Below are 60,948 nucleotides of genomic sequence, written 5' to 3'. Positions count from 1 at the left end.
CTATGACTTGACTTTCCAAATTATGTATATGTGAAAGGGAATTTTTTTTTTTTAACCAATTTAAGTAATGTCAATTTCATGCATGATCATCCAGTTCATTCTCCATGACAGTTACAATTTTAAAATGTTCAGAGATTCCCTAATCCCATTTTTGTTAAACAAAGTTATAGCAACTTTCTGAATGCAATAATGTATTTAAACTGGTTTTGACTCCATCTCTTGCAGTCTTTAATGTTTTATTAGCTCATCTTCGATATTTTCTTACTGAAACTTATACTTTTTTTAGCATTTGCTAATCACTTTCTCAAATGGAAAATTTATAGGAGAGATGACAGTTGTTTTTCTAAGAGCTTGCCAGAATATGCAGGGACAAAAATACTACAAGTTGCTTCTAAAGTCAAATATTCAGCAATCATTTGTTCAAGCTAACTAGTTAATTACCTTTAATTCTAATATAGTAATAGCTAAAAAAACAAGGTAGCACATAAATTCTTGAGTAAAATTTATACCTTAATTAAACTTGCTATTAACGAAAGAAACAGGAGGGTGAACATTGAAGAGGATGATCCGATTTTATCTGAGGGACTACGTAGTTCTTCTAGCTCTTGCGGTGCTTGTACAATCACAGCAGGATCACACAGGTTTTGTTACAGTGTCTGATGTTTTATAAGACAATTTATATTAGTGTATGAGTGTATGCATAAGTGGTAAGTCTAACACAATATCCTGCTTTTTATTTCCATTCTTGGTGATTTTTTCAGGATTTATTAGCAGACTGTGGAAAAGATACAGGCTACACAGATGAATCAACAACCTTATATTATGCACCAGATGAACTATATATTGATACTGGCATAAATGTCGACGTATCTCCACCCTACAGAGTACCAACCCTGCAGCAGCAGCTTCAGAATGTCAGAAGCTTTCCTCAGGGATCCAAGAACTGTTACACCCTAAGACCAGCTCAAGGAAAAGGCGCTAACTATTTGGTCAGAGCTATCTTTATGTATGGAAATTATGATTTCCTTGATAATCCTCCCACATTTGAGCTACACCTTGGGGTTGATGTTTGGGACACAATAAAATTAGACAACTCGTCTCATATTTTGATGAAGGAAATGATACACTCACCATCTACAGATTTCTTATATGTTTGTCTTGCTAACATTGGGTCCGGAACTCCTTTAATATCAGGATTAGAGCTCAGGCAGCTAAATGACTCGATCTATAAAAGGGAATCCGGATCCCTTGATCTTCTTTATCGATATTATTCTCACAAAACATCTGTGGATAGCATAAGGTGAGTTTACCACAAAGTTTTCAATGTTATAGTTTTCAATTATTGGAATGTTTTGGCTTTAATTTAGCATGTAGAAGTAACACAGTTCATTACTTATTGACTTATTTCACAATATATCATAACAAGATCAGCTTGCCTCCTGTATTAATTCAATCATCAGATTCTTCTTTGACCACGTTTCAGGTACAATGATGATATATTTGATCGAATTTGGGAACCAATGTACTTGATTAATGGGAGCCAAATCAGTACTCAATTTGATGTTATTTCTACCCTCAATGTGTTTCAATTGCCATCATCAGTAATGAAAGCAGAAATCATACCAGTAAATGTAAGTGAACCTATTCACTTCACCTACACACCCACTACTAAGGAGAGCATGGAATTTTATATCTACCTTCATCTGGCTGAGCTTTCGACACTCCGTGCTAATCAAGGCAGGGAGTTCAATATTACTGTCAACGGCCTGCATCTTTATGGACCGTGTGTCCCACTGTACTTGACAGCTGATACTATTTACAACAACAAAGCACTTACTGGCTCGCAGCTTGATGTTTATATCCAGAGCACAGAGAAATCCACCCTTCCTCCAATTCTTAATGCTGTGGAGATTTTTAGCATTAAGAAGCTTTCGCAATTTTCAACCAATCAACTTGATGGTAATTTCTTGCTCATTGCAGTCTTAAGCTTGTAACATAAATTTTTTTCTTGACTACTAGCTCATCCACTTCATCAGTGATTCATCTTGAGTTTTGTCAGAGTAATATACTTTCTTAACCGTTAGTTGATGCTATGAGAAACATCAAGTTGTCATATAACCTGACAAAGGATTGGCAAGGTGATCCGCGTGTACCAAAGGCTTACCGGTGGACTGGAATAAACTGCAGCTATGAAACTTCTAGTTCCCCTAGAATAATATCTCTGTAAGCTTCTGAATTTTTACGGAAAATAAGTATAAAGTATCTTAATAACTAATGTTTCTAAAATAGAAATCAGACCGCTATATAGTTAATTTTTTACACTTTGTGGTCAGGAATTTGAGTTCAGAAGGACTTACTGGTGACATCGCAACTTCAATTTCAAATCTTACCGCCTTACAAGTCTTGTAATATTTTTACGAACATTTAAGTTTTATCCTAGTGTTTCTGAATTGCATTGGCACAAAATCTGATCTGTTAATTCTATTGCTATTCTAAGTCCTTTATTGTTCTCACATATTAGTGTATTACTTGGTATTTACTTCAGGAATTTGTCAAATAATAAACTAAGTGAAAACATACCTGAGTTCCTCATAGAATTGCCTTCACTGAGAATCTTGTAAACCCCTTTCTGTTTCATTGCTTTACTGATTGGATAACAGTTCAATATAAGTAGAGTAACTGTCTCGGAACTGTTTCCAAGAATCTTTCAGGAAATAGCTTCAATGGTTCAGTTCCAGAACTTCTGCTAGAACGATCTAGAAAAGGTTCGCTTTCTTTAAGGTAAGTTTCTTGTAATGAAAAGAGGATATTGTTTTCTTTTCTAGTTAACTTACACTTTTAAATTCTTTCCCTGTAAAACAAGATTCGGATGATAAGAATTATTTTTTAATTTGTTGTGAGTTCAATTGTAGCAACTTAGTCAACTAACTTGTTACCTTCAATGAAAGCGTGGAGAGTACCCCAGCTCTTTGCTCTAGCACATCATGTACTTCGCAGAAGAAAAAGAAAGCCTTCATCGCACCAGTAGCAGCCTGTGCCGCTCTCTTTGTCCTACTTACAGCTGGTTTTCTTTCATTTTTGGTCTACACAAGAAGAAAGAAGCAAAGTATGAAACTAACACACTCTAATGTTGATCTTTCTATCATTATTTAGTTAGCCACAACATTGTACTTAAGAAGATGATAGCTGGAACATTTCATGCGGAATCATCAATAATAGAAGCTAAGAAACCTCTAGCTATAATCAACATACAAGAATCCAGTTATAGTCAAGGGAAGGGTGGATTAGCGCGATTTACTTATTCTGAGATAACAAACCTGACAAGAGGCTTCCGGAGAGAACTAGGAAAAGGTGGATTTGGAGTTGTTTACTATGGTTGCTTGAAAGATGGGGTGGAAGTTGCTGTCAAGATGCTCTCTCCTTCAATTAATGCTTCTGAACAATATAGTACTGAGGTTAATTGTGATCAAACTGCACTACTGAAGCTACATTTTGTCCTGAAACATATAAAATTTGACACAGGATTTTTCAATTTGAGTGACAGGTTGAACTCTTAATGTCCATTCGCCATAAGAACTTGGTCTCTCTAATCGGCTACTGTGAGGAAGGATCCCATTTAGCCCTCATATATGAGTATATGGCTAAGGGAAACTTGCAGACTGCTCTCTCAGGTATTACTACTCATCAATTGTTCTTCCTTCTGTACCTTTTTTTTTTTTTTCCTGAACAGAAGGATTCATTGCTTTTCAATGAAACAACATAATATAAATTGGTGGCACAAATGCAGCTCCAGAATGTTTGAGTTAGAAAGACAGGCTACAAATAGCAATCGATTCTGCACAAGGTTAGCGATCTAAGTAACAGCTATCCTGATTTAGGTTTACAAACCCAAGCACAAGTATAATAAATGGTAAAACTATGTTGGAGTGTATTGTAGGCCTAGACTACTTGCACAATGGTTGCAGGCCACCTATAGTCCATAGAGATGTGAAGACTCCAAACATTCTACTAAACAATAATCTCCAGGAAAAAATAGCTGACTTCGGTTTGTCCAAAATTTTTCCTGATGAAAATAGATCCTATGTATCAACAAGTCATTGGCACAACTGGCTATCTCGATCCCCAGTAAGTCCATACAGTATACATCACATTATTACCAAGAACTGAATGCATTTTACCTACTAACATGACATATATATGTTCATTTTGTGTAGGTATCACATTACACAACAGCTGAATGAGAAAAGTGATGTATACAGTTTCGGCGTAGTCCTATTGGAGTTGATCACAGGAAAAACAGCAATCATGAAAAAAGATGTTCAAGTTTGGTTAGGTGGGTTAGTCCATTACTTGAAAGAGGAGACATTTGGAGCATCGTCGACAAAAGACTGCAAAATGTGCACAACCCCAATTCCCTCTGGAGGGTCACAGACATAGCTCTGGCATGTGTTAAGCTGACTGCAGTGGAAAGACCAACAATGAGTCACATTGTTACAGAACTGAAAGAGTGCTTAGAAATGGAGCTGAATGAAGGAAACTCGATAATAGAATCTAATAATAATTCAATCGAGATGAACCCGGCTATTACTTACACAGCAATGGCTCCTGCAGCTCGTTAACATAGCCCAAACGAGGTAACACCCTAAAACTAATCGTCAAATTTATGAATTTGTTTTTACTTTATAGATGTTACACTACTCATATCTTATCAAGTAATTTGTGACTATTTTCTTACATAAAATGTACTTTCTTTGCTTTTTTTATTGCAACGTTTGGAATTTTATACTATTCATGCACAACACTCTTTTGATGTTTTTTGTGATTTGTACATTAGAAAAAATAGTCATATGGATCTTGTTAGATTAGCTCCGAGATGCACCTTCATAATATCAACTTAAAAACACTTTTATTTCATGCTTCTAATATCTCCAACCAATAATATCTTTAATTATCAAGAAGTAAAATTATAGATTAACTTGAGTTTTTAAAAGTATATTATAAATCAAGACAAGTCTAATAACAAAACTCTATATGGCTACTGTTTTACTTGCAAATATTCATAAAAAGCAGAGGTTGTATAGCATATGAATGCTCTACGTACAGTTAGAAATGTTTCATCTAAAATAATGTGCAGGTAATGTGATCTTTAGAAACATCCATCATATTTTCGTCCTTAAGAGTTCAATCATTTTAGGTCAAAATTTACAAAAAAAAAATTACCAAAAGCATCTTAATTTACGTGCAAAGAAATGTCTCGCTTTATGTACCTCAATTTGTATGCGGGAAAATTGATCATCTATGTTTTCAAGAGGTCATTTTAACTCTGAAGAAGCAAATTTGAGATTGATCTGAATTTAGCAAAATAAACTACCATAAATGCCTCATTTTGCGTGTTATAAAATATCAACACTATGTATGTCGCAATTTTTAGGCAGGTAAATTGTTCAATAAAGGATTTAAGGTTTTGAATGTCATTTTGACCTAAAGGCTCAAATTTGAGGGAAAAAAAATTACTTCGTATATCATAAATCTAAAATGACACTCAAAACCTTAATTAACCGATTTACCCCACTTGAGAATAAAGACACACAACTCGAGAAATTTTATAATATTCAAAATGATGTGTTCTTGGTAAATTTTTGCCAAATTTGATCCATAAACAATAAATTGACCCTTTAAAATTATATCTAATCAACTTTCATGCATGCAAATCAAGCACATAATCCGAGGTGTTTCTTCACACACAAACTAAGGCATTTTTAGTAAACAATTTACCAATTTTGACCTCAAATTTTGGATCCTTAAGGACACTAAAGAACTTAATACAAACCTTAGTTGAACAATTTTTTCGGCACACGACGCACTTAATCTATAATCTATCTATTACTCTATATTAAAGCAGAATTTTTTTTGGAGGGAATTTTCCCTCCTAAACTCTACTTTATTCTCTTTTTTTTTTAGATTTTTATATAATTACTCCCTGACTCCCTTAATACAAAGCCTCATTTTCTTTTTGAATAAACCAAAATACAATGCCTTTTTTTTTATTTTAAGCTATAATTTTTGAACAAAATAACCTTAGATAATTAAACCAAAATACAACGCCTCTTTTTATTTTAAGCTATAATTTTTGACCAAAATAACCTCATCCCTCATTTTTAATCCCTAAATTGCCCCTTAAAATTGTTGAGGTGTCCGTTTTATTTTTTGGAAGACTGAGCTAATACTTTAGACATTAAATGCCTCAACCGACACTATTTACTCTCTCTCCTCACATTTCCACAAATTTTGGATCCTTCATCTCACTTTCTCTCTCTAAACTCATCTTCATTCTCCCTTCATCTCTTAGTTTATTGCTTTGTGATTCAATTTTTATTTTTTGCCAAAAAATTCGTATACAATCCTCACAATAGTCCCCTAAATTAAACCCCTAAATCAATTTGATTTTTTTTCCATTTAATCTGAGTAGATCTGCGATTTTGTCATACATGCTTTATTTTCTCTCTCCTCTGGAAAACTGCAATCTGGGTTATTTTTTCCTTCGTACTCCTTCCTTTGTCACTTTGATTTTGCACTGTCATGAGAAAAATTCCATTTTTTATGGTGTTTAAGTCTCCATTTTCCCCCATAATGTCGAACAAATCGAGTTCCTCTGTTCCAAAAAAAGTCCCCTATTTGTTACCCAGATCCAGATTTCTTTTGGTTGTTTTTAGATAAATCCGTGTATTGTCAAACAATTAATTTGATCGATCCTTTTATTTTCGTTAAATGAATGTTATTAGTGTACTTAAAATGTTATGAATTGCTGACATGGCACTTAATTGTTGCATGTGCAACTTTTTTCCTCTCTCTTTTTCTAATCAGCTTTTAATGAAACTATTCACTTCACTTGCACTTCCAATTATTGATTTTAAGTAATCAGATTTTTCCTTAATTTTCGCGCAAAAATAAAAGGGACTTTGTATTAAGGGATGGAGGGAGTATTAATTTTCTTAGGAGTATTATTATCATCCATTATTATTTATTATTATGTCAAGTCCATTTTTTTACACACTTCAAATTAATTAATAAACAAATTTCATTATTTATTTATTTATTGGTTGACTTCGACTTCATTAATATAGAGACTTCTATATTTCAATTACTTTTTTGTTTAATTTAAAAACCAAGCATGACTTGGACACTATCTAATACTATACTAAATGAGAATTTTTTTTTATTTTTTTTTTTATTTTTTTTTTTTTTCCTCCTCCTCTCAAACTCCTTACAAATCCAGCCCAAAATTTCACAAATGATTTAAAGAGATTTTAACTTTTTGTTTTTATATTTACAATCATATTATTACTCCGTATTAGTTTTGCATTGGAAATATATATAGTACTATCTACAGATCTCATGATTAATTTTATGCACATATAATATCTAGGCATAATAACTCTTACACCCTTGGAGGATGTCTTGTTAGTACTCCGTACCTTTGATCTTTCATCTCTCATGTGTATATAAATTTCGCATGACAACAAAATAAAAATCTAAATTGGAATTATAGATCGAGGTACTTCCTCCGCGTTTAAATAAATAAAATATTTTGATTTTTAGCATTATTCATCTATTTCACTAAGTAATGTTTGTGATTAATACATAAGAATAAATATAGTCTTGTGAGTATTGGCTGGAATCGTTTCAATGAATAGTTAATTAATATTCAATTTTTATAAATTTTTACTTAATGATAATTAAAGATATTATCAATCAGTCAAAGTTTTGCATTGACAACGTTTCGATTATTTAAACACAGAGGTAGTAACTAACAAAGTTCACTCTGAATTTATGATGATTTAAGTGATAATATTATTGTTCTTTATTATTAAACCAAATTTCTTGAAATTAAATGCTTCTCTTAATTTGCATTCTATGCTTCACTTGTGCTCATTTTACCAACCCATTTTCAACTAGATGGCTGATGTCTTTTTTTTTTCAATTAAAGAGCATTAAATTAAATTATTTTTTTATATATATAACAATTACGGAGTATTGTTTTTACGATTAAAGTTATAAATTAAACAAAAAAAAACTTTTATGCACACTTGATTTAAAATAAGGAAAAATTTGTGTGGACCTGAGGTCCATACGCGAGCAACTAACCTTATATTGAATATTGTGATCCAAATATAAAATATAATAACCTTAATTTTAACATGATGACATTTATTAAAACTTGTGTATTATTTAATAATATTGCGAACATAGAGTACGACGTTATGTTGAATATAATGACCTTTATTATTCATATTGATCAATATTGAAAATTTTCATTAAAACAAATTAACCTCTTATGACCTTTATAAAAAACACAATAACTTTTATTTTAACATAATACAGTAACTTTTATGGAAAAATTCACTGGATTAATCCCACCTTTGGGCCATTTAAAATTAATAATCCCACCTTTCGATTATTATTTAATAAACCGACCTTTGGGTGCCTTTAATTTTTATTGGTCCCATTTGACCAGAACCGGTTGGGTAGGTAAATTTTTTTTTTTTAAGTTTAATTTACACGTGTCACAATTTGATTTGTCCAAAATTAAAAAAAAAATTAAAAAAAAAAATTTAATTCTTTTTTTTTATTTTTTCTTTAAATTAATTTAATTTTTTTAAAAAAAAATGTTCTGACCAATTACAGGCCGCCACGTGTCATGTAACCTGTTATAACAGGTTACATGACCGGTTGGGACCAATAAAAATTAAAAGCACCCAAAGGTCGGATTATTAAATAATAATCGAAATGTGGGATTATTAATTTTGAATGGCCCAAAGGTGGGATTATTCCAGTGAATTTATAGTGACCTGTTTTTTTATTAATAAAACTAACATAATGTCTTTAATATTAGTGGTCCACAATAAATTAATATAAATCAAATTTATTTAAGATTTTGTATTAAAATAATATTGATGTATATCTATTATTTTAGGATAACATTTAACCTTGTATAGGGTAGCTTTAAATATTATACTATTTTACTGTAAGTTTTATAAAGGTAATAGAGTTATTTTCACTCATTTTTCATACTCTTTTAAATATAGTAGCTTTATCAAAATAGCATAAGTAATTTTATTTAAATCAGTATAACTTTACTTCACTTTTGCGCAACTGACTTTTAAAAAGTTTGATTTAAAGACAACACTTAGAGATTGTGTGTGGAATAATTGAATAAAAGAAAGATAAGTTCCCTATTCTTGTTTAGTTTGATTGGTGTAAAGCAGAGACTAAACTGCAGCAACTTTTGTGTGCGGCTAGCCACACGTGTGATTAGCTGACACACACCAAATAACCCCTGACCGATGAGTAATTTTTGACCGACGAGTAATCCCTGACTGAGTAACCCCTGGCCGACTTAGTAATCCCTGGCCGATCGAGTAATCCCTATATTTGTGCTTAACTGAGCATTAGAAACATTTGACTCAAATGTTTAGTTTGATGCAGCAAAACAAGATGTATGCTGCATAATTGCAATTGGCAAGGTGGAGTATTTGGGTCACCATATTTCTGCAAGAGGTGCAAAAGCTGCTCCTAAGAAAATATCTGCTATTGATATCTGGCCTGTGCCCTCTACAAACAAGGAGTTAAAGAGTTTCGTAGGACTTTCTGGTTAATACAGCAAGTTTGTTCTAAATTTTGCAATAGCATATTTAATAAGAGTTCAGAAAAAAAAAAAAAAAAAAAAATCCATCATGCAGACATTTCACTACATATATTCTCATAGTATAAAATATGTACAATTGAAAATTAAGTATTCTCAGTTAACCTAGAATTTGTTATATACACCCGGGTATACTGTACTATCGGGGTTATTTGCTCATTAATTTTTGCTCATTTAATAAATGAGCAAAAATATTTACTAATTTATTAAATGAGCAAAAATTAATGAACAAATAACCTCGAGTGTATGGTACATCCGGGTGTACAGAACAGACTCTTCATTTAACCAAGCAACCTATTTTTATTGTGGAGGGCACGTATCATGTGATACTCGTATTGTTGTATGACTTGTATAGTTGTATCAAACATGTATGCTTCTTAAATCGAGCAAATAAATTTGATCCTATAAATCGTCCAAAACCGTAATCTCAAAAAATTCCTCAATATTACTCTGATTTACCATTCACTAAATGCTAATGTCAAAATCCAAAATACATGAAAAAGTACCAATATCAATTAAATAAACATGGACATGAAAATAACAAACAAACATCAAAACTAATCAACATATTAATAATTTTTTTTTTGAAGAAGATGAAAAAAGTTAAGAAAAGCATTAAGGTAAGATGACACTCAAAAGTGTGAATGTCACACAAAAGCAAAAAATCAATCAAAAAAGTAAAGCTAAGGTGGGGAATTTTGATAATTTAACAAAGAAATTTACAATTGGAAAAATTGATGGGAATAATCTCAAATTTTATCGTTTTGCTCAAAATAATCCCAATTATGAATTAACTATAAGAATAATCCCAATTTTTTACTAAATCTTCTTAAAATGATCCTAATGACCGGTAACCTGTTATACAAGTTAAATACTTTTTTTTGTTTAATCCCTTTTGTTTACCGATGTATTCTACAATCTCCATCATATTCCGTCAGTCCGTCAATTTCTTTAGAATTTAAATTAGGGTCTGTTTTGTTCACCTTATTTCAATTAAATTCAGATAAATTCAGTTTAGAAAATAAATTCTAATAAGGGTTGTCCAAGTTAATATTACAACTAAAATAAGGTCTAATAAGTTCAGATAAGTTCTAATAAGTGAAAATTATTCCCTCCGTTTCGCATTAATTGCAACAGTAGGTTTGACAACATAGTTTAAGAAAATTATAGACTAGGCTTATAGGCTTATAATATAAAGTATTGTTAGTAAGAGATAAAAATAATAAAAAATAGTAGTGTGGGTGGGGTTGGTAGAAAAGAGAATTAATAAAATATTTGTGAAAGTGGAGTTAGGGGGGGAAAGAAATTATAAAATAATGGTGGGTCCTTTTTAAATATAGTAGTGTTGCAATTAATATGAAACGGTCGAAAATGAAAAGTGTTGCAACTAATGCGAAACGGAGGGAGTAGGTGAATAGAACACACCTTTAGATAGTACTCCCTTCGTCCCTAATACAAAGCCTCATTTCCTTTTTGGGTAAACCAAAATACAATGCCTCTTTCTATTTAAAGGTTGTATTTTTTGACATTATTACCCTCTTTTTGATGAGTTGCCATTATTTTTCCTTTACTTTTTTGCACCAATTTCCAACACTTTCTCTCTTTATCTCTTTAATTATTCTCAACTACTTTTTCTTTCGCTCTAACCCCACATGCACATATATACTTTTAATCATTAGTTTTAAAAGATTTACAACTTTCTTAATTTTCGCACAAAAAAATCAAAAGAGACTTGTATTAGGGGATAGAGGGAGTAGTATGGATTTTTGGAGGGATTAAAGTATTTGGGCAGGAGTGAATAAGAGTTAAGCATTGGGGTTTCAGAGGCTTCTCGTTAAACTGACTTTTAAATTATGTAAAAGAATTCTCTCTCCTCTTCACTTATACCCATTTATGTATTTAGATTTTTTTTATTTTTCAACCAACCAACACCTCCGTCATCTTTATACGTAATTTTTATTACTTTCTATTATTCCTCATAAAACTCTGCGATGGAGAAATTGGAGCAAGTAGTTAAGTATTGGCGCATAGCACCTATTTGTTTTGAAACAAATAGGATGACTAAGTTGTAAATATTAACATTAATATAAATAACTATAGGCGCATAGCACCTATATGTTAGCAAACATATAGGATGACATTCTTGAAATTAAGTTGAAGCTTGTCACATGAAAGTGGGCCAAAGTAGAAGGAAATTTGGTGGAAAATATAATGGTAAAAAGTACCACTACGTGCATATAGTACACAAAAAGTACTATTAAGACAACTTATACTTAATGGTACATTATACATGCATAATAGTACACATGAATGTACCACTGTAGCATAATAGTACACATGAATGTACCACTATAGAAAAAAAATCAAACGAAAAAAAAAAATTGAAAACCCCAAAAAGCCCTCCTATATACATGCTAAATAAATAGTTGCTATGCGCCTATATGCACCCCATGAATATAAAGTACCATTAAATATGTAAATAGTACCATAAAATATTGTAGTGGTATAAAAATTTCTTTAATGGTTCAAATAAGTATGTAAATTGTTAATCAAATATTATACCACTATGAGATATAATAATACTACTAAGATAAGTAGATAACATATAATCTAATGGTATAATGTATATGCATAATAATACACAAAAAATATCACTATCATAAAAATACTTTTATAAATATTAAATGACTATTTTACCCTCCCTTGTATTTCCAAAACACCAAAGAGGTTTGGAGCAAGTAACATGCATACTGATGAGTAGTACATTTTTCTGCCAAATTTACTCGTACCATAAAACAAAAATTATTTTGTTCAAGTTGGTCAAGTTGCAAACTGGTGTGGCCGAGTGGCCTACAACAATCTAAACCAAACAATCACTGGGTGCATACCGGGCCACGAAAAGTTACTCATTAACTCAAGGCATGACTTTAGCTAGTTTATGAATGTTAAGCCCATTCCCAAATTCTTTAGCTATTATTGAGCTCCATAACAAGTTGATTTTACGGGTTCGTCAGCTCTTATACGATGCTGAAACTCAATATTATATGTTTGATTCTATTTCTTGGTACCACCGCGATCACTGTCGTCACCGCCACCAAACCACAACGCATCCATCACTACCGGCATCAAAGGAGGCACCTTACCGATGCACGGGACACAACTGGTAACTCATTTATTTTTCCTTCTTATGTACATCAATCTTATATACTACGGAGTACTCCCTTTGCCTCATTATTAAACGAATGGATTCTTAATGTCTCAAAATTAATTTTTTCTCTAAAAAAATATTACAGTACATAAATTGTTATCCTAATACACCTACTTTTATTTTTATATTTTCCATATAAATTATCACAATATTTCTCTAACAACAAGTTTTCTGTTTGACTGGTCACACCGTGTGATAGAGGTTACTTGTAGGAGTTACTTGAAGGGAAAGGTAGCCGACAATGTGAGGTGGTGTATTTTTTGAAAAAATTATAATAAAAAATTAGGCATTAACACGTGTTTAGGAACAACGTAAATCGGGTTTGATAATTTGGCCCAACAAAAGCAAATACCCCTTAATTATGAATTGTTAAAATATAATTAAACGTTAGGATTATTAAAATCAAATGACTTAAAGTTGAGATCATTAGAACCAAAATTTTCCTTTCTTTATTTGATAAACCTTTTTGATTAAAATGTTTGAAATACTGTTATTTATTCTAATATTTCATATATACAAAATTAATCATAACTTTTAATAAATATCCTATAACTCAGTTATATTTTCATTATAAAATTCGTTTTAAAAGTTCTTTAAAATAAGATCCATTTATATTATATTTAATTTATTTTAAAAAAATAGTAGAGAAACAATATAAATAATTTCAAGTCAATAATAACATAGATTTCTATTTACAAACAAAATTACTAAAAGTACAATATTAGTATGTCTAAATATCTTGCATTATCAAAAGGGATTACTACATAACCATATATAACATTCAAGCCAAAAAATTTAATTATAATAATTTATCAACCATATAAGCATTCCATTTTTTCGCCAAGTGTCACACCATATAGGCGACAAATAGATACTATTGTGACACATGATGCTAAGTAAGCGAATTTTAGATAGATTTTTTAAAATAAAATTGTTATAAAGAGTTTTATTATCGATATACTTCTAATATTTCATAGATACAAAATTAATCATAACTTTTAATAAATATCCTATAACTCGGTTCAAAGAAGATCCATATTGGAAAAAGTACTTTAATTTAAGTTCAATAAAAGTAATTACAATCAGTTAATAATAAATATCCTATAACTCGATTTTATTTCCATCATAAAATTCATTTTGAATAGTTCTTTAAAATAAGATCCATTTATAATATATCTAATTTTTTTCAAAAAAAAAATACAGAATTGGTAGAAATAAGTTTCAATCAGTATGTGAAAATAATTTTAGTTTGGTAAAACTACTTTGAGTTTAGGAAAAAAAATAAATTTAAGTTCAATAAAAAGAATTTTAAGTCAATATTAACATAGATATCTATTTACAAACAAAACTACAAAAATTAAACTATATCGTATGTCTAAATATCCTATATTATCCAAAAGGATTATATGACCGTACTTAACATGCATTCAAGTCAAAATATTCATCCTAAATTTTATCAACAATCTGGGTATCGCTCGGGCACAAAACTAGTATATATATATATATATGTATGTATGTATGTATGTATATGTATGTATATGTATATATGTATATATGTATATGTATATAATATGTATATGTATATGTATATATATATATATGTATATATATTTGGGGTCAAATGAGAAATTCCTTAAAATGAAAAGAATGAGAAAGATTTTATGTGCACAGTTTTTATACTGAATGTGCATATTTTTTGAACTGAATGTGCAAATTTTTTTTTTACAGATTTTCAATGTGCGTATTATTATGCATAATGTGTACAGAGTTTCATTCATTTCTGCAGATACTTAGAAAAGTAGCAAATCGAATATCATTTATATATGCGTAATGTACTGAATGTGCATAGTTATTGAGTCAAATGTGGAAATCATCGGTACTAAGCTGCATAGTATTTGAATTAAATGTGCATATTGTTGAATCTTCTCCAGATGAGCTAAGTATGTCTACTTAAAATTTAAACTTCGGGCGATTGATTGATTATTATTACAATCCATCTTTATTAAGTTATAAGAGGATCATTTCTAGGGTAAGACATCCTTATACATTGCGAATGGTATGCATATAATATTTGACGCTACAATTTTGGAAATGCAATTTGATAGAGAACGCTTCTGAGAATTGAAGTCTAGAGATTCCTAACATCGAATTCGTTGTTCGCAAGTCGTTCACGACCACAAGTACTTTGTCATATTTGAATAATAATTTAAAGTTAGAACTTTGAACAAGCTTCAATGGAGGAGAAAAAATTAGTCATGTAAAATAGGAAAAACAATGGGGAAAATAGGTGAAAATTGAATGTGCATAATTTTTTAGTTAAATATGCATAATATTGTACTAAATATGCATTTTGTATAGGTGCAATGTGAATCATTGGATTTTATTTGGACGATTAAGATTCCTTCTCATTCTTCTCATTATAAGATCCTTCTCATTGAATCTCAACCCTATATATATATATATATATATATATATATATATATATATATATATATATATATGTGTGTGTGTGTGTGTGTGTGTGTGTGTATGTATATATATATATATGTATGTATGTATGTATATATGTATGTATGTATATATATATGTATATATGTATATATATATATATGTATGTATATATAAAGATTCTTGTGCTAGAAAGAAATGGTGAAATTATTCCAAAATGGAGATAAACCTTGTTCTCTTTACCTTTTACCTGATATTTACTTAACTTAAAGATTTTTTTTTTGTTTAAAATATATTTACTAAAATTGTTTTCGCTTAACTTAGATAGATTTTTACTAAACTTAAATTATTTTTATTATCTTGTTGTTAGACTGTGTTCTCTTTACCTTAATAATATTCAATATAAATAATTTAAGTTCAGTTCGACAAAATAATTTCAGTTCAATAAAAATAATTGTTAATCAGTATGATCAATAACTTTTAAAACAAATATAATAGAAAATCAATAAAATTAAATTTTTGATCATTTCAGTTTAGTAAATTTCAAATTAGCAAAATATAAGGTGAAGGGAGCAGGGCCTTGTATTTAATTTGTTCATTCAAGTTACTTATTTTTGCCGAGCCTAACTTATTTTACTGAACTTATTTTACTAAATATCATATTATTAGGGTGAAGAGAATAGAGTTGTAGTATAATATATGCAATGTACGAGTAGTATGTACTCCTTTTATTTCTAATTCAATGCATCATTTTAAATGGAGGCAACCCCAATTTTTCATTTTGAAAAACAAAGTTGCACGTTTATCAAAGGGACGAAATTGTAATATCACATGCTAAATCACTACTACTTGAAGTAGCAGTTTAGTGGTAAAACCACTACTTCAAGTAGCGGAATTGCCAATGAAGTAGTGGTATTGCCGACGAACAATGAAAATAGTTGGCTTTATTTACCACTTTGCCATTTGAGAAACATATTTTGTTTATCAATAAGAGGAATTTTTCTTTTGAATGACACACTTGTCGATACATAACTTTTATTGTGAATATATAGTTAAAATCTACTCATATTAATATATATTATAATTAAAAAGTTGATATTACAAAACCTAAGCTAGGTTGTGGTTCACCATGCTTTTAGTTTTTAATATATTAAATTATCATTATCAATTCGATCAAATTAACCAAGTATCTAGTGTAATTGCTACATAATCTAAATTGCTAATTGTATGTAAGCCTTTATAACTAGTATTATTTTTCGATTCAAACTTATATTAACATGAATTAATCAAATAATTAATCAGATTGCAAGATTAATAGAAAAGGCTATCAGTTAGAGATATTAAAGCTTAATCAAACCACCAACAAATATTAATTAATCAAGATTCATTGTATAAACATATGGATTTCCAAACCCTAGAAAATAAACTACTCAAACATGAAATAAACAATAAAAACTAAATCTAAAATAGAAAACGTAATTAAAAGCATAAATAAGTTAAGAAAAAGGAATAAAAGATACTTCTAAGAATTGAAATAATAAACCCAAGAATCATCCATGGAGATGCTATTGAGAAACTAGAATTTTAGAGAAAACTACAACGAACGTAAAAATGATAAAATGTAAAATAATAATTCCTTGGAGTATTTATAGGCACTTAAATTCTTACACAAAAAAAGCCCTTAAATTCTAATAAAATAATAATTGAAGAAAATAAATAAGAAAATAAAAAGTGCATAAGCTAACGATGGACTAACGGTGATGACGAATCAACAATAATGAACCAACACGCAAGTCGTGCGCATCTAACGGGCTATGAGGGCAGCAAACACTGCAGGCAAGGCAAATTCGTTACTTGTCGATTGCTTGTAAATGCTTGAGGAAGCAGCTAGCATGCATGCGGGCGCAACTTCAAAACACGGATTGCTTGGCTCATCGGCGCTAAGCCTTGCTTGCAAGATTATTGCCTTCAAATACTCAATTCAAACCATGTCATCTACGTTAAGTCGTAGACTCATACAACACACTTCACGACTAACATATCAAAGCTCGCGATCCGAGAATTGATTGCAAACCATTAATTTCTTCAATCGACATGTCATTTACAATACAAATCAACCGTCAATTATCCGAGTCAACTCCAAACACTTTGAAAGCATACAAATGGCTATAAAAATCACTTGAAAGATTGAAACACTAAGAGAATCACAAAAAAAAAAAGGTATACAACACGATAATAAAATTTATGCTAGTGCGACTTTTAAACTAACTAATTGAACTAAAAAGTAATTATATAAGTAGCATAAATATGGCTAAGAATCCTATAAATATAATTTATCAACTTTTCTCGGCAGAATTGCACTTGCACATATCTATGACAATTATTTGGAATTTGTGAAGCACTATTCTTCACCGTGATTCCTCACTATTATCATATATATATATTTTTTCAACCACTCTTGCCATGGTGGTTTCCCTTCATTTTTTTTCACTCATAAAACAGAACATGACTTGTAAGGGCTTATTACTTCTTTGATGAAATAAAGAATATAAATATTTTCTTTATGTTACGTTGTTTGTCTGTTTGTGCTACTATGCAGCTTTCCTTCTTTTTGTCTTTTCTGTATGAGTTGGAAGATTACTGGTGGTGATGCATGGCTTTACCTACTAGCTTAGGGTTGTTATATAGAGCTGTCATATATAAGGTGAAAAGATCATTGTAGCAATCATTCAAAAAATTACACAAAAATGTTCAATGAAAAGAACCTGCTTGAAATCATATTTGCTGCTGTCCTGTTTTTGCTAAAATAAAGATCGTGCCTTTATGCTTGTCATCATGGTATTAGAGCTGAAGGTCATTATATTAGTAGCATTTATTTAGTAAAGTTTAAAGCTTTATTTTTATACATATATAAAAAAACTAGACCTGACAATCCTGGCCCAGACCCGATGACCCGACCCATGATCCGAAATCGACCCGAAAACAGTGATCCGAAATTGACATGACCCGACCCATACTCGACCCGAAGTGGACTTGACCTGAAACCCGAAGTAACCCGACCCGAAGTGACCCGACCCAAAATTGACCCGATATCCGAAGTGACCTGACCTTAATTAAACTTGAATTAATTGACCCAAACAGACCCGAAACTCGAAGTAACCCGAACTAAATTACCTTATACTTGAAATAACCTTATCCAATTTAAGCCATATACTTGACCCGAGCACATACCCAAATAGAAAATTATTGCAATTAGGAATGGGATCGAATCGAATTCAAGTCGGAGGTGGCTAAATCCGAATCCGATCCGTTCAACATTCGGATCGTGGACTCGGGTCTAAATCCGGATCCGGATCCGAATCCGATTGACCCGAGTCCGAGTCTGAATCCGACTCACATCTTAAGGGTCCGAATCCGATCTGATCTGTTTATTTGGGCATTCGGGTTGACCTGACCCGAACTTGACCCGATATATGGACTCGAAAATTGACCCGACCCAAATTGACCCAACCCGAATTTAACCGACCCAAAACGACTCGACCCGAACTTAACCCTACCCAAACGCCACCCAAATTGGTGACCCAAAACCCAAAACAACCCGACCTGACCCAAAACCGACCCGAATATTTGTTGATCCGAATTTGACCCGACCCAAATGACCCATTTGCCAGGTCTAATATTAAGAGCTGCTAGATTTGTAAAAGGAACATATAAAGGTGACACCGTTATTGATAAATACTACAATATTCCTGCTATTTAAGTGAACATGTCAACCGTAATAGAGACTACAAGTCCTTTATATCTGCATCCATTTGATGGAAGCAACTCTATCAGTATAGAAAAACTGGAAGGGTCAAGTAATTACATATCTTGGAAAAGATAAATGGATTCAGTCTATGATCCAAAAGGAAATAAGGATTTGTGACTGGAATCGTGAGAAGAGATCAGATCTGAGTGATCGAGTAAAACAAGAAGCATGGGATACTAGTAACAACATGATCATAGCCTAGATACTGGGAAACGTATCTAATTCCATCAAAAACTCTATTGTGTTTATTAATAACTATTCTCAGGACACAACTTCAGCAAACGTATGGAAAGGATCCAGAAAGTATCGGTTTAAATAAATGAATTTAAGAGACAAAGCAGTCTAGGAAGTGTGTGACTGATTACTACACAAAGTTGAAAATTTTGTCGTAGGAACTAGAGAGCATGACTAGTCAACCTCCTATTACTACCACCAGGGCAAGCTATCTGCATTTCTCACTGCCCTTAATCGACATCAAGATGAGTAGAAACTATTCCAGTTTCTAAATGGACTAGACGACAGTTACAATCAACAAAGGAGTCATTTTCTTATGCAAACACCTTTACCTAGTGTAGACTCGGCATGCAATGCACTGCATCAAGAAGAAAATCAGAGAGCAGTCTTGAAAGCTGTGAAAGAAGAAAGTGAACCCTTAGCAATGCTCAGCAAGGGAAGTGAACATATGGCAGGAGAAGTTTCATGTACTTACTATGAAAAATGTGGTCAAACTAGGGAAAAGTGTTTATATCTGAAGGAACTCCCTAGTGGACATCCAAAAGCTCAAAAGACTCTAGAGTGAAAAGTAACAGAGGTGGATTCAGAGGTGGTAGAGGAAATAGAGGAGGAAGAACAGGAAGAGGTGGTAGAACAGGTACAAATGTGCGAGAGCGCTAGCTAGCAGTAACTCTTCTACCTTGCCTTTCAATGCAAGTCAGCTAGAGCAACTGGTGAAGATGTGGTCTAGTGTGGGAAAGTATGCTGGAGCAAGTCAAGAAGAGGAAGATGATCAAGAGTTCACATATGCAGGCGTGGTGAGCTGTTACTATGCAAATACAGCAAGTACAACCAAGATCATTGGTTCAAAGGCATCAGATCATATAACAAGCAATTTTGAGAAATTAGAGAATGCTAAGAAATGCAAAAGTGAGGCAAAAATTAATCTTTCTACAGGCCACTCATCAAGAATCACTCACAAAGGATCTGTGAGCCTAGAAATGGGATAAAACTCAAAAGAAGTTTTGTATGTTCTAGTTTTCAAGCATAATTTGCTCTCTGTATAGAAGTTGGTGGAAAATGAATTGTGTAAAGTAGATTTTCATGCTCACTATTGTGTAATATACGACAAGAATAGTGGAGTGATCAGAGGAATAGCAAGGCTGGAAATGGTCTATACTATCTCATAAATGAATCTATGATAAGTGTAATAAAGAAGCTTGCTGTAATGAAGAAGCGTAGTGAGAAAGTGGCCTTGAATGCAACATCAACAACCGCCATTCCAAGGACTGTAAGAAATGTGAGCAAGCTGAGCACTCCAACTCACTGGCACCAGAGGTTAGATCATGCCCCCATGAATAAAATCTGAAAAATTGAAGAGCTGAAAGGAACTGATAATAAGTGTGAAGACATACATTTGTAGACACTACACCTTGAGCATCTTTAATTTAGGGCAAAATATGCCTTTGAGCTGAACTTATAGACACTGGGGAGCTTTTAAATTGGCAACTAGGTATAATCAGAATTACTTCTTGACAATTGTAGATAACTTCTCAAAAATTACTTGGGTGAAGTTGCTGAAAGAGAAATCTCAAGCATACAATGTTGTAGAAGAGTTTGTTTATATGGGAAAAACTCAATATGGAAAGGAAGTGAAGGTCATAATTAAGATCTGACAATGAATTAGAGTTTGATGATACAAGTTGTAAGAAGTTTTTCTACAAGATGGGAATTGTTCATCAGACAAGCTGTGTGGACAGACCACAACAGAATGAAAGAGTTGAAAGATAGCACAGGAGCATCTTAGAAATGGCCAGCCAAATCTTTTGTGAGTAGGGATGTGAAGTTCTATAAATCCATCTGTCTTTACAAACTGTTCTATCCTTGTAGTAAAACCCAGTTTGAAATTATAAATAACACTGGCATATGCATTAATAGTAGAGCTATAGAAGATAGTGAATAAGATACAATAGAAATTGATGAGGAAATTGATCATGAGAAGTTGATCAACCTGATGAGGTTAACACACCCTGAGTGGTGATGAAGAGCCGGTGAGAAGGAGCTTTAGAGCTCACGTGCCACCAAATTGGCACAAAGATTATGTGATGGGAAACACCTCATCAAATATTTATGTCAAGATTATCCGAGAAAAAATAAAAACCATTGTCTCTGTTCCAGCCAACAACACTTTAAATAGACTGTGAAGAGAAAGGAATGGGTAGATGCAATGAATGAGGAATTAGAAGCACTAGAGGATAATGCTACATACTTGGGATATATATGACTGCTCTTCCACAAGGTTAAAGGCAATAGGTTCTAAATGGTTGTACAAAACTAAATACAAACCTAATGGAGAGAAAAAGAGAGACAAATTAAGACTTGTTGTTCAAGGAAACAAGCAAATATATGTAGCTGACTGTGATTAGACATTTGCTCCTATACCAAAAATGACCATTGTAAGGTCTTTGCTTGCAGTTGCTGCCCTTGAAGAATGGATCGATTGTGCATCAAATGGATGTTAAAATGTTTTTTGCATGGTGAATTGCAGGAAGATTTGTACAGGAAGCTTCCACAAGGGTACACTGGAATTGGTAGCAGAATTAAAGTTTAAGGAGAGGGGGAGCAAATTAACTTAATTGACAGAGATTGCAAATTGAAGAAATATTTGAATGGGCTCAAGCAAGCTCCTAGACAATGGTTTGCAAGGTTGAGTGCTGCCTTGAAGAGCAATATGTTCACTTTGTCAAAGTCTGATTGCTCATTATTTCCGAAGAAAAAAGGTAGAAATTTTATAGGCATCTTAGTCTATGTAGATGACTTGATTGTAGCAGGAAATGATATGAAAGAAATTACTGAAGCAAACTTGTTTCTTGCATCTCAGTTTCACATGAAAGAAATGGGTGAATTGAGATACTTTATTGGGATTGAAGTAGACAGAAGTGAACAAAGGCATATTCTTATCACAAAGAAAATACATTGTTGACATAGGCCCTATTTGGCGGTAGCGTTTCAGGTAGTGGTTAGCGTTTGGACCAAGTCATCAAAACACTAAGCTAGTAGTAAAAAATAAGTGTGTTTTATAATATAGCGATTTATGTAGCGGTTAGTAATAGAGTTAGAGTTCAGGTAGCTTTTGTCAAACGTTAATAATATTAGCGTTTGAAAGGTAGCAGGCAGCTTTTGACAAATTTTGTTTACTTTTAAAATATTATGCATGAATTTTTACTGTATTTTAACGATTCAACCGCTATTTTTTTTCCAAACACTCATAATATTAACTGCTACATTGACAGCTAACCTCTACCCACTATTAATTAACAGCTAGTTGTTACTCAACTGCTAAAAGCTACCTACTAATGTGGGAATGCTTTAAATGATGATGTTGAGCCATACCAGAAGTTAGTGGGAAATCTTATTTATCTCACAGTCACAAGGCCAAACATCTCTTTTACTGCTCATGTGCTAAGTAAGTTTATGCACAAACCAACTGATATTCACTACTAGTGTGCCAAAAGAGTGCTTAGATACTTGTCAGGCTCAACTTAACTAGGAATTCTTCTTGCCTCGAATTAAAAGCCTACTGTGATAGTGATTTGGCAGGGTGTCAAAGCACCAGAAGATCAACATCAGGGTTCTGCATTCTCCTTGGGAAATGTCCAGTCTCTTGGAAATCAAAGAGACAGTCTGTGGTTGCAAGAAGCACTGCAGAAGCTGAATACAGATCGATGGCCTTGACAGTGTGTGAAGTGATGTGGTTGAAGCAATTGCTGAAAGATCTGGGAATGACAAAGCTGGGAATAACACCAGTGTTCTGTGATAATCAGGTTGCTTTAGCTATTATAGCAAACCTAGTGCATCATGAGAAGACCAAACATGTTGACATTGACTGTCATTTAATGAAGAGACAAGTCAAGTGAAGGGTTATTGCTCCTTCCTATGTTCATAGCTCTCCACAAATTGCAGATATGTTCACTAAGGTTCTAACTGTTGAACAAATGAATCAGCTCATATGCATGACCATGCAAGCTCGGAGTTCAGTCTCATTCTTCACTCTTGAGGGGGAGTGATGAAATACAGAATAGGAATATTTTCTTTATGTTGTTTGTCTATTAGTGCTGTTGTGCAGCTTTCCTTCTTTTTGTCTATTCTGTATGAGCTGGAATGCATGGCTTTACCTACTTGGGTTATTATCTGGAGTTCTCATATAAGGTGAAAAGATCATTGTAGCAGTCATTTAGAAAATTACACAAAAATGCTCCATGAAAAGATACTGCTTGAAATCATATTTATTGTCCTGTTTTAGCTAAAATAAAGATTGTGCCTTTTTGCTTGTCATCATTCTTTCTATCTCTCTAAGTAAGGAACATAATCCCATAATCATTATTAGATCATGCCTAACATCAGAACAACATATTCCTATACATTAGTTTATAACTAACCACTAACAATTTGTAGCAAATATTCCAACAAATCTGTTGTTAACTTTTGTGTTGACTGGTAACAGGATTCATAAGCATTGATTGTGGGACAAATGCAAGCTACACAGATAGTTCTACAACATTGTATTACACACCCGATGAACATTATATTGACAGCGGAATTAATATGGACATTCTTCCAGAATACAAATCAGACAACTTCAAGCAGCAGTACACAAATCTCAGAAGCTTTCCGGAGGGAACCAAGAACTGCTACACTCTAAAACCATCTCAAGGGAAAGGCAGAAACTATTTGATCAGAGCTTTTTTTATGTATGGAAACTACGATTCCTTAAATAAACCTCCAACATTTGATCTACTCCTAGGGGTTGACTTATGGGACACTGTGAAGTTAGATAGTTCATCTAAGAGAGTGAGGAAAGAAATCATACACACACCATCCACTGATTTCTTGTATGTGTGTGTCGTGAATACAGATTCAGGCACACCTTTTATATCAGGATTAGAACTAAGGCATCTAACTGACTCCATCTATAGAAGGGACTCTGGCTCGCTTGATCTTCTACATCGACATTACTTTTCGTTGAACTCGAGTAAAATAAGGTAAGTTCAGCATATGGGTTTCTTTTTACTTTTTGACTATTAATTGTAATACATAAATTGCATTAAAAATGGATGATAGTCAGTTTAAACAAGTACAAGTAGAGTTTATAACCTCAAAAAAGGAAACTATCTAGTATAACTATAAGTCTATAACCTTCATTTTATTCTATGATTTTGGGGCTAATCTTTGTTTCAGATACAAGGATGATGTCTTTGACCGCATTTGGTCACCTGGACACCCAACTTCAGGGAGCTTCATTCAGACCATGTCCGAAGTTGACTCGGATGGCTATTCATTGCCATCACCAGTTATGAAAGCAGCCTTTGTACCAGAAGATAATCAACCTATAGAATTACTCTACAGGCTAACAAGTGGTATAAGCACAGAATTTTACTTCTTCCTCCATGTTGCTGAGATTTCAAAACTTCCTAAAGGTGAAGTCAGGGAACTTGCTATCTCTTCAAATGGCGTGCAAAAACCCATCATCTTTACACTGCCTTACCTACAAACTACAACCTTTTATAACCAGAAACCAATTACTGACTCCTATCTTAATATTACCATCCAAAGAACCAATAATTCTACCCTTCCTCCAATAGTGAATTCCATTGAAGTGTTTAACGTAAAAAAAAATTCAGAACTGTCCACTGATGCAGCAGATGGTAAATTTTTAGCCACATAATCTATCATTATCGTCGAATGATTAGTGAATGTTTGTCTTTTGATATTGATGTCAATTGATTACACTTAAATTAGTTCTTGCTCTCAACCAAATCAAGTCATTCTATAAGCGGATGAACAATTGGCAAGGAGATCCATGCTTTCCAAAGAGTTACCCATGGGCTGGTGTGGTCTGCAACTATTACAGTTCCATTTTCTCCAAAATAACATCAGTGTAAGATGAGAACGAACTTATGACCATACTTCTTATTCTATTAGCTTTCAGTTATTCGTATTGTTCAATTGGTAATTAACGAATTCTGAAGTTAATCCGTTCAATTTTGTGATCAGGAATCTTAGTTCAAAAGGCCTTACAGGACATATTGCAGCGTCATTTGCTGGTCTTACATCGTTACAAATCTTGTAATGTTTTTGAAAACAGTGTTTTGATTTGAGGTCTGCATGATTTCAGTCATTTCAAGCTTCTTATTTATGAATAATATCGTTAATTTCAGGGATTTGTCAGACAACAACCTCACTGGGATGATACCTGAGCTTCTTGCAGACTTGCCAATGTTAAAAACCTTGTCCGTTTACTTTTCATTCTATCTCTCATTTTCTTCCCCTCTCAGCTCCCTCAGTCTGAAATTAGTTGTGACTATGATGGCGTAATTGACTAGCAAAGTGACAGCTAAATTCAGACGGGGGTACATTATATGTTCAAATTATGTGGAAGTATTAAGACAATCACTGTTTGCAGAAACATTTCAAAAAATAACTTCACTGGTTCAGTTCCTGAACTTCTGTTAGAAAAATCTGCAGCAGGAACACTGTCTTTAAGGTATTTATATCAAAAGATATTCAATAGCTTATAGCTTTCTCTCTTTGACAGTTCCCCTTCCCATAAGCATAAATCCTGACTTGTTTATGTTGTTTTGGCCGAGTTAAGTGTGGAAAACATTCCAGGTCTATGTTCGAGCAGATCCTGTACTTTGAAGAAGAAGAAAAGTAAAGCACACGTAGCTCATGTAGCATCAATTTCTGCTCTATTGGTTCTACTTGTTGCAGGTTGCATCATATGTTTTATATACAAGAAACGTATTGCTAGGTACAATTCCGCATATATTACCCTTTTTCAGTACATTACTCAATGGTGATGTGATTTAAATCATGATGCTCTTTGGATTCTTTAGTTCATGAGTGAACCTTTATCCACAGACTGTATGAAAGACCAAGTCCACACCACGGCAAAAGGAAGGGTGAATTCACACGGTTTACCAATTCCGAGTTAACAAGCATGACTAATGCCTTCCAAAGAGAACTAGGAAAGGGTGGGTTTGGAGTAGTTTACTATGGTTGCCTAAATGATGGCACGGAAGTGGCTGTTAAAATGATGTCTCAAACAATCCACGCTTCTGAACAATTCAAAATAGAGGTTTGATCAGAAAAAGTTGGAAATTGAATATATATGGTCATGGCTGCTTTTTTTTTTTTTTTTTTTTTTTTTCTTTTTTCCTTCCTAATTGATTCGCATTCATTTTAACAACAGGTTGAACTCTTAATGGATATTCGTCATAAAAACTTGGTTTCTCTAATTGGATACTGTGAAGAAGAAACAAACTTAGCTCTAGTTTATGAGTATATGGCTGGTGGAAACTTGCAATCTAATCTGTCAGGTATACCTTGCTAAAATTTGTAACAGTAATTGTTATAACATTTTGTGTTATGGGAAATTCATGGTGCTCTTCATTATTTGTTTCTACCAGCTTCGAAGCCACTAAGTTGGAAATTGAGGCTCCAGATAGCATTAGATTCTGCACAAGGTCAGCAAGCAGTATATGTATACTTAAATTTTTGTTCGGAAATTAGAGGTTATATCAAGCTATGTTTAATCATGACTTTGTTTGAACATAATCTTAATTGTAGGACTGGAATACTTGCACAACGGTTGCAGGCCCCCTGTAGTCCACAGAGATGTGAAAACGCAAAATATCTTATTAGATAAAAATCTCCAGGCAAAGATAGCAGATTTTGGTTTGTCCAAAATTTTCCCAGATGAAACTCGAACCCATGTATCCACAAGGGTGATTGGTACACCAGGTTATCTCGATCCTCAGTAAGCACATCCTAAAACCCAGCCCTTTATTATGCAACATTTTTGGGTTCAAACTGATGCTAAAATGCTAGGCAAGATAAAAATTTCCTAGAATTTTGACAGTAGGTTCAAACTGATGTATCACATTTTTTGGCTATTGCCATTATTTTGTGCAAAGTGCAATGCTATTGCCATTAGTAGTTACACATCTATAACCTCTACTTTACATGAAACACAACCGTTTATGGCATTAGCAGATTCATGTATAACTCATACTTGTTTATTGATTTACATATTAAGCAGCTAATACCATTATGAACATGTGTTCTGATTCTAATCTAGTGCATATGAAAAATTTAATGAATTTTGAACCAAAGCATGCTAGGAATTGTTGAGAGTGATGTATAAATAGTATATTAACAATTCTCCTTGTTTAGGTATCATGAAACAGAGCATTTGAAAGAGAAAAGTGATGTATACAGTTTTGGGGTGGTTCTATTGGAGTTAATCACAGGTAAAGAGGCAATGGTGAATATTAAAGAAAAAGTTGGAACGTTGGTTCAATGGGTGATCCCCATTCTTGAAACGGGGGATATGAGGGAAATCCTGGATGGAAGGTTGCAGGAAGTTCAGAACACGAATTCTGTTTGGAGGGTAATAGATATAGCTATGGCGTGTGTGAAGCGAACTGCAATGGATAGGCCAACAATGAGTCAGATTGTCACTGAATTGAAAGAGTGCTTAGCTATGGTGATGAACACTGAACATGATACAACAGTTCCTGATGATTCGACAGAAATGTGCCTAGTGACCGCGAACACAGAAATGGCTCCAGAAGTAAGATAACAATAAGAGTCCCATAATTTGTTATTTGCTTAATTGAATTGCAGACATATGTCTTCCTATTTCGGCCCTGTTGCATAACTTTCATTGCTTTGTGTGAAACACAATTAGTACTATTTTCGTTACCTATACTTTTTGTGATGTGGAATCAGATTACAAATATACATATGCTGGTTTCTTTTTTCTTTGGTGGTTGTGCAGGCTTAATAGCTACTTAGATCTCTGTGATAGATTACTAAACGAGTGGCTAGGTCACGAAAGTGGAAACTGGAAGCTTTCCATTTTACCAGTCAATTTGCATTGATCCATAATACAATCCTCTGCATTCCCTAATATTTTGGGTACCTTGGTGCCAAAATTTCCATGCTAGGAAAATATGCACCACATACCCTAAAGATGTCACAGTTATTAAGAGGTTTCGAATGTTACCCTCTCTTAATGAAATGTTATATTCACACATATAGTACGTCTCTTTGTCATTGAAAGCGTATACCTGAAGGTTTTAGAAGCATCTAATAGTAAACCAACCATCTCAACAAACTAGACACAGTTATGTGAACCATTCAAAATTTAAGCCTGCAAAACTTTCAAAAGAAACAGTTGTGTGTATTCTCAGGCCTCAAGGTCTGTGCTGTTGATAAGTATAGGTGACTTCGTAACTCTTCAGACTTTGTCCGCCCGACCGGGCGGAGAAGAAAAGTTGCCTGGGAGCATTCTCAAAGAAGTTGCTTCTCGCGCCCGACCGGGCGGTCATTGCCCGGTCTGACCGGGCGGAGAAGACTTATGCGCCCGACCGGGCGGAGAAGACTTCTAAGTTTGTACTCCGTTTCCCAAAGGTTGTGACTCGCGCCCGACCGGGCGGTCATTGCCCGGTCTGACCGGGCGGAGAAAACCTTACGCGGTTACGGAATCTAAGCTTATCTTTTCCTTAATATTTTATCTTGTAGCCCAAGTATCTTTTAATTAGGGATTAATATATATATAATCTCTGTTATTATTGCTGGAGTAAGGGTGAGAGAAATAAGAGAGAGCCGAATTGAGAGATTCAATTCATCTTTGTAATCTTTGCAGTTTATAGTGAAATACTTTGATCTCAGTGCCCGTGGACGTAGCTATCACATTGATAGTGAACCACGTAAATTATATTCTTGGTGTTGTTCTTATTGTTTGCATTGAGTTTCTTGATTGTTTCTTGATTGTTTATGACCTTTGCTTCCGCTGTCGCACAACAATTGGTATCAAGAGCTTAGGTTTAATCCTTGGAAAGTTTCTTGAGGGAAACAATGGCAGGAGATTCAACAATAAGAATTGAGAAATTTACCGGGAAAAATAGTTTCGGGCTATGGCAAATTAAGATGAAGGCTTTGTTAAAACAACAGCAGATATGGCGTCCGTTGGCTCAAAAGAGTACTTCTTCGGGGTCAGGAGACGGACTGACTGACTTGCAATTAGAAGTTATGGAAGAGAAGGCTCACTCTACCATATTACTTAGCCTTGATGATCACATCATCACGGAGGTTGCTGATCAGGAAACGGCGGCTGAATTATGGATGAAATTGGAGTCATTGTATATGACTAAGTCGTTGACCAACAAATTATTACTGAAACAACGGTTGTTTAGCCTCCGAATGCAGTCAGGTACTTCCTTACGTGAACATCTAGAAAAACTTAACTCTATTTTACTTGATTTGCGTGATTTAGATGTTAAAATTGATGATGAGGATGCTGCGTTGATTTTACTTGTGTCTCTACCGTCTAGCTTTGAGAATTTTGTAGAGTCCTTTGTTGTTGGTAAGGACTCACTGACCTTAGAAGAAGTGAAGGCAGCACTTCATACTAGGGAACTTCGTCAGAAAGCTATAGGTGATAATGGGGATCATGGTAGTGGGTTGTTTGTTAAGTCCGGGAAATTTAAAAAGAAAAAGGGGTTTAACAAGGGGAACAATGCTGGATCGGGTGCTGGAAACGACATGGATGGATCTGGTAAAACTGCTACTAAAACTTGTTATTACTGTAAAGAACCTGGTCACTTTAGGGCTAATTGTCCGGTAAGGAAAAATAACTCCCAAGCTGCTGTAGTCGAAGAAAAACCGAAAGAGAACTATAATTCAGAGGAAGACTTAGCATTAGTCAGTTCTGCTAGGTTTGGTGATTTATCTGATAACTGGGTTCTAGATTCGGGGTGTTCGTTCCATATGAGTCCACGTCGAGAATGGTTTGACACATATGAGCCTCGCAATGGGGGTATGGTTATAGTTGGTAATAATGCTCCTTGTAAGGTCACAGGTATTGGATCCATGAGTTTGAGGACTGTTGATGGGAGGAGGTTAACTTTGACTAGGGTGCGGCATGTTCCTGCTTTAGGAAAGAATCTGATTTCATTGGGTACTCTGGATGATTTGGGGTACAATGGTGTGTTTTCAGATGGGGAGTTGTGCATTTACAGAGGTTCTGAGTTGGTACTTAAGGGTATCAAAAGAAACACTCTCTATGTCTTTGAGGGTGTTACACTGTCTAGTTCTGCGGTTTGTGCATCAGTATCCCACCAGGAGATGACTAAGATTTGGCACATGAGGCTTGGCCATATAGGGGAGAAAGGGATGCAGCTATTGTCTAAGAGGGGTCTTCTATCCGGAGTCAAGGTTGCCAACCTTGAATTTTGTGAGCATTGTGTGTTTGGCAAGAAACACAGGTCAAAGTTCAGTAAGGGTGCTCACATTACTGATGTTGTGCTCGATTATATCCATTCAGATTGCTGGGGTCCATCTAGAGTTGAAGGTATGGGAGGTTACCACTATTTTGTGTCATTTGTTGATGACAAGTCCCGATACACATGGCTTAGGTTGCTTAAGTCCCGATACACTTTGGTGGAAAATCGACAAGGAAAGAAGATAAAGAAGCTACGAACAGACAATGGGCTAGAGTTTTGCAAAGAAGAGTTTAATTAGTTATGTGCAGATGAAGGTATAGGTCGGCATCATACCGTCAGGAAGACACCACAGCAGAAAGGTGTTGCAGAACGGGTTAATCAGACACTGCTAGAGAGAGTTCGATGCATGCTCTCCAATGCAGGTCTTGGGAGGAGGTACTGGAGTGAAGCTGTGTTGACAGCTTGTTATGTCATTAATAGGGGTCCTCACTCGGGAATTGATTTCAAGATTCCTTTTGAGATCTGGAGTGGTAAGTTGCCTAATTTTTCAAATTTGAAGATTTTTGGTTGTGTTGCTTATTATCATGTTAGTGAGGGTAAGCTGGATCCATGAGCCAAGAAGGGGTGTTTTGTTGGGTACGGGGATGGTGTGAAGGGGTTTAGGATCTATTCACCTTCGGAGGGTCGGGTTATCCTTAGTAGGGATGTTACTTTCGATGAAAGCACCATGTATTCAACTAAAAATACAGAGACTTCTGATTTGGGAAGGGAAGGGGAGAACTTATTACAGACAGATGGGGTGCTTGAGGTACATCAGTCTACCATTGCTGATTTACCTCGGGTACAATATATTGACGATGATGCTGATGTTCCAACGCCGGGTACTCCTGAACCTAAGATTACTCCAACTCATTTTAACTCTGGGAAGGAGGTGGAGCAATCAAATCAGGGGTCATCTAGTCAACCTGACACCATTCTTGAGATGTCCAAGCGAGTTATCAAGAAGCCTGTTAGATTGATTGAAGAGATGGAGGGAAGAAATTGCTGTGTTGATGAGTTGACAGGTTATGCATTGAGTGTAGCTGATGATGTAGAGTCATTTGAACCTGCCACATATAAACAAGCAATTAGTTGTAGTGAGTCGGCGCAATGGCTTGCTGCAATGGGTGAAGAGATGCAGTCTCTTTACAAGAACAGAGTGTGGGAACTGGAAAAAGTACCAGAAGGGAGGAAGCTTGTGGGGTGTAAATGGATTTACAAGAAGAAAGAAGGGTTATCAGAAACTGAGCAAGTACGTTTTAAGGCTAGGCTAGTTTCTAAGGGGTTCAGTCAGGTAGAAGGAGTCGACTTTGTGGAGATATTCTCACCTGTGGTTCGACACACCTCTATTCGTGTGTTATTGTCAATTGTAGCACATTTTGATCTTGAGCTGGAGCAGTTAGATGTGAAGACGGCCTTCCTTCATGGCGATTTGGAGGAGGAGATTCTGATGAAGCAGCCCGAGGGATTCGAAGTTCCTGGAAAGGAACACTATGCCTGCAGATTGCTAAAGTCATTGTATGGACTTAAGCAATCCCCCCGACAGTGGTACAAGAGGTTTGATTCTTTTATGGTTTCGCATGGTTTTGACAGGAACTCATATGATTGCTGTGTGTATCATAGTAAGCTGGATAATGGTTCCATGATTTATCTTCTGTTATATGTTGATGACATGTTGGTTGCCACAAAGAATAAATCTGATATTGCTAGATTAAAGGAGATGCTTAACTCGGAGTTTGACATGAAAGACTTAGGTGCAACTAGGAAGATTTTGGGTATGGAGATCTACCGGGATCGGGCTAGAGGTAAGCTTTTCTTGACCCAGAAAAGCTACATTGAAAAGATTTTGTCTCGTTTTGGGATGGAAAAATCAAAGCCTATAAGTACGCCAACTACTGTGAGCTGTAAGTTGTCTTTGTCTATGCCACCTCAATCAGAGGAGGAGTTGTCTTATATGTCTAGAGTTCCATATGCCAATGCGGTTGGTTGTTTGATGTATGCTATGGTCTGCACTAGGCCGGATATTGCGCATGCTGTTAGTGTTGTAAGCAGGTTTATGGCTCGACCTGGAAGGGAACACTGGCAGGGGGTGAAAAGAATTTTTCGCTATTTGAGAGGGACAACTGATATTGGTCTTGTGTATGGGAATGGTAAGGAGTGCTTGGTGACTGGTTATAGTGATTCTGATTATGCAGCTGATGTGGATACCAGGAGGTCCATGACTGGGTATGTATTCACTTTGGGTGGTTCTGTGATTAGTTGGAAGTCTACATTGCAGTCTTCAGTTACATTGTCTACTACTGAAGTTGAGTACATGGCTTTAACTTCTGCAGCTAAGGAGTCTATTTGGCTCAATGGGTGAAGAGATAGTCTAAGTGAACTGGGTATTGCACAGGATTTTGCTACGGTGTATTGTGATAGTCTAAGTGCCATTTTCTTAGCTAAAGATCAAGTACATCATGATCGGACTAAGCACATTGATGTCAGGTATCATTTCTTACGTACTGACAAGAGGATTAAGGTGAAGAAAGTTGGGATTGCTGACAACCCGACTGACTTCTTCACTAAGCCTGTTCCATTTCGTAAGTTTAAACATTGCTTGGACTTGCTAAATATTGATTACTACGTGATGTAGTAGGCCCTGAGGGGCGGTGTTGGGGAGCTCCTGGTGAAGGTATGTTGGCCTTAAGGTGGAGCTTGCCCAGGGCTTGTGATGCAGGTGGAGCATTATGAGTTGTTATACTTGGAGACGAGTATGTGATGGGTCTTGGTTGGAGACTTATCGGGATGTATGGCTTATGCATGAGTCTTGCATCGGGTTAGGCTTGAGATGTTTTGTCACTATGTGTTGATGGGATCGTTTGCTGACTACGAGTTCTCGTCAAGGTGGAGATTGTTGATAAGTATAGGTGACTTCGTAACTCTTCAGACTTTGTCCGCCCGATCGGGCGGGCTTCGCCCGGTCTGACCGGGCGGAGAAGAAAAGTTGCCTGGGAGCATTCTCAAAGAAGTTGCTTCTCGCGCCCGACCGGGCGGTCATTGCCCGGTCTGACCGGGCGGAGAAGACTTCTAAGTTTGTACTCCGTTTCCCAAAGGTTGTGACTCGCGCCCGACCGGGCGGTCATTGCCCGGTCTGACCGGGCGGAGAAGACCTTACGCGGTTACGGAATCTAAGCTTATCTTTTCCTTAATATTTTATCTTGTAGCCCAAGTATCTTTTAATTAGGGATTAATATATATATAATCTCTGTTATTATTGCTGGGGTAAGGGTGAGAGAAGTAAGAGAGAGCCGAATTGAGAGATTCAATTCATCTTTGTAATCTTTGCAGTTTATAGTGAAATACTTTGATCTCAGTGCCCGTGGACGTAGCTATCACATTGATAGTGAACCACGTAAATTCTTGATGTTGTTCTTATTGTTTGCATTGAGTTTCTTGATTGTTTCTTGATTGTTTATGACCTTTGCTTCCGCTGTCGCACAACATGTGCAAACTGTATAGTAATTGGAAACTGGTGAGAAATCATTGCTACTTTCCCCCAAGTTATAAATAAAAACACCCTAAGTATCAAGAAGTGGCCGTTTTCAATTGACAACCCAAACAACCGTCTCACAGAAATCATTTCATAATTGAAATCAAGAATCCTATCTCAATTTTATTTTTTTTTTATTGATGAAAATAGATCCTATGTATACACAAGAGTCATTGCCACAATGGAATTGAATGCATTTTACCAACTTATATGACATGTAGGCTCATTATGTTTAGGTGTCATAATATCATATTACACAATAGCTGAATGAGAAAAGTGATTTATACAGTTTTGGGGTAGTCGTCTTGGAGTTAAACACAGGCTAAACAGCAATCATGAAAAAAGATGATGAGCAAACTAGTTTGGTTAGATGAGTTAGTCCATTACTTGAAAGAGGTGGCATTTGGAGCATCGTCGACAAAAGACTGCAAGCATTGCACAGAACCAATTTCCTTCGGAGGGTCACAAGCATAGCTCTGGCATGTGTTAAGCAAACTGCAGTAGAAAGGACAACAATGAGTCGCATTGTTACAGAACTGAAAGAGTGCTTAGAAATGGAGCTGAATGAAATGGGAACTTGAATGAAGGCTATTACGTACACAAAAATGCTGCACGTTAGCATAGCCCAGGTGAAGAGGTTCAATCCTAAAACTAATCCTCGAAATTATAAATTAGTTTTTACTCTATAAGGCTAATGATATGTGTGACACTGCTCAACTTATCAAGTAATTTGCAACTTTTTTCTTATATAAAATGTATAGTTCCTGCTCTTTTGATATAGATTTGCTTTGTGTTATTTAATCACTGAACAAGAAATTATGCAATGATACATCGGAGAATAAGGATCCACAATTTAATTTGGATAAAAGAATTGAATTAACCATCCCAATAAATAACAACAAATGTCACTTAACAAAAAGAATGAGCCTTAAGCAACCTAAAAAGAATTTCTACTAAACAAACAACCACAAATCAACATAATAAATTAAGCATATAAACAAACACCCCATATCAGTCCTTAAATTTCTCAAGCAGAACAACTCTTCTGATTGTTGTATCGGTAAAAGGCGCGCTTCTTCTTCTTGGAATTGTTCTTGACAGTAAGCACAACCTTCCCAGGCTCATTGTTTCTGAATGAATTTCGAACCGGCTCTTCGATCGAATCCATCTTCTTCTCCTTCTGGATTATAATGGTGTAAGACCCTTCATCTGTTGGAATAAATTCCTCCTTGTAACTCACTTCCCATCCCAATACAGCCAAGTCCCATATCAATGTTGCACCAGCCTGTTATGGTAATAAAAATTACCAATGTCAGACCAAAAAAAATGACAGCAAAGCAGTAAAATGTAAAATTAAGAAAATGGGTGTTTTTTTTTTTTTGCTCATACATTTTCTGCTGGGATTTCAATTATTTCTGTTGATCCAGGTTTCAAGCAAATTTCTGTAACTACACCCTCTTCCGAATTGAATTCAATATCATTTTCGCGGTTGAAGCCACCGTACTGAATTGGAATTTCATCAAATGGGATGTACCTAAAAATAAACAATTATGTTAAGCATCTTGTAAAACTTATGACAAATTAAGAAAACTATATAACAAAAAATTAAGGTTGACTCACTTAAGAAGTGTCTCAGTAACTTTAGCTGGCCTAGCAACAACAAACTTGCTCTTACTTCTTTGAGTCAAGAAAGGTGAAATAAGGGAGTAAAAAGCATAGTACCAAAATGGCACATTAATAAATACCTGTCACATAAATAAACCACATAACATTAGCAAACTAAACCAATTAATCCTACATAAAAACGATAGGGCATATAATTAACAAATTACGTGAAACTATTAATACTCACATTTCTAGCAACCAATTCAGGGTAATTATCCTGAAGAAGTCCAACAGCCTTAGAAGTAGCAGTTCTAATTTCCTTCTTAAAAGGTCCAGGACAATTCTTAAGGTCATAAACTTGAAGAATTGATGTAACACCCCCCGGCCTAAAATCGAGCTTTTCGATACTTTTCTCCATAAACTGAATCCTTGACCTTAAAAACTGCTCACTCTTTTCCTCACTCCCAAAAGTCTTCTGATACAACTCTTGATTACCAAACACCCCAAAAATATTGTAACAAACCGGGTGATTTTCGCGGTCTTTACCATTCATATAAGCCGCATTCGCAAGATCCTCCCCTAAATTCTCCCCTAAAATGGATTGAATCTTGAAATCTTTCCTCCAAACAAGGGTTTTCTTGATCATTTCATATGTATCATTGACCTTAAATTCTCTAGCCCTTAAAAATTTCAATAAAATTACATCAGTACCTTCTGAGCCTTTACTAGGCAATAAAGGTACACCCCAAATGGAAATATTACTCTCATAATCTCCTTCGATCTTTTCCTCTCCTGTCTCTTGTTTGCTCGATTCCTCGGCCGGGTTATCGGCTTTCTTCCCCTCAGAATTAAATAAGGAATTTGCTGAAATGGCTTCTTCGAGTTTCGATTTGAGGTCGGATAAGGCCTTCCTTTCGCCGTCTTTAAGGTCAGAGAGGTAATTACTCTCCTCCCTATAAGAAGAGCTCTTTTCAACCAAATTTGGCTTAGGAGTATTATCATCTACATTTTGGGTATTTTCCTCAACTTTTTGGGGTTCTTCTTCATTGACCAATTTAGCATCTTTTTCAGAAATTAAAACCTCTTCTTTCTGGGTTTCTTCAACTGATGAAACCTCAGCAGTCATGTTGAAATTTGAAGAACTAATCTTAAAAACTGAAGGGTACAATTTGATGAAAATGAAGGATACTAAAAACCCAGATGATAATTTTGGGTGTTTTTGGAGAAAAATGAAGGGTTTTGTGTTTTGAGTTGGAGTAAAACAGGGGAATGGAGGATGTACGGTTACATGATTTGAAAACGGTGCAATTTTAGTGGTCCCCTAATTCAAACGGTTACTTAAGGTGGGACCATGAAAAGAGGAGTCGTTGATAATGGGAGGATTCCTTTGCCTAGGGCTTGGTTGGCTAGGCTGGAGGACAGCCTTCTTTTGGGTCCACAACTCCACATGATTTGTGTTTGTCTGTTAAGTTTAAGGTGCCAAAACGGTAAACACTAAACGTCTAAACATAAGCTTTGTTCCCTCTTTCATGTCAAAAAAAGTACTCATATTGTTTCTACTAGTAATTAATGTACCCAGTGGAGTCAAAACTGACTCTATTGACCTGATTTGAGACGACTCTAAAAAATTCGATCTACATTACATTTTGGCCTGTATGAACACAATAAAATAACATTATTTAAATTTACTTTTTAATATACGTGAATGAATTCGATCTCATTAAATTCGACTAAAGTACTTAAATTGACACCTCTACTATCCATTTATTGTAATCTTGATTAACGAACATTACAAGCGAATCGTCTTGAACTGGATTTGTTGTTTTTCAAAAATACTCCTTAAATTTTATGAATTTGATAGTACAAAATTGCAAAATTGAACATATTTTACAATTAAAAAGTGCATTGATCGAAAAGGGTGAAAAAAACAAGTACTCCATATATATTAAAAAATATATATATTTCCTCTATTTTTTTTTATACTTGCAACACTTCTCTTTTACGCTAGTCGATGTATGATTTTAATCGTTAATATCTTTAATTACCAATGTGTAAAAGTTATAAACATTTGATATTAAAATAGTATAAGTCGAGACGTATCTAACAACATCCCACATAACTATATTTTTGTATATCTATAAATCATTAAAGCTAGTTAAAGTGAAATACATGAATAATGTAAAAGTCAAATAGTTGCAACTAAAAAAAACAAAACAAAACAAAACGGAGGAAGTAGCTTTCCCTCACTTTGATTTTTTATGGCTTTTTTTTTTAACCTTAGATTTCTGAACAGGTTCATGGAGAAAGAAATTGTCTATTTCCAGATCATCCCGGACAAGTAAGTTTTATTTAATTCTTTAAATGAGCATGATGTAGATTTTAAAAACCCTCGTATGAGTTAGCTGACTCGATATAAGACTCCTTTTTTTAAAAAATTTGAGAAGGAAAAAAAAAAAAAAAAAAAGTACATCCAAAAATAACTTTTTTAGATATTTTTTTATTGTATCGTAAGCTCGAAGGATAATATAAGAGGATTCACACCTTTAAAGTGTCCCTAATCGAGATTGAACAACTGCAAACTTTAAGATTGGAATGAACATTCGTTCCTTATCACCAGACCAACACTTTTATTGATATATAAAATTTACATTTTGGGAGTAAAAGAATAATGATTAAACTTATGTATTATATTTGCAAAGAAGATAAATGACTTAGATCAATTTAAAAATAATTAAAAATATAATATTGTTGTATAGATTGGGAGTTTTGGCACATTGCCTACAGAGATGATTGGCATTTAAGCCGCTCGAATATAATCCATGCCTAAATCACTAACAGCAACTTGGATATCTTTGTTGGAATATCATACCATGTGCTCCTATGCTACTATTGATAGATACAACCATATGACGATGTGATTGTCAATTTGTCAGATTCCTCAATGGTAGTGATCAATTGTTTATTTTGTTAAATTTAATGACTATTGAGTATTGACTATCATTAACTTAAGAGTGATAAACTAGTAATTGCATTCTTTCAAAAAAAAAAAAAAAAAAAAAAAAAAAACTAGTAATTGCATAGTTATTTTAATAGTTTAATAATGTTGATATCTATAGCCTTCAGAGCACTCCCAGCAGTGAGGAGAAAAGCCCTCACGAGTAAAAATAAGGGTGTAAAAAAAAAATCCGAACACTACATCAGTGAGTGAAAAAAACACTCACCGATGAGTGAAAATAAAAACCCTCAAGAGTTGAGGGCTTTTGGTGATGAACAGTAACATGTGACCCCCACTGCTTTTGTTGTTTTTTTACAACGGTTATATTTTGTATTTGAAATATAACCGTTGTAATTATTTTTAAAAAAAAAAAAAAATCACCAACGACCATAAAATTTTTTTCTCTATAAATAGACATGCATTTTGATATACTTTCAAAAAAACCCATAAATTAGAGAAATTAACATATTTTCCCAATTTCTTCTTGTTATTATTATTATTATTATTTCTTATAAAAAAAAATTCCAATTAGTATTATTAATATTTTTAAACGTAATTATAAATTTTTATTAAATTATTTTTAAACGTAATTAAAAAATAGTGGAGGAGAAAGTGATGAGAGGTTTTTTTTCTCCTCATTGCTGTGGTGAAAAAAACATTTGATGAGAGAAATTGTATGGGAGGAGTGAGAAAGTGGGTAGAGAGAGATTGAGAGGTTTTTTTTTTCCTCACTGCTGAGAATGGTGTAATTGATTTATTTATATCATTAACTTTATTTATATGGCGTAATTGATTTGCTGAAAACCGTCCATAATTGTACTGATCCAAATAAAATTGCAGTACACCGGATAAAATTGAATACTGCTCGAGTTAGCGTGAATTAAATTTGAAGCTATCTTCAGTATTTGACCAGAACTGGAAACCAGGACAACGAAATGCCGGATGCAAGTTGCAGTCTTGCAGATATGATATCCCAGCATATCTGACAGTCTGACATGGTCTGTTGACTAGCAGCTCTCAAGTCCAAGAATATCTTACTACAATGACTCCATTTTGTTCATGCTATGTCCACTGTTCATCTACTTTCATCTGGTTTGATCTAATCAGGTTTAATATGATTAAGTTAATCAAATACTAATCTTACTACTTGTACAATTCTAATCTAATGCTTAATGAATCCTCCACCTTCAAAGTATTTAGGTCTACTCTTCTAAATATAAATATTACAAATTACAATGAAATCAAAGATATTTAGTAATAAATAACGAAATAAAAGAACTAAAAGAAATACAGAGTACAATCTAAGCTAATTTGATATGATGAGGAGATCAGCTATCAAGCTATGACATAGACATTTTCTGAAATAAGTTGAATTATGCATTGCCTTAATTTGATTTAACTTAAATTATTTGAACTCATTTTTGTTATAGCTAAACTTGTTTTCCCCTAACATAAGTTAGAAACATAGTATATAAATTTCTTAAAATTATTCTCACAATAGTACTGTATAAATTATTTGCTAAACTTTTTTTACTTATTTTGTTTGAACTTGCATAAACCTATTTTATTTGAATTCAGTCAAAACGGATCCTATCACCAAACCAAACGTTATACAAACCACATTTTCTCACCAATGGAATAAATAATATTTGCATTTCTGTTAGCAAGAAAAATGAGGTCATATACATGACAACAAGAAGCTATCAACACTGGATTTTCAATATACCTCCATCAATCAATAAACCAATTTTAATCTTTTCCTTTTTCAGCCATTTTCTTTTCTGGCACGTGATTATAAACATAAAAAATATGAAGAGTGTTCAAAGCGTCATCTCTGCTTGTAATGCAGCAAGTTCATCTTCCTCAGAGTTCTTTTGAGGCGTCGGTCTTGGTGGATTGCCAGCTGGAACTTGAACTGGTGCCATAGGGGCAGATATAGCTGGCTGTAGAAGTTGTTCTTCCAACTCAGCTCCTTCAAGTTCTTCAAGCTCGGCTTCCAATTCATCCTTCACAAATAATTAAAAAAAAGGGGGTGTTGGTATATACTACGGAGTAAATGGGATACATCATTTGTTGAGCTATACCTTTTTTTCAAGTACTTTGTGTGATTAGAAAGACTAGAAAAATCCTTTACCTCATCAAAATCGGCTACACCACCAATAGGTGAAGCTAGTGCCTCCTGTATCTGTCTCAAATTATCGGTCTGCTCATTGATCTCATCCATTGTCTTGTCCACATCATCAATGTTCCTGCAATATAAGATGAGCAACTTCCTCACAACCACAACCACAACCACGCCGAAATTTAGAGATAAAAATTGCAGTTTCACCTAGAATTTCTTTTACTACTGCACCGAATCCCATAATCTGTTGCACCTACAGGAACTATGTCTTATAAAGGAAAGATCACTTTAATTTCAGTTGAAAGTCAATATATTGACTATGGAAAATCTTCTGACTTGGTTTGAGCTCATTTTGGACAATTTTAAAACTCGAATCTAAATCAAACTAGCTGAATTGATTATTTTTTAGATTAGACTCATTAGAGATGAGTATCCAAAAAATTAATCCAGACACTAATTGTTTTAGACAATGGCTCCTAGACCCCTTAGACATAATAGATCTAGAAATGGAAGCACAATATTTTAATCTAATAATTTGACAGTAACAAACTAACAATCCCTTTTTCAAGCCGAGACATTCCCTTAATCATCCAGCTTTTGCGGAAATGCTTGCCCCAAAGAGTTCATGGAGATAGATGCATCATACCAAATTCCACCCGACCTCAAACTTAAGTGAATTGATAAAATATGCAGAAATGCATCCTGATTAGGTTCAGTCTACTCTCTAAAAGGTACATCAAACCCAAAAGCCCAAAACGTCAATAGCCAGAAAAGGGTTTGAAATGATAACCACAAAATGCACAAAAACATTTATAGTGAAAATTACTGGATTAAGTGATTAACACATAAATGGGACAGCCAAGATACAGTAAACATATGTAAGTGCACCCACTCAGCTTGCTCAGAAAAATCAATCTCCACTGGCTGGCTAGAGACATAAGATTAATGTAATGACAGTAAGTAGTGTAACAAAAAAAAAAACCAGTCTCGTATTTCATGAAAACACTAGTACCTTAAATCCTACATTGCATCAAAGATCTAATCCAAGTGGGGGCTGAATTTAAGGAAGACTACAGCCTCTAATGTTCCAGGTTATATCAACAATCATCTTTATCTAAAATTTCTGCCTCTTTCTTTTGGAAAACGGGCTTGTTCGTCATAATCCAACCGCTTCGCACTTAAGTATAGTGCATATAAAACGATTCCAAAGTGAGGTTTAGAGACATTAGACCCACCCCAGGAAATAAAAATAAAGCTTAACTTTGTAAATATATATGAAAATAAGTTGGTGACACATGCTAGCTCTGACTAAGGTCAGATCAAATCCGGATGTGCGATGTGCCCACATAGTCAAACTCAACAGCCTGTGGTCTAAAGAGCCTCATTCACCACATAGCTGATAAAATCAGGGTCATGACGATAAAAATAGAATGGGACAAGCATGGCTATAGCAGATTGCAAAGAACAACTATTTATAGGTTCCTATCCAAACTCTTTTAGAGGGTGGGGTGAGGTGGGAGAGGGGAGAGGGAGGGAGGGGGGGGGGGGGGGGAGGGGGGAGAAGGGGATTTGAACTTAACAAATGAAATGCCTTATGTAGTTATATCCACCCAGTCCGGTCAAGGAAGCAGTTAGACACAAGCACCAGGCTGATTTAGATTGGCACACCTGGCTCTTCATACAAGGTGTGCCAATCAAAATCGAAGAGACCTAGGCCAATAACAGACTAGGCAAGTTCGAACTGAAGCTTCCCAATGTATGATTATACCTAAACCTAGTGAGATACTTATGGAATTGATTTCGAGCAGAACTAAACCTGTTTGTCACCACTTCTAAATCTAGGGCTATAAAATTCTTCTCAAAAGGGGTAGTTAAAACACCAAAGCTCTCACTTGTAAAGTTGAAATGACATTTCACAGGACATTTGTCCAATCACATTAACTTTTTGTTTGCGGCGGAATTGGTAGGGGCATCAGACTTCCTAATGAGTATATAATACGAGCAAACAGTTGGAGGAATGCTAGAATTCAAATTGAAGTAAGCTGGAACTTACGTTGCTTTCTGCATGGCCTTCATAGCACTAGCACCAGATCTTAAAGCGGCAACGGTCTCTGTTGTTGCCTTTGCAGAATCAAGCATTATAATCTGCAAGCCAATAAAGCAACAGAAAAATTCAAAATTATGAACTAGTCATAGCATGCAACTCAATGAAGCTATATGAACAATTAAAAAACAATCACCATATAGGACATGAGAACTGAAACCTTGAAATAGTACAAACATTTATACGCAACACAAACTTTTTGAAGAGTTGTACACAAAGCAGTGGAGAAAGAAGTAAACAAAGACTGAAAATAATAAGAGAATGTAGCTATGTACTAACCTGATCATGAATTCGTAGTTGAAAATTTCCAACCTGCTCTACTTGCTGTTCATATAACCTTTTCCTCTTTAAACATTGTATGGCAGCTTCACAGAAAAGAAGCAATGAAGTCAGACACAAAAAATGCACAGAGCCAAAGACCATCACAATCGAGGGCATGGATGCCCTGCTTTAGTCATTGCATAACCAATAGGTTGTGACCAAAATAAACATTACCAATCCATCCTAAAGTTCCAATTGCAAAGTTCAAAGACATAACGTTAATATCCTCAAATCTTAACTTAATCAGGACTGATCACAGGCCTAGAACTCTTAGAAACAAGAACCAATTCTATAAATGCTAGGCCTAAGTTTCAATGACAAACACCACGATCTAAATACAAGAGACAGCATTGCAACCATGTAACTAGAGAGAATTAAAATCAGTAGACTACATAGATAATATTTCAATCTTGAAAAGCACTGAAATTTCCAGGAACATACCTCGTTTATTCTTCGCTCTTGTGAACTCTTTTGCCTTTTCAACCTCTGCAGCAGCCCTTTTCATTAAAACCTGCTCTTTCTTCTCTAGCATCTTAAGTGTCTGCAGAGAATATGACAGTAAAAATTTAAAAAACAAAAATAGGAAAGGAGCAAGCAAAGATCAAAGTTTCAATACATGCTATACTAATTATATATATTTCAAAATTCAATAAGCCATGCAAGCAACGATGAGAAACAAACATATTCAGACAAAACCATCACAAACTTATTGCCTGTAACTTCGGAGGTAGCAAGATAATACTCTTTCAGATGTTTCAGTATAACATTTGTAGGAGGACTCCTAGACAAACAAAGAGATAAGGCAGCGCATAACACGTTGAATATTGTGATCAAATGAAAAGGATTATGTTCTCGCAGTCAGCTGCATGTTGCAGAAAGAGATAGAACTCCCTTCATTCCATAACAAACTCGTCACTTTACCACGAATCAAGAGTAATTGTTGAATTAAAATTTTTAAACACGTAAAAGTGTACGGAGACCCAAAAAATTATAATAAAGATAAATGAATGATGGGAAGAAAGTAAAAAAAAGAAAATAATACGAGTGTAAGAGCAAAGTTCTTTGTTTGGAAAGACTGGTGGTTCAAAACTTATGACACGAATCCTGCACAAATTAGAAGCTTGACCCTCTCATGGAACTTCCTCATCAACAACCTTCCATTAAACAATAGAGGCAAGAACGAACGTAGAGCAAAGTTCTTGGAGTATAGAAGACCCCACACCTTTATTTCACCTCTCTTCATAGCCCTTCCCATCCATAAAAACTCAAGAAGGCAAATGCAACAAGAAATAAAGTATAAAGCTATAACAATTAACAAAAAAGGTAGAAGCTTCTCCAGCAACTGTTTCTACGCAATTGAAGTGATCATAAGTCAACCAACAGCTCCATAAATGTTCTAAGATAAACGATTTTCAAATCAAAGTCAGCACGCTTGCATAATTTCACAATTTCAGCTTCGAGGGATAATCACAATTGACAATTCTACTACTCAAGCTAAGCAATGTGGTAATCGCAAGTCTACTTTTTAAGCTAAGCAATGTCACTTCATCCCGAATCCTCTCTTTAAAAAGAAGCATAGTCACAACACTACTACTCAAGCTACGAAATACCAGATAGCAACCGCCAACCGGCCGTGTCCCCTCGATCCAATACCTCCACAAGTAACAAACACAATTCAACCATACATTTCACAGGAACACAAAATTAGTTCCAAGATCATCCTCTCAAATCAGTTATAACCTCTTTAATAAATCTTTCAACATCATAAATTCAAAATCCCTTATTTCAACACATTACATCAGTTACATAACATTAGTTCCTTTCAAATTCATTGACAATAACATAGAGTATAAATTATTCCTATACAACATTGGATCAAACCAATTTCACCTTTTTTTTTTTCTGCATAAATTGACAATTAAATAGCTCATATATTACAAGAAAATTATAAATTGAAAAAACAAACCTCATCTAATTTCTCCAACGTTGACAAAGTACTCTCAGTATTAGCTGCCTCCCTCGATTTCGCACCAAAAAGCCTCGAAAACATACTTGACGACATTTTTTATTTCCCCTGAAAAAAATAAAAAACAGTAAATTAAGTTCCAAAGAACCCTAAAAAACATCAATGAACATTAAACCCTTACAAAATCAAGAAATTCAAAAAAATGACGATCAATTCAAAATTGAACAAACCTTAATCACCAGAAAAAAATTTGAGATTATTATCAATAATAAAAAAAAAATCGATTAATTAGATTACGAACAGAAAAATTGGTAGTAAGCGAAGATCGAGAAGAGAGAAAATTGGGATTTAGAGGACAGAGAAAGTGTTGTTCGTCTCGCCCTCTTGTGGGGGGGGACTTGAAAGTTTCTTCCTTTTGTTATCTTTCTCCGCTAATAAACTGCGTGATTTTTTTTTAATTTTTGTTTTTTTTTTTTATTTAAATTTTGTTGGTGATTTAATTTGGATTTATTTATTTAGGTGGGGAGTGTTAATGTGATATAACTTCATTAGGAAGTAAGAGGAGGTCGACCACAAGAGAGAGTCAATCAATATGGAATCATTGCCACCAACATAAAATAGTATCCAAACAATTGAGATGAGAAAATGGAAGAAACGGAAGATGGAAGGAAAGTTCTTGATCTTTGAATAGAAACAACATAAGTTATCTTCTTCCTTTGTGCTGGGTTACCGAACATCACTCGTACTATATATTTAGAAAACTAGTATATACTGAATACACCGTTGAAAAAGGTAGTATTTGATTTAGTGATAAAGAGGCTTATGATCACGAGGTCATAAAATCAATACAATTAGAGAAAAATTGGGAGTGGGGATTTCATTACCCTCCCCACCGACCCTCTGAAGGAGTATTGCCTGAGTAGGGTTGACTTGTGATTATTAGCGTGGATAAGGTAGGGCCCCACAACACATTTTGACTTGCTTAAAATATTTGAAAATATATTTACTAATCTTTATCTATTATATATAGAGTAAACTAAAAAGGAGAGTACTAATGTTTGACAAAAGTTGCAGATAGAGTACTCACGTTTGAGAAGTTGTAGATAGAGTACTTAAACAAGTATTCACCCACTACAACTAGTTACCATTTGCAAAAAAAAAAAAAAAAAAAAAAAAAAAAGTTAAATTGCTGACACATTTATCAGAAGGTACTAATGTCACAAATTACTATATAAAGCCCACAAAATTCACTTGGTTTGACAAAATTGCCCTTGACCTTAAAAAAAAACACTCACACTCTCATCACTCACACTCTCATTGCTCATCTTCTTTCAACCTCTCTAAAAAAAAAAAAAATTTCAAACAACGGCAATGTCGAGGCGGCAAGGCAAGGAATTGACGGCGGCGGCGGAGGGAAGGATGTCCCAAGGAGGAAAGGTACAATTTGTAAAAAAAAAAAAAAAAAATAAAAGGGAAAAACCGCCGTGACGGCGGTGGGGCGCCCTGGCTGGACGCCCAGCCAGCGGTGGTGGCGCCAGCTGCAGACGCCGCCACCAGTAGGCTGGCGCCTGGGCTGGACGCCACAGCCACGGTTGTGGCGTTTATTCAAGGCGCCGCAGCCGTGGCTGTGGCGTCCAGCCCAGGCGCCAGCCCACTGGTGGCGGCGTCTGCAGCTGGCGCCACCACCGCTGGCTGGGCGTCCAGCCAAGGCGCCCCCCCCCCCCCCTTTTTTTTTATATTTGTTTTAAAATATTGTTTTTAATTTTTTTTTTTTTGTGTAATATATTTTTGAATTGGTTTTATATTTTGTTGTTTATTTTTATAATTTTTTTCAATTTCGTTGTATTTTTTCTATGTTTATATTTTGTTTACAATTATTTGTATGTTTTTAGTTTATTTGATTTGGGAGTGGTAGCTATTTTTCGTATAAATTTTTGTATGTTTATATATTTTAAAATTTTGTGTAGAATTCATTGGGTCGTCATGGTGCGGGGAAGAATATAGAGCTTCTTAGTAGAAGCTATTCAGTGGAGAGGTCGGGGCATAGACATGTCAGATCCCGTGGTATTTCGGTCTCAGCTCGTAGAGAACGGATCCACCGTCGGGATGAGGATGACGATGACGATGATGATGCTGAGGAGGGTGACCAGGAGGAGGAGCAGGAGGAGGGCGCAGATGAGGATGAGGATGTGGACGATGGCAGTGGACCGTATGATGATTACGGTCCATTCAGTCAGAGGGTTGATGACATGTACGAGACACATATGGTGGAGGTGCGTAAGGGTAGGGGTGGTAGGTTTGTTAGTAGATCTGGCACATCATCTGCGTCCACTGTATCTGGGGCAAGCAGGAAACGGTCGAGGGCCGGTAATGATTCTTGGGTTGTTAGGAGTGAGGTGCCCGGTGGGCCTGTTGACGGGAGTGTGATTCCTAGCTTTCTAGGACACATAGCTGCCCGTATTTGGGAGGACCAGGAGAGGCCTTCAGTTACGGGGTTGTTGAAATGTCATACCCGGGAAAAGACTTGTAGCTTTTTGCGTACATGGGCTGAGGCCTGGCCGGCGGAGAGCGAGATGTTCGAGCGACTGGAGGGCACTGGGGTGAATCACGTTCCTGCCACCATGCACGATAAGATTGACAGTACGCTTGGGCTGAGGCCTGGCCGCCCTCTGGGGTTACTCCCATGTGTGACCATTACTACATGGAATCGTTCAACCGGAATTCGCACCCGAGGTTGATCGCAGATCTCGACCACAGCGATGATGATTATGTGCCACCGCCTACTGCCACGGAAGCGGTATGTCTTTTATTATATTTATCGTTGTCTTTTAATTAAGTTTTATATGTTGTTATTGTATTTCATCTTCTGTTTTTTGTTGTATGCAGTGGATGGGAAAGATAATGCAGGACGTACAGAAACTCTCTCTTGAGAAGGACAGCATGAGTGCAACAGGGAGAGCTGTTGTTGATAGTCTGGAACAGACCCTTGCGCAGTGGGAGTCGTCGTCGAGGAGGGATTACTGATGGTTTTGTCATTTTATTTATAGAGCATTATGTTGGACATTATGTTGTAAGATTGTAACATTTTAGATTGTTCTTTTAGCTTCCAACTTAAACATATTATCAGTGCTGTTTTTAAATTTTGATATAACCGTTCGTGGATCCGCGCAACTTACCCATGCAACATATAGAATGCAGTAAGCAATACAATATAAAATATTAATGTTCTCATTAAAAGAGCAACGTACAAATAAGATTACAAATAAAGAATGTAAACATGAAAAACTAAAATGCAGCTAGGGTGTTCCATTCGTGGATCCGGTCATGATATAGCGCATCCCAACCCTCTACGCTCGCTGTGCGAATGTTGTACCACCGAGGTATAATCGGTGGCACTGGAAAATCGGTTGACATGTCTAGTCGGATGAAATGTCTGTATGACGACCCAAGAAACGCAATAGCTAGCTCTCTGACCGGTGTGGTGACAGTCTCACGCGACCGCCAAGGGAGAACCGTGGTACAAGGATAATAAGCTTGACTATGCACTCCCAGGCCGAAATGCATGACTGCGCATTTGTAAATGTTTGCAACGGCAAACAGATCTAGGGGCGCGTCAAAATAATGATTTTGGCCGCAAGGTCCACCTCCCCACCGGATACGCCGCAGAGCGCCATCCAAGTCATCCTGGTACACATGACGATAAACATTTCGGTTAGAGGCAATTTCGCTGTACATCAACTGACGCACCAAACCGTAGTTGTCTTCGCCCATTTGAAAAACATCAGCCACGACCCGGAATCCGCAGTTACCATCTCCGATTACATCATTCCACCCTTCCAAGTACGACATGATGATCGCAGGTATCCTTTCCTTGTACGGAAACTGATCAACATCGTTTCTTCCTATTCACCATATAATTATAGACAGTTAAGAAGGCAGGAGTAACACTTTAAAACTATGTGCAATAAAAACAACCAAAACGTACCAGTTCTCAGGGGCATATTCACAGACGATGAAGATTGACTACGACTAGATGACGATGTCCGACCACGAGAACGACCACGACCAAGACCACGGATATACTCAAACGCACTCCTGTTCCGCCGTTGTCGACCTCGAGGACGGTCAACTCCTTCGGGTTCCTCATAATCTAAGGTAGACGGGTGGAACATGTCATGAAGTACATGAGTAGCGTCACGAATAATAGAAGGATGGCTGGAGGACACTCGGTCGTACATCGAACGAAACTGCTCCAACTCCTCCTGTTCACGGTCAGCCGTTTGAGTGTCTGCATGCTCACCAATAACAAGCGTCCTCCGGAATGAATGGACCTGATCAACATGTAACGACGCCCTTTCTTCTGTAATAACGCGGTGAATGGTGCATGCGCAAGGTAATCCATGAGTTACTGAAATAGTACACCTACACCGAGCATACACTTCGTCAGCCAAGTCCCTCACCCTGTTCAGCTCAGTGAGAATCAACCCCAAGCAGTAGTGCGACACACGACCATGGAGAATCTTAAATATAAAATGGCTATACATCGTACCATGTCGTCGTCTGGAGTCCTCTAGAGAGTTCCTGATGTCGTTCTTCTGAGTTTCAATTGACTTGTTCAGTCTAGCGAACAGTGTATCCAAAGCAGCGGTCGATGAATCAATCCAGTCCTTGGTAGCTCTATGAGCGCTCTCAACTCTACATGTTGTAGTGTTCCCAAAATGAAGTACCTGGTTTAACCAATATTTGAAAAACTTTTCCCTGTGAGGGACCCATTGATGCATCACATAGTCCACCAGTGCCGGACACCACTGGTACGAATCCCTGAAGTTAGCCAATGCTCGCTCATACGCTTCCTCTGTGGTAGCCTGTAGGATCTTCCGCCACTTACCATTCACCAATCTCTCTGCCATTTCCAAATTCTTCTTGAAAAGGTTGTAGGCTTTCACTTTCACGCAGTTGTTGATGTGCCATGTGCACAATAAGTGGTTCGATTCGGGAAACAGCTCTACTATGGGGGCAAAGAGACCTCCCTCACAGTCGCTGACGATGGCTGCTGGATGAACATTAGGCCCGATGTAGTTTCTCAGCTTCTCCAACACCCAATAATAACTTGGAGCCGTCTCATCCTTGATGATTGCATGACCAATCAGAAAGTTCTGGTTCGTTGGAGCCATCCCAACCATCTCAACCAGTGGGAACTTGTACTTGTTTGTCTTGTACGTTGAGTCGATCAAAATCACAAATGGCCAACACTTGATCATATCAGCACAATCAGGATGCACAAGGAAAAGATGAGTCACCTCCGCTGTATCTTCATCAGAATCAAACCAGAACAGGTAACCACGTGATTGTGCCTGGTGTAGCAGCTGCTGTATAGGGTTCCTTCCCTCTGACCGTTCAAACCTGAGTTGCTGTCTGACGTTGTAGATGTGTCTTCGGTTTGGATGGTCTTCTGGAAATTTCTCTAACACAGATGCTAATATTTTAGCAGGCTTCACTTGAGCATCACTCATTTCTTTCACAACTAGTTTCGCAGCAGGACTTAAGCCGCTCAGTTGTCGATGACCCTCTTCATATACTATCATCTCATGGTTGTGATACCCCCATTTAGAGTAACCAATCACTTCCCAACCGTCACGACTCCGTAGTTGTCGAACCTTTACTCTGAACTCACACCCACAACCTTTCCGCTTTGTATCAAACCGAGTGGCTGTACGAAAATCTCTTTCTTCTCTTTTGCGATAACGGTCACATCTCAAAATGCGATCCATTCTACCATCCCGTTGAGATTTATGAGTTACTACTACCAAGCAAAATCCAGCTGCAATTGCAACCTGTTTTGCCCAATCAATCGCCTGTTGAGCTTCTTCGAATGGACCATCATGTCCAAATATCCCACTGTAATCATTTCCGTCTCCACCATATTCCTGCATCAATTATATATTACAATAAATACATTTAACGGATAATACATTTAATTTCTATATTTACAGAGAATTAACACAAAAAAAGCATAATTATATATAATCAAACTTAATTTTTATAAAAACCCAATTCGAATTTTCAAACTAAATTTAAAAATATACCATTTTGAATTTTCAAATTTAATTTTAAAAAAAACCTATTTCGAATTTTCAAATTTAATTTAAAAAAAACCCATTTCGAATTTTTTTAAAAAATCATTTTCGATTTTTTTTTTAAAAAAAAATAAATAAAAAACAACAACAAAATCAAAAAAGAAAAAAAAATTAATTTATAAGGGTGGCGTCTGCCAGGGCTGCCACAGTCACTGGACTGGCGCCTGGCAGGGCCGCCTCACCCAGTGGAGTGGTGCCTGGCCAGGACGCCAGTCCGGTGGTCTGGGCGTCTGGGCTGGACGCCACTCTGGTGGTTCTGGCGTCTGGCTTGGACGTCCAGGCTACGGTTTGGGCGTCCATGCTAGGCGCCGGAGCCACTCCGACGGTAAACCGTGAATTTTAACGGTGACTTACCTCGTTTTCCGTCGACGACGACGTACCTCCGGCGTCCCCCGCATCTCCGGCCTGCCCTCCAGTCTCCCCCGGCGAGCCAGTACGGCTCCACATTTTTTACACCGAGATTAATTCAATTTTAGAAAATGGGCATAATGGTCAAACCATATCATATTTGTGGGCTTTATATGGTAAATTGCGGGCGATGTTTAGCGTTTCACTTGATTTAGTGATAAAGAGTGTTATCTTATGATCACGAGGTCATAAAATCAATACAATTAGAGAAAAATTGGGGGTGGGGATTTCATTACCCTCCCCACCGACCCTCTGAAGGAGTATTGCCTGAGTAGGGTTGACTTGTGATTATTAGCGTGGATAAGGTAGGGCCCCACACACATTTTGACTTGCTTAAAATATTTGAAAATATATTTACTAATCTTTATCTATTATATATAGAGTAAACTAAAAAGGAGAGTACTAATGTTTGACAAAAGTTGCAGATAGAGTACTCACGTTTGAGAAGTTGTAGATAGAGTACTTAAACAAGTATTCACCCACTACAACTGGTTACCATTTGCAAAAAAAAAAAAAGTTAAATTGCTGACACATTTATCAGAAGGTACTAATGTTTGGAGAGTTTCAACATTTTTTTGTTACAAAAATTACAGAAAAAAAAATTATTACTTAATTGAGATAAAAAAAAAAAAAATTTACCCTAAATCCTCATATGCATAACCCTAACTGTTTGGGTATTTTTCCCAGGGCACGTGGTCCAATGGGAAGGTGACACATGTCACCTCAGGAGAGGTTCCCAGAGAACCAATCCCCTGCTGACACGTGGCATCCCTAATAATTAGGATAAATGGCGGTTTTTGGCCCAATTCCCGAGGATGCCCACCATTCCTAGGTTTCCGTAACCTGGAATGGCGGCACGCATTTTGAGACCCTATAAATAGGGAGATGTTCCCATCATGGGACATATTCAGAAATATTCACAAAAAACAGAGCAATCATTAATTGCAGATATTCTCTCGGAATCCGTGAAAACACTTTACTTTCCGCACTTTTACAGACTCCATACACGTGTTACTTGATCGTTGGAAGCGGAACTCCACCCACCCAGAGTCTCCGTTATTTTGCAGGTACAGACATATAGAGACCAGTCTTGGAATTGTAACTCTCCCGTAGGACATCAAAAAACCCCGAAACATTTGGCGCCATCTGTGGGGAGAGTACTAGTAAGATGGCTTCGCATGAGTCTATACTGCCTGCTAATGGGAAACGACCTTTGGTCGGAGTAGAGGTCTATACAGACCAGGACAGTAGTGACAACCTCGATGCCGACACCTATGTGGCCCCAGACGTGTCACTCAGAGCAAGGCGCACCCGTTCCAAGGAAACATGGGAACGGGGCGACGACAAAGCTGGTCCAAGCAACCCAACCGTCAAACCGGCTGGACCACCCCAGGCGGTGGAAAGTGCTACCCCCGTTACAAGAGACGAGCTCATGAAATTCATGACAAGTTTCAAAGGGGAAATCAAGCACTTGATAAACAAGAAGACGACTGGCACCAACAAGGGTCAATCAGCTAAGAAGCCTTCTCCCTCAGGGAAGAAGCATGTGAAGGATCGTGTGCCTACCCCTCACCCTAAGCCAAAGGGGACGGATGGGCCCATGATTGATTTATCCAAACTCCGTTTCCTAGAAGTAGGAAAAAGGAAGGTCATCCGACAAATCCAGCCGGATGGATTAAAGAAGACTTATTCGGATGCCCAGATGCTAATCCAGCAAAAGAAAAGTCAACAGCTATCTGAGTCGGCCTCAACGTCAACTTACCTAGACAATTTTCAGAATACTTCAATGAGGTATTCACAGTCAAACCGAGAAAGGCAGTCAGGCGGCCTATCCGTCCACTCTGGCCCTCAGATAATCCATTCGGCTCAGTATGTGCCTCAGCAGCCATACATGCCGTACGGGCAACAATATATGCAGCCGGCTCTCTTTGGGGGTCAAGCGGCACAGAATGTCCAACCTTTGGAGTGACACCTCCATCTCCTCAAACTTGGGGAACAACCTTCTGCGTTCTCCAAGGAAATAACCGAGGCGGCCCAGCCGGCTAAGGTTAAAAATGTGTTGGTGGGTGCTTATGATGGTACCACCAACCCTGAAGACCACCTGATGGCTTACACCAACCTCATTTACCTATAGGGGTTGGACGATGCCACTTGGTGCAGGTGCTTCCCGGCTACATTGTAGGACATTGCCTAGCTATGGTTTGGCAACCTGCCAGCCGGGTGCATAAACAACTTCAAGACGCTGGCGTACTTGTTTGCTTCCAACTTCTTTGTGAACATCCCTGCAAAGAAAACAAGCCTAGACTTGGGTGCTATACGACAGGGAGATAGAGAAGGGCTAAGGTCATATGTCAGGTTGTTTAATCTGATGAGAATTCAGATTCAGGAGTTGTCTGACGAAGTGGCTTACATAGACTTTTTCAAAGGTCTGAAAGAAGGGTCGACTTTTAAGTTCGATCTTGTCAGAAAGAGGGCTGCCACCCAGCCTCCAAGAGGCTCTGATGGAGGCAAAAGCCTATATACAGGCGACTGAGCTTTGTGCCATCAAGCAGCCGTCGGACCCAAAAAAAAGTCTTAACAAAAAGAGAGTTGGTCTGCTCAGCTGGCTAAAAAAGAAGAGAGTAAGAAAAGAAAAGAAGTCTGGGTGGCAGACAATTCTGGTCAGCCATCCCAGAAGAAGAAGAAAGAGTTGAAACCGTACGTCCCTAAGTACGATTTCAACAAGGACTGTTACTCCATCCTCATGGAGATCAAAGACAGGGTGACTATTGAGAAACCGACTGCAATGAAAATTTCCGCCAAAAGTCGGGACAAAAGAAAATACTGTCACTTCCATGAGGATATAGGCCATGACACCAACGACTGCTAGCCTCAAGCGGTCGTTGGACCGTCTGGCTAACAAAGGGGTACTGAAGTCCTACATTCTAAAGTCCAAGGTGACCATAAAGACTAACGGTGGACAACCGTCCAAGAAAGCAGACCAACGTGCTATTAGTTCGGACACTGACGAAGAACAGATCTATACTATAGCAGGCGGTTTTGCTGGAGGGGGTCCAACCATCCGGGGCACCAAAGACTACATCAGGCGGCTGGATGTCAATTCAGTCAAAGAGGACCAGGCGCGAAAGACACCTTTCCTGAGGTTATTATCACTGAGAGGGACAGGGGTAAGGTCAGGCGGCCACATGATGACCCCATAGTCATCGGATGCAAGGTCGCCAACCAAAGAGTAGGCCGGATCCTTATTGACACCGGGTGTTTGTCTGATCTTATCAACTTAAAGTTCTTACCGAAGCTCAAATACAAGTCCAGCAACATGCACAAAGTCTTTCACCCTTTGGTTGGTTTTGGGGGTGGAGTAGTGCATCCGTTGGGTAGGATTGACCTACCCATCCGGCTAGGAGAGAAGGGGGAAGGATGCCACATGATGACCCATAGTCATCGGATGCAAGGTCGCCAACCAGAGAGTAGGCCGGATCCTTATTAACACCGGGTGCTCGTCTGACCTTATCAGCTACAAGTTCTTAGCGAAGCTCAAATACAAGCCCAGCAGCATGCACAAAGTCTCTCACCCTTTGGTTGGTTTTGGGGGTGGAGTAGTGCATCTGGTGGGGAGGATTGACCTACCCATCCGGCTAGGAGAGAAGGAGGACAGAAACCAGATAGAAGCGGGTTTTCCAGTTTGACCACTTAGACGGTTTGTCTAGGGTCATCAGGTATTTCGGGTAGGTGGCTAAGGTGTACCATGCTCTCTAACTGCCTGGACTTCGGCTTAGATAGTGCATGTTGGCAAAGGCCTCCCAGCCGGGATGGAGACCCTGCATCTCACATGCGGCGATGTAGCCCAAAATGTTAACCCAGGAGTTTGGGGTTAACTGCCACACGCTTAGGCCATATCCTCTAAGGATAGGCTTTATTGCATTATGAAGGGGGGAAGCGGAGCCCCGCCAAAAATGTCGCCTTATAGCAGCCGAAATATTTATTGACACCTGGTTGGTCGTCATTCCATGACTATTGTTCCAAACTCAGGCGGCACCCGGATAGTGTATCCCGACCTAGAGGACGCTTGAGTTTAGCCGTCTCTAGGTGCCTCTCCATATTTGCCCTGTCTTTGGCAGAAATATAGATTTGAAGTGGATCCCTTTTATTATTTGATAACTTGTTATTTGGTATGATTTTAGGGTACTTTTGAACCTTGTTTTCGTTATTACTCGGCATCAAAGTTCATTATTTATCCTATTTTTATGCAAATTTTGTACCATCCATGCTTCAAGGGTTGTTTATGCTTTTTGATGTAATTTAGCTATTTTTTAGCACTATGGATGTGATCAAGCATGAGAGAGCAAGAATAAGGGCAATCTTGATTGATAGAGCCATGGAGGAAGAAGGAGGAGTGCCTTAAAGAGAAATGAAAAGCTTTTGGAGAGCCTTGAAGGGTTGTTTGCGTAAGCGTCAACTTTAACTGACCATAACTTTTGATCTACTCTACATTTTAAAGTGATTTAAACTGGAGATTAAAGTTCGTTTCAAGAGATTTCCAACGACTGGTCACAATCCGTTTCCGGCAAGAAACAAAGAAGTTACAACCTCCCAAAGTTAAGCTGTCTAGGTAGGGAATTCTGCATGGACGTGCAACAAATTGGCACGTCCGTGCCAAAATCTGCACGTCCGTGCAGACCTAGGGTAGTCTTTTCTAGTAGTTTTAGTAATAATTTGGTTCATTCTAGTGTGCTTTTGTTGTTTTGCCTAATTTGAGTAGTCTACCTACGTGTTGCGTAATGTGTTTTTATATGGTTTAGGTAGTCTTTACTCCCCTCCCCCTTTGTTGTATTACGCTTTGCCTTCCTATTTTGTAATTGCAGATTATTGTCGGTGGTTCTGATTGGGAAAGGAACTACAGCAAGGATTGAAGACATTGCACCAGCGTTGTGGCGCGGGCGCGCCACCTTGGGCGCGGCCGCGCGCTTAGCTGGCCCAATCCCGTGATACCCATATTTGGAGCGGGCGCGCTACTTTTATGCGCGGCCGCGCCTGTCTGCGACAATCCGAAAACCCGAAATCGGATTAAAACAGCAAAGAGGAAAGAGAAAAAGGAAGCAACTTTTATTTTTCAAAAATTCAGCATAGAAGAGAAAAAAAAACTCTCAGATCTAGTTTTAGTCAATGGGTATTGGGAATCCTTAATAGATCTTAGTGTAGTTGTCTACTTCCTCAAACTTAGTTATTTTTGGGTATTTTTGAAGAAGCTTTTAGAACTTGAATGGTGTTTGTCCTCCCACTTGGTATTCAATGAAATTATTGGTATTCTTCTACTTATTCTCTTGTTTTAATGCTTAAAGTTCCTATCTTTGTTGGTTTAGTTGATAAAGTTATCATCTTTCTCATTAATTCCTTAATTACTATGTTGATTAGTATAATTGTAGTTAGGGTTATGGATTGTGAGTAGTTCTCTTGTTGCTAGGGGTTTGGTGAAGGCATGCTTTGAGTTTGATGTATGTTAGGCTAGGTTAATTTGGAATATTTGCGATTAAACCTTCCTTGTGCTTATACTTATTGGCCACTCCATGTTTATGGCCATATGCATGTTGCGGTTGAGTGATTTGAACTAAATCATGACGATAGTGTGATTTAGGAATAGTCATTAGGTGGTTGATTATTGCATGACCTTAGTTTGTGTGCCTTATGACGATAGTGTAAGTGTATGCTAGCTAGGATAGCTCTTAATCCCGATAGGTGATTAGAGAGTATTCTTGATATTGCCTTGTATGAGTTGTTTGGGTTGCATGTAAACCTATTTTCCGATGCCTAACTTCGTTGAGTTCATAGCATGTTTGATCCCTCCCCCTAGTACTTGTTTTAATTGATATTTCATTCCCTTTAGTCAATACTTTACCCACCATATTTCTTGATCAAACTAGATTGACATTAGGAGATAAATAGCGGTGCTTAATCGTTTCCCTGTGTTCGACCCTTGACTTGCTTCTATACTCGTTTAGTCGCACGTTTAGGATTACAAATATAATTTGATAGAGTTATCTTAGTAACGACCTAAAATACCGCCTGTCAGTAATCCCTCTAGCTTGAGAAAGTAGTTGGGTGCCTCAGATGATTTCCCCTAATTTATCCTATTAATTTACCTTGATTGTTGCATGCTAATTGTGATTTGTGATCAAGTTGGGTGGTATATCCCGAGCCCTAGATTCCTCTAAATATTGTTAATCTACTCTTAGGTTTAGTTGAATTGAACTAGTAGAAGTTACTCAAGACCAAACCAATTTTGACTTCATTTAGCTTACTTAAACGGTAGTATTCGGTGGTTGATTCAACGCCTCTCTTGGGTTCGACCTTTTCTTATCCTTGTTATTAGTTAGTGAGACCAAGATAGAATTATCTTTGGTAGGCTCGACAACGGCCTATCATTATTCCATGTTGGCCTCTCCTCTTCCTCACTATCTACATTCAGAGTTAGAGAGCTGCTTGAGCCAGAACCAGAGGCGGATTCACTCCCTTCTCTCTCAGAGGCATTTCCGTCCGCCTCCTCTTGACCAGACATGGAGGCGGCCTCTTCACCGTCTCTATTTTCGGACTCTAGAATCCCATCACTGGGTGTGCTGGGTGTGCCCATGGAGGATCCACTTGCCATCTCAGCCTGATCTCCCTTAGGCGGCCCTTCTCTGGTGCTCTCCTCCCTATACTCTTGATCTACTGTCGTCTTCCTAGTCTTAGCCATAGTGTCCTGCACAGACACGAAGACGGTCGGATTGGTAGATGAGCAAGAGTGATTCATTCACCCAGAGGCGGTTCCCTCAGGAATCTGTTTTGGAAACCTTCATGACCTAACAAATCAAGATCAATGGGGAAGTTAGTAGCTCAATTCAACAACTCCAAGCACACAACAAGATGATTGAAAGTCAATTATCTCGAATTGCACAACAAGTTGGGTGCTCTTCAACCCCGGTAGTCAATTTCCAAGCACAACGGTAAAGAATCCAATAGAGCATGCGAAATCAATCACCTTGATTTTGGAAGGGGGATATGAAGCTCCAATTATGAGAGAAAATGTTTCCAAAAATGGAAATGAGGGAGATAGTTTGGTAGAAGAAAGTGCGTTTGAAAATGAAGTGAGTGAGGAGGCGAGAGGAAGGTCAAAAATGACTGATGAGGGTGCCTCAAAGAGAGACGAGGGAGAACTGAAAAGCCAAGCTCCATTGAAAGCATATGAGCCGGTGTTCCATTCCCTCATAGAATGTTAGAGAAGAAGCTAAATGAGAAACTTTTCAAGTTCCTTGATGAAATGAAAGGACTTTAATCAAACGTTCCACTTCTTCATGCTTTGTCACAAACGCCTACATATGCAAAGTTTTTGAAATATATTCTTTCTAACAAGAGTAGGCTTGAGGAGAGTGACTCTATCTCCCTTCCAATGGAGATAAGTGCTATTCCTCAAAATGAGCTTTCCGAGAAGTTTGGTGACCCCGGTAGTTTTGCTATACCAGTGAAGGTTGGGGATCTTGAATTAACGAATGCTTTGTGTGATCTTGGGGCTAGTGTTAGCCTTATGCCTCTCTCTATGGCAAAAAGATTGAATCCTTTGGAGATAAGCCCCACCAAAATGTCAATCCAACTAGCCGACCGCTCGGTTAGAGTCCCATTGGGAGTCTTAAGGGACATCCCAATTCAAGTGGGGAAAGTTCTTGTGCCATGTGATTTTGTAGTCATAGAAATGGATGAAGATTCCAAAATTCCTCTCATATTGGCTAGGCCCTTTTTGAAAACCGCGAGTGTTAATATTGACATGAAACAGGGCGGCTTACCTTACATGTTGGGGATGAAAGAATCTCTTTCTCGTTTCCGGAAACGTTGAATGACCCTATGGTTAAACAAGTTCATCGGGTTGATGTTTTGGTAAATATTTTGAAAGAAGACATGGAGGAGTCACAAGATGAATTGACTCATGCTCCGGAGGTGAAAAAGCAAGAGAGGGCCAAGAAGAAAAAGAGAAACAAGATCAAGTTGGTGGACAAGTTGTTTGGTTGCATTTCTAGTGATGATAGCAATGTGATTATTTTTCCTAAGGAAAATGGCAAGTGTGTGGGAACAATGATATGGGTCAAAAAGGTGTGCCTTGACCCTCCCTAATTATGGATAGCGCAATGTCGTCAAGCTAGTGACGTTAAAGAAGCGCTTCCGGGAGGCAACCCGAGTATTTTTGTAGTGGATTAACATAAAAAATTAAAAACAAAAAAATAAATAAATAAAAAAAAACAGAACGAAGTGCATGTCTTCCAACAACAACCAACAAGAACAAAGGTACCAAGGAGGTTCAAGCGTCAAAGAAGACCCGATCCTTTAGTTAGTCTTCTTTCTTCCCTTTTTTTTATGTGCTTTTATTGCTTAACATTGAGGACAATGTTTATGATAGCTTAGGGGGGGGGGGAGTCATTTGCTTGCCTTCTTGACATGTTGGTTTGTTTTGGTTGTTTCATTTCCCTAATATCCAAGGCCCTTAATACAATTTAGCTTCCTTGAAATCCAAACCTCTTGTCATGTGAATATTAGTGTTCCCTCTCTAGTTAGTAATGTGAATATTTTCGCTTTCTCTTCATAAGAAAAAAATGATGAAAAAATTGAAAAAAAAAAAAATTGCCCAAGGATGAAACTCAAATGACAATGCTTATATGTTTTGCTCGCTTGACTTTTGAGCGATGAGTAAAAGTTTTTTTAGAAGAGTGTGTGCAAGAGTTGGGGTCATTTAGAGGTCTATTAATCTTGATTGCATTAGTGTATATGAAATAAAAGCCGATGAATGCTCAATTGCACGTCTAGCATAAATTTTCCCAAAGTAAGATATGTTTGAATCAAATTGCGGTCCCTTGTTCCCTTAATGTGCCTCCTCTCCTCCCCGAAATGAAACTCTATTAGGGAATTAGTTGTACTTGTATCATGTGTAATAAGTGGCATAATAAGCCACACGTTTCGAATAAAGAAAGAGTCGCTCACAATTAAAAGAGGTGAGGGCAATGAATGAATAAAAAAATAGAAAAAAAA

The 60,948-nt window shown here is 36.6% G+C and overlaps 3 protein-coding genes and 1 pseudogene across 4 annotated transcripts; 2 read left to right on the top strand and 2 right to left on the bottom strand.

Moving 5' to 3' along the window:
* The first annotated feature begins 562 nt into the window (after positions 1 to 562).
* On the top strand, positions 563 to 4,703 carry LOC110729957 (annotated as a pseudogene).
* A 7,867-nt stretch (positions 4,704 to 12,570) lies between these two features.
* On the top strand, positions 12,571 to 28,327 carry LOC110729907 (probable LRR receptor-like serine/threonine-protein kinase At4g29180). Its single transcript, XM_021909697.1, has 13 exons — positions 12,571 to 12,866; positions 23,885 to 24,422; positions 24,619 to 25,085; positions 25,180 to 25,318; positions 25,435 to 25,506; positions 25,599 to 25,670; positions 25,844 to 25,924; positions 26,033 to 26,191; positions 26,302 to 26,518; positions 26,633 to 26,759; positions 26,850 to 26,906; positions 27,010 to 27,199; positions 27,616 to 28,327. Exons 1-13 carry the CDS (start codon positions 12,728 to 12,730, stop codon positions 28,022 to 28,024), a joined length of 2,667 nt encoding a protein of 888 aa, XP_021765389.1. The 5' UTR covers positions 12,571 to 12,727; the 3' UTR covers positions 28,025 to 28,327.
* A 6,746-nt stretch (positions 28,328 to 35,073) lies between these two features.
* Positions 35,074 to 37,146, bottom strand: LOC110729906 (patellin-4-like). Its single transcript, XM_021909696.1, has 4 exons — positions 36,095 to 37,146; positions 35,863 to 35,987; positions 35,632 to 35,776; positions 35,074 to 35,527 (listed from the first exon to the last, which is right to left on the bottom strand). The coding sequence occupies exons 1-4, from the start codon at positions 36,971 to 36,973 to the stop codon at positions 35,270 to 35,272; spliced, it is 1,407 nt and encodes a 468-aa protein (XP_021765388.1). The 5' UTR covers positions 36,974 to 37,146; the 3' UTR covers positions 35,074 to 35,269.
* A 3,287-nt stretch (positions 37,147 to 40,433) lies between these two features.
* Positions 40,434 to 45,837, bottom strand: LOC110729905 (vacuolar protein sorting-associated protein 32 homolog 2-like). Of its 2 annotated transcripts, none has more exons than XM_021909694.1 (7): positions 45,586 to 45,837; positions 45,356 to 45,463; positions 43,831 to 43,930; positions 43,348 to 43,433; positions 43,018 to 43,109; positions 40,977 to 41,091; positions 40,434 to 40,848 (listed from the first exon to the last, which is right to left on the bottom strand). In XM_021909694.1, exons 2-7 carry the CDS (start codon positions 45,449 to 45,451, stop codon positions 40,663 to 40,665), a joined length of 675 nt encoding a protein of 224 aa, XP_021765386.1. In that variant the 5' UTR covers positions 45,452 to 45,463; positions 45,586 to 45,837; the 3' UTR covers positions 40,434 to 40,662. The 2 variants fall into 2 exon arrangements, with proteins under 2 accessions (XP_021765386.1, XP_021765387.1); XM_021909695.1 differs by having other exon boundaries at positions 45,657 to 45,837.
* Positions 45,838 to 60,948: the final 15,111 nt, after the last annotated feature.

Source organism: Chenopodium quinoa, unplaced genomic scaffold (genome assembly GCF_001683475.1).
Source record: "Chenopodium quinoa cultivar QQ74 unplaced genomic scaffold, ASM168347v1, whole genome shotgun sequence".
Classification (NCBI taxonomy): domain Eukaryota; kingdom Viridiplantae; phylum Streptophyta; class Magnoliopsida; order Caryophyllales; family Amaranthaceae; genus Chenopodium; species Chenopodium quinoa.
This window is presented reverse-complemented; position numbering and strand designations above follow the sequence as displayed.

Bases quoted from the DNA above. Each gene is read 5' to 3' on its own strand.
- LOC110729907 (XM_021909697.1), top strand. From the start codon at position 12,728: ATGCTGAAACTCAATATTATATGTTTGATTCTATTTCTTGGTACCACC. The intron at 25,086-25,179 runs GTAAATTTTTAG...CACTTAAATTAG, and splicing joins GTCCACTGATGCAGCAGATG to TTCTTGCTCTCAACCAAATC. The intron at 26,907-27,009 runs GTCAGCAAGCAG...TCTTAATTGTAG, and splicing joins AGCATTAGATTCTGCACAAG to GACTGGAATACTTGCACAAC.
- LOC110729906 (XM_021909696.1), bottom strand. From the start codon at position 36,973: ATGACTGCTGAGGTTTCATCAGTTGAAGAAACCCAGAAAGAAGAGGTT. The intron at 35,988-36,094 runs GTGAGTATTAAT...TTTATGTGACAG, and splicing joins CTGAATTGGTTGCTAGAAAT to GTATTTATTAATGTGCCATT. The intron at 35,528-35,631 runs GTATGAGCAAAA...TTACCATAACAG, and splicing joins TTGAAATCCCAGCAGAAAAT to GCTGGTGCAACATTGATATG.
- LOC110729905 (XM_021909694.1), bottom strand. From the start codon at position 45,451: ATGTCGTCAAGTATGTTTTCGAGGCTTTTTGGTGCGAAATCGAGGGAG. The intron at 43,931-45,355 runs GTTTGTTTTTTC...TATTCTCTGCAG, and splicing joins CGTTGGAGAAATTAGATGAG to ACACTTAAGATGCTAGAGAA. The intron at 43,110-43,347 runs GTTAGTACATAG...ATTGGCTTGCAG, and splicing joins AACTACGAATTCATGATCAG to ATTATAATGCTTGATTCTGC.